We start from the raw sequence: 60,041 nt of genomic DNA, 5'->3' as shown, positions 1-60,041 counted from the left end.
TGAATTACTTAGCACTGACTCACACCGTTCACTCCCACAGACTCCCGACTAATAACAGAGTTCCAACAAGGACGAAGCAGTAGAAAAAAGGAGCAGTAGTAAATGTTTGTGTCAATATGTTTTCACACTTGGTGTACAGTACATGCTGCATGAGAAGTTCAATAGACAAGAGCTCTCTGGTGCAAACATCATTTGGAGGATCTCTGCTGTCTCAGTCTCTGGGTGAAAAAAAAAAAAAAAAACAGTCTAACTGTCTAGTTTCGAGGAGCACGACTTGAAGGTGCCGTTGGAATCCAAAATGTGAAACACAGAGGGCACTGCATGTGCTGCCGGGTCCTAGTTTCTTCATTGTATCCAAATTTGCAAAAGACCTTTTAAATCAGTTGAAATCCATTTTGAGTGGATAAAATACGGATATACAATGTGTAATATTTCACAGTTATTTTAATAAAGCACAGATGGGAAACAGGCCATGGGAGTGATCACTTTACAGTAATTAGTAAAGTAGATTTGATTAAAATATTTTGCTTCACTGTACTCAGTTAATGCTGTGTTTGCACACTGAAAAGATTAGGTGGTGCCATGTTATGGTCACCATTTGTCCTCTCCTTTCATAACAAAAAAGCTGCTGCTAATGATTTCTGTCACTGCTGATGAAATATTTTGTCTATAATGAAAACAGTGAAAAATGCCAACAGGTTCACAGGAGTCAAGATGGTATATACAAATTGCTCTTTTTTTCCAACCAACAGTCCAAAACCCTAAAGATATTAAATTTACAGTAATATGGAGCAAATAAAAGATGCAAATCATCAGATTTAAGAAGCTGGTGTCAGCAAATGTTCAGCATTTTTGCTTGAGAAGTGACTCAAACATTAATTCATTTAGTTGGCAATTAGTTTTCTGTCAATCAGTTAATCGACTAATCATTTCAGCACTACATCTCATTACTCACTTTGTTCACCAGTTTTGCAACATATAATCTCATACGATGTCAGTATGTAACAACTCAAAGCTACACGTCACCTTCAGGACTCAAAAGCAGATGTGGGCATTTTATAATAGAGATTCAGTTTTTGAGGTTTATCCTATTACAGATAATAAAAGCATAAAAAAAGCATCTCATTTTTTGTTTTGCACAAACAATGAGATGCTTTTCTTCTGTGTTATGATCTTTTTCCACATTAATTCATGTGCTGAATTTACTTTTGCATATCGCAAATGAAAGAAAAAGCCAGTGTCTGATTCACGAAATGCCCTTGCAGTGTTTTTCAAGGATGCAGCAGACCTGTGAGTCAGTTGCGTTTCGTGTACAGCAGGAGGTGCTGGCTGACTGCACTCGGCTTTCTTCATCTTTCTCTAATCCTGTAGTGGCTCTGTCAGTGGGAGATAGTCACGGTCTGTGAGTAAGACTATCAAGGAGGAAAGGGAAACCACGATCGAAAAGGAAGATGGGTGGATACACATGGAGCAGCAAGGCAAATGGTGCTTTAGTAAGGTGTTAAGATGAAAAGTGTGTATAGGTGGGTAAAAGTGTACATGGATGTGTGTGTGCGCGTGTGTGCGTGTGTGTATGTGCGCTAAAGCTGGTTGGGGGATCCTTAAGTATAGGGTTTGCTTTTTCAGAACCACTTTTCTTCTGAGTGTCTGCCTATCTTTTTTTGGTCCTCTTTCTCTGTCTTCCCTGACTGGCTCCAGACCAAACCGTGTTCTAGTGTTACATCCTCTCTCATGCCCCCTATGTCCATCTTCTCCCCCTGTTTCATGCTTCCCTCTCTGTCTTCTTCTTATCACTCTGTGAAATACTTCCTTATCCTAACCCCCCCCCCCAAGGCCTTTGTCTCTTGGAGTTGCAGGTTAAATTAGAGGGTATAATTTCCTACAATCAGCAGAAACCTCGCCCTTCCACCATCCACCCCCTTCCCCACACGCATCCCCACCATGGCGAGGGGCAGAGGAACACCAGCAGAACACCAGCCTCAGGGAGAAACCTCCCTTCGCTCTGCCTTCTACATGGGGTCACTTTCATCTTCTGATCGTGGGGAAAGAACAAACCGACACAGAGGAAACGAGGCACTAATGAGGACGAAAAGCAGATGAGCGGATCCTGGTCTAGTGTGTGTAATGAAATGTGGGGAGATTGTATATTGGAGGGCGGAAAAAGTTAGGGTCAAATATGTGGAAGAAAATGAAGCGAGTCAAGGACAAAGAAGAAGAGGAGTGACGTGAAGGAGGACAAACAAACGTGCGCAAACATATAGCCACACATGGACACACGCACAGACACGCACTTGCACATGCTGCACACCACACGTTGAACCAATCTGCCACGGATAAGAAGATTATGCCTCTGAGTTTCCTGGAATGTTCTCTGCTGTACCCCCTCAATTACCACCACCCATCCCCCGCCCACACAAAACACTGTCTGTCTCTGTTTCTGTCTCTCTTCTCCAGGCTGTGGTGTGGACTCAGGCTCGGATGCCCCGATCTTCCACAGCTCAAGTTATGTAAGCACGGCCCCATCCTCTCCTGTGTCCCCAACGCTCCCCACTGAGTATGCCATCCCGGGCCCTGTCACTCAAACGCTGTTTCCACTAGCCTGACGTTGCCCAGCCTGCAGGAGAGCCTGTTTGCAGTCAGTTAGCCTCGTATAACATCAGTGACACTGTCTTAGAAGTTTGAACCAGCTTTTGTAAACTCTGAACAATGCAGTTCCAGCAAATGCTTTAGCTTTTGGCCATTTCTATTCTTGTTCTTTAATTTCCTATAGAACGAAGAGGCTTTTTGTTATTCTTTTCTATACTGCGCAAGACTCTGCCACATGACAATCACCCTCTAACACTGTGAAGAAGGGACAATAAACTGTAATTATTCGGAGAACACCTTGCTCTAAGGAGGGAGGGCCTTTTTCTAGACGCATGAAGGTGTTTTTCACCTCAGAACTTAGCATTTCCTTTTCCTCACCTAATGAAAGCTATCCATCTTTCAGTCTGTCCTTGTTTCTACCCACTCACAAGGTGCCCCCCCTCCACCAACACTCATGATGGTTTTTCTTTTGCTCTTCCACGTCTGTTTGTTGCCCGTACCCATTAATCTCCATTAACACAGTGAGAGTATTAATAGTTTTCTGGGGATAGAATGAAAAGAGGGAGCCGTTGGGGCTTTGGGGCAGATTAAAGTGGTCCATGAATGGCTGATCTACATTTTTCTTCTCTTTCATACTCTGTATGCGTGTGTGTATATTTTCATTGTTCATTCCTGTCTTATTTTTATTATTACGAAATGTCTGGTTGCTGCTGCTACTCATGTAAGCTGTTAGTATAAAGACAAGTGTTCTGCAGGACAGAGTTATTTATTCACTCAGTTCTGGTAAAGCACTGTTAATTTCATCAACAATAACGATGATAAAAATATTAGTGGACATTTTTTTTTCCACCATGAGAACAAGACTAACTAAATAATTAAAAGTAACCTCTGGAAAGGAGAACTGTGATGAAATGTAATACATTTTTCGTCAACAAATATAAACTAAATAACAATGCAAAAGACATACAGAGGACAAATGAACTAATTACCATTTGAATGGAAAGTCTTATTCAATGATCCGCATGCACCTGTGGAATCAAACACTGTAGCTCCTAATTGATAAAACAGTATCCTCCTGTTTAGAAGTTGATTTACCCAGTTGACCTGCCGTTAATAAGATGCACCTTGCATTCAGCAACCTTTGTCTCTTTCAGTAATGTTATCTGATGTTACTGGTTCTGGGGACAAACAGATTTATAGAGTAAATTCATCCAAAATCCGCTGAGAATTAGACAAGAAGCAGCAATCTATTGGCTGCCTTTCCTGTTGCTCAAAGGAAATGAGTAACAGGATTAATGTTGGTATTCAACCATCTAAATCTTCCTCTACGTTTGCTAAAGAAATATCGCTACAATATCTGACGTTTTAGTCTCTCCCCTCCAACTAAACCCAGACACTGAACAGTATTTGAGTAATTTTTCATCAAGAGACTAAGACTCAAACTAAACAAAATCAGATGCCAAAATTAACATTATGTTAGAGGACCATAATGGTTGTTTTGCATATTTAAGCATCTTGACTATTCTCAGTAAGTATCTGTGGTTTGCTCTACAAGCAGAGCAATAAAACGAATCTTTAAAATGGTAATGACAATTCTGTGCAGGGAATTTTTGAACAAGCTCATCTGCCCATTCTTTACAAGGCTGATGGTGGATGGCACATATTCAGGTTTGCTAGCTAGCTGAAAGATTTATTTTCTGGCTCTGACTTGATATTAATTAGTATTCTCTTTGACTACATTTTTTTTCAGTTCGAAAAGGAACTCTTGGATGCAACATAATTGGCCATGGCTCAAAACCTTTGAAGTAAAATTGCCTGGGTGAAGTCGACTATTGTAAACTGGATTAAGAGTCAAGGGGGTAATAAGTAATCAGTTTTTCATTCTCTATCAACTTTCACTCTCTTGCTCTTCTCAGACTCCCACTCTCCTTCTCTCTGCTTGTGTCATCTCTCACTCTTTTTTGCTTCTTCACCAATCCTTCCTGTTCTCTTTTTCATTTTCTGTTTAATTCCTACTTGAGCAGCTCTAGCAGACTATCACAGTCTATGGTACAGCGTTTTCTGCCCACCAGATTGATAACTGAGTTGCTCAACCAGAAATTGACAAGTTTAGATCCCCTTTGTTTGCATCGCTGCAATTTATGACCATACAATGAGTTGCCCTATGACAGCCAAGAATCAAATTAGAGATAAAATAAGAGGTGGATTTTAAATGTCCATTACCTCTCAATTAGTGGCATCCTTGACTGAAAGGTTACTACAAGAAAACACAAGAGACGTAAGAAAATGAGACACACACAGTGGCTGACGCATAAACAGATGGAGAGAGAAAGAAAGAGACATAAAGCTAGAGAGAGAGAAGGAAACAGACTCCTAGTGGGGTGTGACAAATTATTCCTTAAGCCATGGCACACTAGATGGGCTGCAGCCCCGAAAACAAGGGCAGTAATTAGACGAGGAAGCCCTCTCAGACCAGAGTGTTCCTGCATGATCCAATAAAAGCAATGTAGAACAAAGTGGTAAGAATAGAAACAGTAAACAGTAGTTAAGAAAAAAGAAAAAACTGAGGCATTACCTGAGAGCACCTTATGGCACTAGATGTTTATTTGTAACACACAAACCAATTCATTGTCAAATTTAATTAGACTGGACTCACTGTCTTCAGGTTTACAAAGTCTAACCGTACAAGTCGTGAGTGTAATGCATTTCATGGCTCTTCTTTCCAGCCATCTGTGACTTGAGATTCATCTCAATTTATAATGCTTACTGCCAACAGCTTATGAAGTCTACTTCAGAGGCTGATTCAGTGGGCTATTAAACCCCCATCTTACTAGGATGTAAATTTTTACTGCTCACCTTTAAAGCAAGGGCTGCAATATGTGCTGTTCCTCAAATAAAAGCTTCTATTCCACAGATTGCAGTGACAAACAGCTTTCTTTTCTAACGCTTAGAGTTTCAAGGTATCAGTTTTAACTTTGCAAGACTTCTGATTCCATGTATTTGATGTGCTGCAGAGGCTACACGAAGACTAATAATCACTGAGGAGAAATCTCTACTGAGTGTTTAAATCATTAGCCATTATCATATCAGTGTATGTGTCTATTGATTTTTTTGAGTCAATATTAGCAACATTAGACCCATTCAAGTAGCAAGGAGGGTTTTAGAGGCTTCAAAGCTGAAGTGTCTCGACAAATACCTGGAAAACTAATGACATTTGTGTCTGCCTCAACTGTACTTTCTGTTTAGAGTTGACTAGCAAATACTAGTGACATTAAAATGCTAAACCTAGATGGTGAACATCTGGTGTTTAAACACTATACCTGCTAAAAATCAGCATGTTAGCATTGCCACTGTGAGCATATCGCCATGCTAGTGTTAGCATTTAGCTCAAATACTGCTGTGTCTAAGTACACCCTCACAGAGTACCTAGCATGGCTTGGTCTTCGAATCCTGCGCGTGTGTGCGCACACGCAAGAGCACCTCTGCACTCTAAATGCACTCCTCACACATCCACTTGATTCGATGTGAGAGAGAAGCATCTGTGGGGATATTTCTGCGTATCTAATGGTGAGAGGTAAAGGTATCACATTAATATTTTAATTGCAGGCAATGTCGGAGCTCCTGCTGAGAGACAGGCTTAATGTGGTGATAGATGAGCGTTAGGGGTAAACAAGGATTTGGCTTTGCTCCACAGGAATTGAGAGTTTTGGCCGTGAAGGCACCTAGCCTTTGGCGGCATGGATGCAAATCCATGGGCTGATTACTGGGGGCACGAGTAATAGACACCATACACTAGTTCACTACATGATCTCAAATATCCAATGTCACATATCAGCCTAGTAGTTACATACACAACGTGTGATAAGGTCAGCATGATTGGAGGGAAAATTCAGTTGTAGCCATAAAAATCATACTTTGTTTGCCATCAGTAGGGTACATAGAGCAGGTAAAGATCTGCATGGTCTGCTCACAATAGCACAGGCACGCCCCCAGCAATTAAGCTGCATTTTAAACAATTTGAACATCATGGTGGGTCAGTGACTTGCTCTATCACCTCACAGCATGAAGGTGCTGTTTCCACAGAGGTGAGAATATGACTGTGTGTTAATCTTGTTAATCTGTGTAAGCCTTATGATGAACTGCCAGCCTGGCTAATGCATGCTGGGATAAGCCCTTGCCCTCTGTGAGGTAAAATAAACTAATTTTCTTACATTACATGAAAAGCAGCACATGAAGTCAAAAACCAATAGAATGGCACTCAGTAGAGCGCATCCCTCTGCCCAGGCCAAATATTGACGAAAATGTCGAAAAATGCCCTATCTCGTCTTATCCTAAGGACAGTGATAAAAAATTCCTGGATGTGCCCCTTTAACCGGAGCCACACCAAAATTTTATGGGTTCTTCCCTGGCCCATGCCCCATCCCACCAACAAGTTTGGTGTAAATCAGTTATGTACTTTTTGCGTAATCCTGCAGACAAATAAACAAACAAACCAACAAACAAACACATGAAAACATAACCTCCTTGGCGGAGGAAATGATCAGTCACATTTAATTTAAACATATTCTTGTTTCTCTTCATTGGCCTGAGTGTTTTTTTATTTTTTTGCTTTACCCCAGCTCCTCTGCAGACCCAGGAGTGATTCATCCATAATGTATTCCCTCAGTTCTAGTTAAGTAAGGTCCCTTACCAAACACACACGCACAGGCAAGTTCAAATTGGGCCCAGGCTTATACCTCAATATACCTAAAGCCGGATTTAAAGTTGGCTCACGTGAGATAAGCAGCCTGCTCCGACCACTAAATTAAACTTAACTCACACTTCTCCTGTGCAACATATTTTCAACTAAATGTAACCTGGCACTTATTCTTTGATCAAAAATCTTTCTAACTAATCTCAAACTGTGCAGGCTTGAGACCCACAAAAAACCCCTTAGCAATAGCAACATAAATATAATGTTCTCCCTGAGATTTGCCACGTAACCTTTCAGGGGAGATTCTCGGAGAAGACAACAGTTTGTTTTTCCGATTTGCAGTAGCACTTATTAGGTTTTCTCTCGCATGTTATTTAATTGTGCTTCACGGGTGGGACAGTGCTTGTTCAGTGACCTGCTAGGTGGATCTGACAGAGCAAACAGGGAACTATTTTTACCATACCATAATCGCAGCAGGAAATTAATTATCATATGCCATCCAATTTGTGCTTGAACATTCATGCATCCAAGGTGTCACTGTTAGATTTTCAGGTTTCCAAAGGATGGCATCAAAATCAATGGATCCAAACTAGAAGACAGTAAATAGGAGATCGAATGTCTACTGCACAATGGCTGTGATCACTTTAACTAAAAAGATATGCAGTAATCTACCAACAGACTGCTGTTTTCTTACAATTTACAGCAGCTGTTGAAGTACAACTGCATTGCCCACATGGACTCTGGCATTACACACTGTCATGGAGTCTGAAACATGAAGGACTATGTCCTCCTGTTTACAGCTGCCCTGAGCATGGCCACGTCGTAACAACCCTTCTTTTACATCAGGAAAAAACAAACATAACAGCCCATGGCGTTGTCTCTGACTGGGCCATATGTAGGGCATGACTTTTGGTAAGTTGATAATAACAAAGATCTGCATGGTCTGCTCACAATAGCACAGGCACGCCCCCAGCAAGAGACTTGACTGCAATATCCATTAATCCACTGCAGTTTCCCACTGGTTCAAAGGCTGTCTTGCAGCGAAGCTCAACAACTTCAAAGAGTACTCTCTTGTGAAGGGTAGCAGTGAAATGTGGAACTCTCGGCTCAGCTATCTACCAGACTGCAGAGGAGTCTTTGGGATTCACCAAGAGATTCAATTAAGAGTTGTTTTAATTGAACTGACCTCTGCATTGATGACCTCCAAAAGGTGAAAAGAAACAGATGCTTCTGCTTCTAGCCCTCTAATGATATCACCAGTCCTTTGAAGGCACAGCTGCCTGTTGTGGCTGAATACAACACTATGAGAGCGGTTAGACTGAACTAAAGCAGTTAAGTTGTGGGCCAGACAGCTAAACATGAGCCAAAACTCACTATAAAACTCTCTACAGCTGCGGGGAGTTGCATATTCAGGTGATTATTCTCTTTTCGCATGGTCATTTGATACATTGTTACTATAAAAATACTGATTATAGCCACCTTGAGCTGCAGATTCTATTATTAGTTTCCTCAACCGGAAAATCTTTAGAGCTTCCACCCGCTGTGGAATACATGTATGACAGGATGTTGCTTGCGAACATTTGCGTTTTTATTTACACAGTCTTATATCTTATAATGTTCGTACTTTGCTCTGATGACTCAGTCAGGAGAGTTTCATCTAGGCCATAGATGAGCTCCATCTCCAACTCACCGAACGTTGTCTATGGAGAAAATGATTGGGATTTTTACGCCTAGACCAGCTTCTCCCACTTCGCAACTGTGTTTTTTGATCAAAACAAACTTTGGAATCTCATGTGGGTTCTCACCTGATTTTCGCTTGTACATGAAACATCAAGATCCATAATGTATTTCCTATTGAGTTTACATGGAAAATAATTCAGCGTCTACACGCTTAACGCTGCTTCTGCCACCTCCAAAAGCAGTGGTGTCTGTGACAGATTTTGGGTATTGTGCAGAAACCCTGTATCACAGATGAAAACAAGTTAATAACTTTCTTCCTTGGAATTTCTTTTGAAATGTGTATAACCTGAGAATGAAAAAAAAGTGTGCTTCAACCCTTGGTTAAGTGGATCTGTTTAAATTTTAAATTGATAACTCACATAAAAGCACTTTGCCAAAAAATAAATAAGAACAGTATCATGTTTATTGAGACACCTGGGAACTGTCTGGCTATCAGCCCAATTTTATAAATAAACTGTTCATGCCATTCCTTCTCCTAATGATTAACTTGTCTTTGAAAAGGTCAACCACACTTGTTTTCTGCTTAGTTTTATCTCTTCCTTTCATTGCCTTGCCCTTACAGCTCCCCACATCTGTAAAGGTCACGTTGGTTTCATGGAAGGTCTTAAGCTTTCAATCTGTTTACAGCATTCTGCCATACCACAGTCCTGCATGTCACTGTGAACATATTATGTCTCCAACTGTAATCTGACTAAAAATGTCAATTATGCTAAACCTTGCAACCGAAAGTGATTTTATATAGAGCTCTCAAATATACATTTAATTAAAAGGAAAAAATAAAGCATACATTAGGACTGTGGTTACTGTGTTTGCAAAACATAAAATGACTGCTGCTACTATCAAAGAATACATTGCACTCTTATTGTAGGGAAAAATATGGTTAACTTTCCTAGCCCAAGAGTGCAGATATATGTTAGTTTGATCAGTGTCAGTGACCGAGGTTGGGGAAAGTGAAAAATCAGTGCTTGCTGGTCTCAAAATAAAACCATTCAGGTGCCCTTGAGCAAGCCCCCAGCTGCACCAATGAAGCTGCTCAGTGGCCAACAGATCAGACTGGTTATACAGGGCAGCCTCCAGGTTTAAATGTGTGTAACTGTGTGTGAGTGGGGTGTTCCTGCAAAAGAGAGCACTGCTCTCAGTGAAACTACCCTGGGTACATGAAGGTTAAAAACTAAATAAAAACATACCTGCTTCCACCTGCCCTCACTTTCCTCTAACTTTACCCCAGGGACATCAAACGTAGCACTATAAATAATAATACGAGTATGAAAAGCTTTAAGTGAATTTATTCAATGGCTGCTGTGACCACCTGATATGTGTGACAGATGAGAAAGACAGCTGCAAGTACACTCAATAGTGACCATAAACAGAAAGCCAAGCAGCACTATCAATGACACACAGCAGCTTTGTATCCTGCACAGAGATCAGGGGTGGATATCAACCCTATAGCAAGATACAACTCTATCAGATTGTGGAATGGGTAAGACAAAATGTTAAAATGTAAACTACTTCTTGACAAAATCACACAGAGATGCATCAGCCACAGATCCATTGTTTTCCAGTGGCATTGTCTGCTAGCATGCACACCTCTCGTGCAATGCATTTTCTTGGTGGTATATTGGCTGCAGAAGTCAACAGACTTTAAACTTTTGCAAAGGCAGAGGCATTTCATCACATTAGTGTCATATACTTGGGCCAGACAGCCCAAATCTCACAGAGTCATTTTACATTTTTTAGCCTACACTATTGTAACAGTGACTAAGAAGCATTAACGAAGCAGACAAGGTTAAACAGAAAGTTTACTACATTCAAGTAGAGTAAGCAGCAAAGCACAGACAGGACTTGACTGTCTGCAGCCATGCCAGCAACTCTGTGAGACTGTACTTGGGTTTCGGTCAAGACTGGGATATTTCAGTCTGGACCCAAGTGTTAGACCACTCGACCACCAACATTGCCATCCCTAGAGTCATGCTGCTACCATGGCTAAAAAGGCATTTTGTACAAACATTTGTTCCTTCCAAATTTGTTTGTTTTTTGTATTCTGAGATGAATAGCTTCAAGAGAAAAACATCTTTTAAATTGCTTTTCCTGACTGATCTTACATGTTGGGGGGGGGTTGTTGTGACACTGATTTGCTAAGCCACAGATCATGGATTTGGCATGTATGCATGAAAGCCTTTATTTAAAAAACATTAATACTACTCTAATGAGTACAAAGCTTCTGCAATGGAGAAAGTGTCTGTCCCCACACGTAAGAGGACTTGTGCATGAACTGAGCAAAGCTAAGCTACCCTCACTGAAAAACATAACCTTTACACTGAATAGGAGACAAAGGAAAGGCATAAATGAGTTTTCCTGACTTTAGATTTGTAAAGTAACAGTAAAAATCCACAGAAACTCCTCAGTATTGAGGGCATGCGAGGTGGTTTTGGTGCCAGAAGTTAGTTTTGAGCCTTCTAGAGGTGTTATGAACCTAATTCAGCAGAACATCTGTGATGGGAGGCGCCCATCTGATAACCCCAAGGACATACCAGCTTTTAACTAACACTTCTCTCCTCCATCATCCAATCTGCAATTCTTCATCAGACTCTCACCCCGAAATGAAATAATGTTAGTTATATCACTGTATGTAAATAACTACCAGCAGTTTGCACATTCTGTAAAGTGTGTATAGTGTTGTTTTTAATATGTTCACTAATCTTGACAGTTAGGTGTCATCAGTGCCAGTAGAAAGAGAAAAATTTGATTTCTGAAACCATAAAAATGATATGCAATAATGATATGAATGAGTTATTCTCACAATGTAGACGCAGTCAAGCAGTGAAATGCTTAAAAGTCTGTTGAACACTTGAGAGACTTCAAGAAACACAAAATCAATATTTATACTGAATACATAGCCAATCTCAAAACCCACTTATGTGACCTCATTTTGCTGGCATAAAACTATCTTGTTCCTGCATTCCTGCTTAGCTTTGATTCTCTGTGGATCATCTTCATATATGCATGAATACATCATAATAATAAAAAAAACTGCAGTATTACCATACATTTGTGCACACTGAACACACACGTAAACACACTTTGATTTCTACATTTCTGCACTGTTTGTGTTTACTGAGAACACTCTTGGAGGGATGATGAGATTCAGTTCTGTTGAGATTAGTTCATAAATCAGGAGTCATTATTTGCAGCCAAACATTTCATTTCCATTCCTTATCCATGAAATGAAAGGTCATCCTAATCTGACATAGGCCTATTTCTGTTTCCATTCAGTTTTATAGAAATGAGGGGTGAAGATTGTTGAGCAGGGCAAAAGAGATTGAGGCTTGAACAGCAGAGATCCTGGCTTGCATTAATCAGACTATAACATTACTGTTGCACTTGACTCTATAGTTAAACTTGTCTTCTACACGCAGCTAGTGACTTTAAACAAAACAGATGAGAGCATTTGGAAGTTCAGAGGCAGTTTTTTTAGTTAAGTGGTTTGAAAATGGTTATCATGACACTGAATTCAACAACTGCTAGTGCTAAGAGACAGACAATTATTTTTAGAGGATAAAAGAACGCAACAATTTACTCCATTAGGACCATGGTGTAAAGTCCTATCTGGAGGACTAAAGTTAGTCACAGCTGAGAACCTCCTTCCTGCTGGTGTTTCTTTAAAGGAAACCCTGCCCTAAAGCGAAATATTATTTTATTCAAAATTATTCAAATTTTCTGTTTTACTTGATTTTTAAACCAGTTTAGAGTGTGCCTCACATAGTCATTCTTATACCACAAGATGTGAAAATATAACTTTTGCAAGCCAAGGTAAGAAGAAGTTTAAGGATGCCTGTGAAGACAAGGGTCAAACAAAAATGAATAAAGTATCCTTTGTCTTGCTCCACATGAGCAGGTCTATAAGTCACCACAGCAGCAGCCACCAGTGGCAGAGAGGGTCAGACAGGAGAGAGAGAAGGTTAGGGTGGTGAGGGTTGAACCAGCTGGGGTGACGGTGGGCTTTCATAACACTAACACAGAGGCCTTCAGAAAACCGCATTCATCAAGCAATCTTTATGTACTCTGAGAAAGGCAGGTTCAATCCTACGGATTTACCTGCTGGGACACTACCGTGGGCAATGGTGAAGATGAAGGTAACAAGAAGAGACAATGTCCTACATACAAATAGAAAGCAGAAGAGCTGGGTTCATTTTGGTTTTTGTTCATTCTTATGGTTTGATACAAAAAAAAAACTTGAGAAAACTTAAAGCTTTAATATAATTTTTTGGTTAAATTACTAATCCAAGATTGGAATGCAAGAATGAAGTCTGTTTTTAGTGACTGCTGTAAGGTAACAATACGGAGCTGACGGTTGCGCTAACTGTTATTAGCACTTTTTGTGTATGTTGGGTCTATTGTTTTCTTCATGTCGGGTACCTCTTGGTTGTTTGTAGCATGCTAGCTGCTACAGTTTGCATGTATTTTTGTAAAAGTATCTTTATAATGGCTGTTATTCCAGCGTGATGTGAAACATACGAGCCAGTTAAAGTAACCTAGTCAACTTTGCTCTGGATGGAGCTCCATCCTCTGACAGAAACGTTGGCGAAGCGGAGAACAATATTTGAGCATGTGGCTTATCTAAAAAATTAAGGTAGCTGTCATAATTTTAAACACTTTGCTGGTAGTCTTGAGATATAACTTGAAAAATAAAGCCATGCCAGAAATGATAACATTATCATGTCAAAATGTATGCATATAATCATGTCAGTATTGCCTTCATTGATATGCAAATGACATCCAACCAGAAGTGGCTGCTACACCACATAATTTTCTCTTTGTAGATTCCCTGCAAAAACAACAATGATGTGGTGAAGTAAAGGGTCAATGAAGGTGATAGGATGGAATCTAAACAGGCATGTATCAAGTCTCAAAAATAATTCCTTTATAATGAGATGAAAGCAAAATAGACAGCATTGCCACCCCCTTTCACTCCTGGGACTTTGCGGCTATACGTAATTATAGAACAACGAAACATAACCCTAGTTTTTCAAAACAATCTTACAAAGTAGCACAGCAGTAATTTTTACATCTATATAATGCAGAGCATTGCATTGTGGGATTGTTAGCAGAAGGTACTGTACATACATTGAATATTACTTTTTTCCGCACCACTGTGGAATTTTTGAAAGCATAAGATAGCGGATAAATATACACACTCAGAATTCTGAATCACAAATAAAATGGCAACAGTAAATGTAGCGCACTATATAGTCAGTGGGAATTGTCCCTATATTTTTACCACTGTCAAGCGATCTTGCCATTTTAACTCCACACTGTGGTACTGCTAAGATCCATGTAGAGTTGCCGGGTTTGTTTCTGCAAAACGGTGGTCATTATGATAAAGAGTGAAAGACTGGGATATGGGGGTTGCCAGACTATGATCTGGCAACCCTAAACTTCAAACTATTAGGTATTGTTGACCAGCTGCACCTTGACAGTAGTAGTATTTAAGTTGATGATGAACTGTGGTGAATCTGAAGCGGTAAGTATTTAAAAGTTTAAAAGTTTCAAACGTCAAAGCATTGAAAACGTCTTCAGTGGACAAAACTTATATCAACTGATATTACATGTACATTTCAGTGGCTGGGTGTCGTCAGCTAATTTTATTAAACAGTTTTATCACTGTAGGTGAAAATGCCTCCCAAAGCCACATGAGGTTATTTTTTACAGAAGAACCGAAGTGTAAGTAACAGCTGAGCTTAGCTACTGAGAATGATCTGTAATCAAGTCCAAACATTTCCCTCCTTTGAGGGCAATCTCACCTGAGCTGCAGAATCTCAGGTGAGATTTGAGGATGGCTTACAGCAGATAGTTGGTTCAAACAGAGTAGAACATTAAGCATAGGTTTTCATGTATTTATTTTCTTGTACAATATTCTTGAAAATCTGTCACACATCAATTTTAAATATACATTTTTGCCTTTTATTTTATTTCAAAAATGTAAAATACCTGTTATAATCAGGGAAGAAATCAAGATACAAGTCAGGTTTCAGGCAGGTTATATCACCAAATACATATTTAATAAAGTTAACTTTTTGCAGAGTCAGGCTCTGTACGTGTGTGTACATGTGTGCATATTAATGAAGAGGAGATAGAGAGCAAGTGCACTTACATAACTGTTTATTTTGGCCGTCCCTACGATAAAACCAAACCTATGCCCTTGTTGTGATGTGTGTAAGTTGACACAATAATATTATAACATTGGGTAAAATACTGGTAATAGATTTCTGTTTCTGCTTTACTTTCCCAACACAGCTGGACAACACAAAATGTAAAACAATAATGAATATTTTAAGTGCTGCATTTATTTAGAAAATTCTGCATAACTGGCATTATTTAAAAGCAAAGAATTTCAGGCATGCAGTGTAGTAAAAAAAGTCTGACTCACTGCAAGTCAAAAACAGGAGATACTGTATACAGAAAAAAGCAGAATCTGCATCTGTCTCACACACCAAGTAATACTCACGATTAAAACCTAATTCCTAGAGACTGATCTGAACAGGGCTAAATAAAGGAACGGAACTGAGAAGGATATGTGCTGCTCAAAGCTAATGAGCAACTCGCCCATGGGTCATGGACATTGGAAATATTATTTCTGTATGCAAGAAGCAGGCCTCAGATTCCACATGGTCGCATAATGGAAGGGGATTAACGAAGAATACCTCCTGTCATCTGTGGACAGCGTGATGAGCTGAGAGGGGATTGAAGGAGAGAGAGAGAGTGACAAAAAGAGGAGGGAGAAAGAGACAGAACTAGGCCAATTGTTTTGATGTGCTTAACTCTTTCTGGCTTTGTGTATGTGCTTGTGTGTGCATCTGTGTGTTTACATAAACATGCCTGTATGTCTAAACTCTGACTACTCTGCCACTCTACATCATTGTACTCTGGAATAATAAACTAAAGACATCTTGCAGCAATCATATGGCCTACATTTTTGCTTGCAGTGAGTGAGTATGGTAAAGTTGAATAAACATAACCGTTCTGGTACATTTGCTTTTGTCTATATTAGGGCTGCAGGGAATTATTATTTTATTACTGGTTAATCTGTCACTTTTTTGATTAAACAGTTGTTAATTTGATCATCCAGTTAATAATAATCAGGAAACATTATCAAAATTCCCCAAAGGCCAAAGGTAACATCTTAAAATTGCTTGTTTTGTCCAAACAACAGTCCAAAAGCCAATAATATTCAATTAACAATCATATAAAACAGACAAAAGCTGAGCATCCTCATATCTGAATGGCTTGCACCAACAAATATTTGGCATTTTTGGCTGGACCGCAACAGCGGGGCAAACCCTAAAAATGCAAATGTCCATGACTGACTGACTGACTGACTGACTGGTGCAGTTACACCATTGGCCAGCCGAAAGCCACGTGAGTGAGCTCTGACGTTAAACCACTGGTTGGTCAGCCGAGTGCTGGAGTCTCCCCATTGGCCGTTTCTCTTTCAAAATGAATGGGTGCAAACTGTTTCTATTGAGTCATCAGGGGGTCGTTTACAGGCAGTGTTGCCGAGTTGGCGCCCGATCCGCTAGATTTAACAACTTTTCACACCCCTTTAGCGACTTTTCTTCACAAAAGCACCTAGTGACGAATCTAGAGACTTTTTGGACAAACCTTAGCTACTTTCCATAGAAGAGAGTCAACATTACTGCCCCGCGAGCACGAGGTTGGGCTTTCACTTCATAAGCACACCTCTCTAGGCGTCTCATTCAACTGACAGCTGACACAGTAGTGAATTAGCTTATAACTTTCTCTGAGTCATCATTTTACAAGTAAATGTATCTGAAATCACAGTGCAGCCATTGTCTTTAACTTATGTGTATGATGATTTTGTCAGACGACATCGCAATTATAATCAGGATTTTAGCAGTGCAGAGCAGCAGCTTGGAAATGGCTTGGAAGGGACTGTTGGTTAACATGTAGTCTTAATAGGTGGCATTTCGGTCACTATTCATACTTGTTCCGTTGTCTGACAACAGAAACAGAAAAACATGTAAATGAGAACAGCTTTATCGGGAATTTGCTCTATTAAAATACTATATATGTGAGCACAGAGAGCAGGAGAGAAGCAAACAGATAAAGGGCGGTCCAGTCACATACTAAGTTTTAAACTACTTTTGTTGCTTAATAATTGACTTTGCCCTTCGATTTATGGGCAAATTATTTCAGTACATGTCCATATCAAAAAGACAGTAAAGTACAAGTAAAAATCCTGGATTGGAAACCCTATGTAAGCAAAAGTGCTTTTTATATTGCATGATTACGTTGTTGCATAAGTAGCATTTTACTGTTACATCCGGTTGAGGTAGAGCTAGATTTATCCTGGGGTTCAAGATAAATCTGAGAGGTTGTGAGATAATTAATGAAATTGGAGATAAGAAAAAACAAAGTTTTGCTACACAAATTTGTATCAAAATTTTCTCTAATTTTTGCCTCTGTGAAACACTAGATAATTTAATCTTTTAATTCTTCGAAAATGTATTTAAATGAAAACATCCTACAATTTTAAAGGGGAAATCATTGTTTTTGTAGGACTAACTGACATCTAAAACAAGGGTGAAATTAAAAACTGAATTTACATAAGAGGTCAAAAGCCATATTTACTGTGAACCACTGGTTTAATTGTAAACAATGTATTGTATGTTTTAGATTTCAAAGTTTACTAAATATACTGTGTTTTTTTTAAAGTAAAATCTTAATATGAAAAAATAACTAATAACTAAAGCTGGTACATAAATGTAATGAAGTATAAAGTACAGTATGCAAGAGTAGAAGTATGAACTAGCACGAAATGGAAATACACCAGTCAAGCAGCAGTACCTCAAAATAGTACTAAAAGCACAGTGCTTGAATAAATGTACTTAGTTACTTTCCACCAATCACACAAATACTGACACATTATCCCTAAAGCAAAACATCTCTAACATACAGTCATCTGTTCATCCCATCTACTAGTAAAGATTATAGAAGCCTTTGTAATATGGAAAAAGGGAAGGTAATATGGAATGCACTAAAACCTGGGAATCATTACCATGGGAAAAACATTTCAACATAAAGCACTTTAAAAGAGGATATGCTGTTAATACCCACGGCTTGCATGTAAATTGATATGCATGCAGGGATTTCAGCATGGATTGTTTTCAGCAAAGCATCTGCATTTAATCCCCTTTTGTGCCTTATTCAGATGATGAGAATTCATATACGGACATGTGACAGAATGCATATTAGCTCTTTTTAATTTTCTTACTTTCATTTTGATTCACGCAGTATTTTCGTCCTCCACTTCACTCCAAGACATGTCAATAATGACTGTAGGGCTGAGGTAGCTCACACATTAAATCCTGAATGTGATTAGATGTGAGTTTAAGAACCCTGTTGAAAAGTGAGCTAGGTATTCATAAAACATATTTAAGCAAGACAAAAAAAATCGTATATGGTAATGAATTGGAAATAACTAATTGGAGTATCAGAGTCCTGACATAATAGGTGTATAGTTGTTAGTTGGGCTGTTTTTATACAGGTGACAGCTCTTAGGAAGAAATTAAATGGTTTTAGTCTTAATGAGTGCACTTAGTTTTTGGCAGGAAATTTCATTACAATGATGGAAATATTTCTTGACCTTGAGACTGTATAATGTCCCAAGAATCCCTACTTAGCTTTCTTTTGGTGTAACTTGGCATGTACTTGTGACTGGAGAAAGCAAAATATAGAACAACCTTTGGCAATATTTGTAATATGCTGTCCATTAGGAGACTGATTCTTAACCCAGAGAAAGAAGACGAGTGTGTGGTCAAGGATGGTTGGAGAATGCGGGGAAAACGAATCATTAGAAAAGGAGAAAAATCCCTTTTCTGTTTTCGTGTCAATACAAAGTGCATTATCTCATCTGTGGTTCCCTTTCCTCCGCCCCTGCGGTGCCCCTCGTTCCTCCATGGAGACCAAACATCCGCTGTCACCTGTCAATCAAGCCCTGACAGACAGTGACCTTGCTCGGCATTGTTACAAATGATTTGAATTGACCTTGCATTTTCAAGTTGCTTCCACTGCTGGTTTCCCTGGCAATTGGCTTGTAAAAGAGGTGCCATGCCAAATAAAATTAGATTGATTGGCTCCCAGATAAGTAGATTTATTGGGCTCAAGTCTGAGGGGCCAGACCAGAGACTCTCATAGTGTTTTTATGTTCAGTTGTACTACAGATTAAAGGTGCAAAATGATGAGACTTTCACATTTTGTCTGTGATCTATCAAGCTAATGTATGCATCAGTGTACTTCTATATTGAAGGTGAACATATTCTTGCTAAACTCTAGCAATTCATCATGATCATACAACTAACATCCACATAATGTGTAGCCAAAAGAGTGCAGTATTCTCTTCCTCCAAACAAACTGTCATAAATCAGACTGTCTTTGTTTTGCAGAATGAAAATGGTAAGCATAAACCTTGTTTTTGTTGCAGCTCAACATATCAAAAATGCTTGACTGCAGGGCATTGTCATTTACCAGCAGCCACTATTTCGTGCAAAAGTATGTCAGCACTATTTGTGCTCTCTATTGATACTTGTGGAAGTCTGTTTTGTCCCAAATTATTGGAGGAAATCTCTTATGTCAGCCCTTGAGTAGTAGAACAAATAAGGGAATTGCATGTACACAATCCAGAATACATGTTTTTTTTTTGTATGGGCATCTTGCAGATGGGGTTCTGAGGGAGAGCTGGGGTTATATGAGTGTGTGTGTGTGTGTGTGTGTGTGTGTGTGTGTGTGTGTGTGTGTGTGTGTGTGTCTGTGTCTGTGTGTGTGTGTGTGTGTGTGTGTGTGTGTGTGTGTGTGTGTGTGTGTGTGTGTGTGTTGGTGTTGGCAGGGTTAGCTGTCTAACTCAATCTGTCCAAGCTCATGTTTCTGTCAGGGTTAGCGTAAGCCAGCAGTCAGCTATGTCAGACACTAAATGCCAGTTTCGGGGGAACAAAGTCACTCTTTTTTTTTTCCTCTTCCATTTCATATTTAGAGCTCAAGGAAACAGATCACAGAGAGACTGTGGAGGTTACTATGGAGGGAGAGGAAGAAAAATACTGACTAGAGAAACAATTAGAGCAGGGAAGAGTACAAAATATGCTGATGTGCTGTGTGTGGATGTGTGGGGGCATGTGACAGGAGGGTAGCACATGGGTGATGCTGCTCCTCTCGAGGAACAGAGAATTGTCACAATCTGCACCTTAAGCACTCTCTCTTTCTCCCCCTCTCTGTTTCAGACATGATGATTGAGGTTTTTTTTTTTTTTTTTGAGAGGGACGTTGCTATAAATTAACAAAACTGTAGCCTCTGGGAAGTGACTGTTACCCGCCTCTCCCACATTTTCCTCCCTTTCCCTAACCCAGCTCATTCTCACACATCACAGCCTCTATACCTCCCTCCCTCCCGTCTCCATCGCTCTTTTTTGCCCCCACCCCCCACCCCCTCCCTCTCTCACGAATGTCACCTCTACTGATGGTGGCTGCTGGAATTCACGCACACATACTCTCACAACCCCTCGCTGACTTTGGATGGGAGGAGTAGGAGGAGTTGGAGGGGGAGGAGGGGGTTCGGTGAGGAATGTGGGAAAGGAGCGTGCCATCAGAGGCAGAAGAGGAATCTCTGCCTGTCTGTGTCCATGTCTCCGCTCTATCCCCGGCTTCCTTCCTACAAAGACCGTCAATGTCCCGCTTGCCGTTCTACCTCTGGATTTAAGTCGGCTGGATTACCGCCTGGACTCTCAGCTCATTATTCCATGCTGCCACATTTAAATGGGAGGCAAAGTTGGACCTCCGTGGACTGCACAAATGGTGACAAACAGTTTGATTTCTCTCGTGCTTTTAAGAGCTTCTTAGCATTCAAAATGATTTCACTTTTGTTCAGTAAAAGTGTTTTTATATGTAAAATCATTTGAGCTCCTCCTCTTTGGTACTGTCTATTTCAAGTAGGTTAGTTATTTTGCAATATAATATTTTGAACCTGGCCAATTAGGTGCATTTTGATGTGAAAGATGAGTGGGGAAGAGGGTTAGAAACTTCTCCATCTTCCTCTTTTTAAAAGTCAGTCACTCTAACACTGGTCTTTCTGTTATTCTTAACACGGAAAATGTGACTTCACTTTTTTTCCGTGTGTTAGTGTCAGATTTTTATTTTTGATCAGAGTGGAGGCTTTACGATGCACTGCAGGTGAACTTGCATCTCTTCCAGTTCTTCCCTCTCCAAGGGAACCCTCAAACTAAACTCTTCCCTGTTAACCTACTTAGACGCCAGATCTCCCCTGTGGGGGTTTCTCTAAAACGCCCGTCCTACTCTAGTTTTTGAAGAAAAAGCAAAAGCCAAACCAGCAAAGGGGGTACTGGGAAGGAACAAACCCCCCTCCCAAAGGTGAGAGGGGGGGAAGATGGCAGCTCTCGCCAGCTCTCTCATTAGACAGAAACGGGCGGTCAAGGACGACCAAGCCAACCGGCCGGTAGCCAACAAGCGCAAACCTTGTCCTAAGAGCAACAAGTCCTTGTGCCAGAAACAGATCCTGGTCCTGATCTCCAAAGTACGACTATGCGGGGGTCGAAAAGGTCGAAACGACAAAAGACCGGGTGAGTCACTGCTACATTTTTTATTTCTCTCTCTGCTTTTTCCTTTTCTTGCTCATATATTAGGATATTTGGTTGGAAATTGGAAATTAAAAAGTTGAACAAAAGTATGTTACATTTTTATTAAATAACTAAAAACAGAGCAAATTATTTTTTTTTACAGTCAAAACAAATTTTAACAAAAAAAGTATATCATAAAACTCAGTAATTCCATTTGTTTGTCATAATGTCAAGTTTTGAAATTAAATAAATTTTATATCAGTATAGAGTTAATTTCTCTGCTAAAACAAGTGAATTTGGTTTAGTCCATCAAAAGCTACCAGAATGCTTTTTCAATTATTCAATTCCATAAGGAAGAAGGAACCACCCAGCATGACAGCTAGCTTTTAAGCACATATAACCCTTTTACTACATATTCACAATTAAAAGTTATCAATTTAATATCTGTTGCTGTCATAGATAATAAAACATAATACTTTCACATTAGCAGTTGTTTTCAAAAACAGCCACCAGCAGCTTCACCTGTTCGATACACTGACTAATGGTAGCTGCTGCCCTAAGCCTTGTGAAGTAAAAATTAAACAAGTTGTTGGATAAATGCAAGACCCGGGTGAAATGACTTCAGATACACCTAATGGAGCTTTCGCATTCCTAAACATATAAGTATGCAATGATCTGCAGGAACAATAAATTGTGTAATTAGCTAAAGCCATCATTGCCCATTTATGCTCCATGCACTCCCTCCAGTTGTATTCATGTCTGCAGATCATACAATTCTATGAAAAATCACCTGTACGCATTTTTCCCCATGCGGAAGAATTTACAATTTCCGATTACCATGTACACATCGCATACAACTGCACAACAAAGAGTTCTGCTCATGCATGGGAAAATTGTAAGTTAACAAACGGGAAGTTTGAAAGAAATGTTGAAAGTTGTACATTAACAGATGTAAATGTACAGATTTATGTTTTGAGTTTATCAATTGAATTTATACAGCAACCAGTGAGTGACACACATCCTCACTAACACACTCACACAAGCACAAAATGTGGTTGAAGGGGAAAATCCATTGGTTGATTGAGATTTTGATTTGGAAATTAATTAAGAATATTGAGATATAATAGTCTTAAAAAAATAAACAAAAAACACATGCAGATAATTCAATGAATGTTGTTCAGATAAATCAACTAATTTTATCAATGAATAAAATTTGTGATTAAAAAACACCAAAATTTCTGTAACAATTTAAAAAAGTCCAATTCTGGTGGACTGGCCAACAATACAGTGTCACATCAGCTTCATGTATGTAAACATTTCAAAGTTAAATCTTACAGTAATGCCGCCTTGACATCCACATCTGCAACACCACCAAATCTGGGTAAAACATGTCCTTTGCTGGGTAACTGTGTCAGGTTCTCTGCATGACTTTAACACAGAGTCTCTGCGGATACACAAATAGTACATTTAAAAATATACAGTCTCCTTGATGTTGTGGTTGCAGGTGCAGTTTGTGTTGCTGTTGTTACACTAGTTACATATTACTATTCACAAATTATACACTGTCTTGCTATGTTTAACATTTAATGTAAGGGGTTTTTTTTGTTTAATTTCTTGATTTGTAAACCTGTGTATTCTTTTCCATAATTGCTTTTTTTTTTCTAAATGCACTATTGGACTAATTCAGGAGAGAGAACAATGTAATTTCTTCATTTATCTTTACTGTAGTCCTTCCTCCTTTGCTGTGACTGGTAGACTGCTGTATTATTTAATTAATGACTGAGAAACGTTTTGCTTTATTCATGCACAATTGGTAAGTGTAGTATGCTTAAGTTGAATTATGCGTATTACAGAAATGAAGAAACATCTTTCATTAAGAGGACATATACTTTCATGGTTGATGGGGAGAAGCAGTGAATTTAGTGTTTTCTTCCCCCCCGGAGCTAAAGACTGCATCTGAGCAGATTGAACGTGAGAATGATGAGCGATGAGCAGAGCTTTGTGCTAGATGAGGACTTTCATTTCATTCTGCACCACTCTATTAACACATGTCCGCTATGCTTCAAACAGCGTTGTAATTTTGAAGTAAACCTCATGGCCAAAAGACCGATGTACTGTAGAAATGATAACGGTGCAGTATTTACAGGAAAAAAGCTTAACATTTGAAAGCCTGATCAGCTCAGTTTGGTCTGCCAGTCACTGTTTAAGTCCTGACAGCTTGTTTAGTGGCATTTCATGGCATTGTTAGTTAACACAAAAGACTTTCCTATGAAAAATTCTGATACCAGCTCAATACATCCGTCATTAAATGGAAAAATATCTTGCCGCCAATCACATCCATTTCAGTGGTACAGAGACCTCCACTTCCATCTCTTTGTTGCTGACAAAACGCGCCGATTTTGACACTTAGCAAATGTGACACAACAATGATATTATACTGTATCACAGCAGCTTTATTTCTTGGGAAAACGTATGGCGCCACTATTTTGCATCTGCTCTGGGTAGCCTGCACAGTCCCTGATTTTTATGAAAGTTAAGTTATTAACATAATAATAGCAGATGTTGGTCTGGTGTTGCATTGGCAAAGGGGTTGATTATGGACATGACTGTAAAGGCTCTGTGCTCACATAAAGTTAACATTATTATCATTACGATTTCATGAGAATTTTATCAGTGACTTGGCTTGTCCTGAGATAAGCTATTTGTTATCTGAGCCATATGGTTCTGTATGACATGACAATTAAACATGTTAATTAACAAGATATTTTGGTAATAGAAAAGGTAATCTGGTCGGCATTACGTTTCTTTCAAACATATTTGCTGTTGTCAATTAGTTATATAAAAATGTAATTTCTATGAGACAGGGTTGAAAAAAACGGAGCAATACATTATAGACACCAAGCAAAACTGACTCTCCAACTCACTCACAAACTCTCAAATCTGCTTATTCATTCTTAGAAGGCTGCAGTTTCTCTTCAAGGAGCAGCAACTTTGGTTACCGTCAGCCCTGTTCTGTAGACCTTGTTGTTTTGTAGAACTCTTGATGTTGCCACCTATAGGCACGTAAAACTAATACCTGCTACAAGTTAAACACAGGTAAAGAGTAGTATTATTTTTATTTGGTTTCAAATTGGAAGGAAAGAAAAATCAGCTTCATCTAAGCTATTCAATTTTATACAGTATTGTCTGAAAGACTTTGGGATTTTTGAGCAGATATACAGTATAATGTACATGGGGTGCAAAAGCCTGAGACCACTCAGGTTTAGAGATTAGAGATTATGTCTTCACATTTATGCAACACGAGCGCATATCTTTTGTAACATGTGCACATAATAGTTTGTCATTTGCACAAGTTAATACCTTACCGGGAAATATGTTTATACATTTTCTCCACACAACAAAGCCATCACAGGATTCTGTAGATCTGTGGTTTTTGAGAGGAAGAGAGTTTCAAATGACTGACTACTGTAATGACAGGGATGGACATAAACCCTACTGCTTATACATATGGCTGGCACAAATCTCACACTGGATGATATCCATGACAAACCACAGCATCTGACGGATTTTACCTGCCTGCCTCCGCTTCATCACCCTCCTCTCGGAGTCCTGCGCAGTCCCATACTATCCAAGAGACCCTTCAAGGGCTTGCCTGACCAATTAAAAAAAAACAAACAAACAAAAAACTGTCCCACTGAGATCAGTGATCTGCATTGCTGCCCTCTTTTCAGATCAATTCAGTCCATTAATGTATAGCGATTAATCAATAATCACCCTCTCAGTTTGTTCAAGGTGGAATCTGACTTGAAAAGGGAGAGATATCGAACTGCCTGCCCCTGTGTATCACCTTTAGCGCCTTTCTCTAAGTTAGAGCAAATGGATCTTAACACACAACATAAGTGTGCGTGGAGCTAAAGAAATTTAAAACAAAAAAACAATACAGTTTTCATTTAGATTCAAAAATTAGCCAGATATGTGATATAAAGAATAAATAATTTTAACAACTATCTGGAAATGCCACTAGACTATACAGTAGTAAAAATACAAATGTGCATTAAAAATAGAAACACTATTAGTTGAGTCATTAGAAACTAATCCATGCAAATACAGTGCAGACCTAGACATCTTGTAGCATTGAGTGGGCTGTTTGGCATGGAGGTGCACTGTAGTATGTTGTAGGAGTATGCATCCAAGGGGCCAGTCCACAGTTGGAGCACAAATGTAGGCCCCGGCAGGCGGGCAACAGACCGGGTTACAAGGAGAGATTCAGCAGAGGATAGCATTAAGCTGACCCCAAGAGATCAGAGCCGCAAACTCGCTTAGTCAACAACACCTGATCAGACAATGCAGTGTTAGGTAGCTTCTCATCAGAACTTTACTGACTGTGACAGGGGTCAGAGAGAGAGAGACAGAGAGAAAGAGACCGAGAGGGAGGGTGAGTCCGCAGAGGTAAACACAAGCTTAAAGAGAAAAGTAAAGATATTACTGATGTCAGAGGAAATTGTGTCAAAAAGTGGAGGCAGATGGCAATCATGGGGATGGACACAGATAAAAAGGTAATCAAAAATACAGGAGTGGAAGTAGGGATAGATACCAGTGGAGATTAAGGGGAAGGTGGGTGGGACTGAAAAGAGCTGTGAATCAGCCTGTCATGGAGGCAGCATGTGGAGAAGATGAGATGGGAAATCACGTGGCTGGTTATTAAGTGTCAATGTAAAACAGCTTCCTTCAGACATGAAGTTCTTCTCTTGTTTAACAATCTGTCTAGAATGTAGGTTGTCTTTAATTGAAAGCTGAGAATGTTTCTTCTATTGAAGAAACTACTGCAGTGCGCATTCGAAACGTGCTTGTTATCTCATTGATAGTTCAATATTTTAGTCAATCATCTAACCGTCATCATCATCTAATTTCCACATCGCTGCTGTGTTATGATGACAGTAATAATAATAGACACTATGTGTCAGATTCCTGATCAGAAAATACTGGACCACAAATTCAAAAGGACTGCTGTGACACATTCACTCACTTACCAATTTATTAGGTGTACCTAGATAAAACTAATGCGGTATAATATAACTGGCCTATCAACATAAATCCTCCCTTCATGAGGATTATAATGTTTGGTTTTTATTGCACCTGTTTGAAAGAGGGGTTGATTTATTTTAATGGTCATTTTGGAGGCTGTAATTTGTGGTGCTGTTGAACTGGGTTATACTGAGAGGAGTTCTTAATATGTTCTCCATCTCATTTATATTAATTACGGTTGACACAATATTACGAACCCGGTTTCATTTAGGTGTACCTAATAAATTGGCAAGTGAGTGTAGATTAATATAATCACTGGGTGTCATAGTAACCCTTTTCCCTGAACTGGAGAATCAGTATTTACTGGAGAACTTGACTTAAATCTTAAAATGGGTATGACAGGGATTTATTTCATCACTTCAGTAATATGCAGTTAAGAAAATCACTGGCAGATGTATTTTTGCATCAGCAAGGAAAATATTTCAAAGAACTTAATGTCCTGGATGCTTTCCCTTCAAGTGACAGTGCATAGCACTTGTGCTGCTGTGATAAGACATTTCCAATATGCAGAGCTTGGGTCTCTGTCTAAAAGAAGCTGCAGCATGTTTTCCAGGGAATCCGTGCTTTAACTGGGCGCAGCTATCTTTGCAACGCGCCGTCGTCCTAATCGATGACATTGGTTACGTGGATGAGTCGCCACAGCCCTAACGGACTGTTGTTTAATGTTTCTCTTTTTGTGTTTCTCGAGAACCACTTGTCCAAAAAAACCTCACAGTCGGCAATGCACTTCCTTGTGTTCTCAACAATATGCACATGAAGTTTGTAGTCCATCACATAAGCGGTTGTTGAGAACATCGAAGGACAGACAGAGATTCCTCCATTTATAGTTAGATGGTGATTTAGTTGGTTATGTTCTTGTGGTGGCAATGGTAAGTCATGGACAAAATTACAAAATTACTTCACACCATGATCTCCTTGGATTTAACCAAACCTCACAATCTATACAGTGAACTGTAAGATGCAGCTTTGTTGGACTTCAAACTAACATCAAACGCGCTTAAAGCACCATTAACAAAACCAAGTTGGTTATTCTAAAGTTTAAGACAGTTAACCAGCATTTACTTTGAGACACAGAAGACTGTGTCTCAAAGTGCTAACAAAAACAGCAGAATTGTGCTATCGATGGTCACAATTCCCCCGGAAAACAGTGATAATCACGATAATGACAGAAATAGAAATTGTTGGTGTTGTTTTATTAGAATGTTTCCAAGGTAGATAGTAAAACCAGCCACTCTCTACGCTAAACTTACTTGCTGTTTCAACTGTTGTAAATAAACGTAAGACAGGGTTGTAATAAATGACATGAGCTATTTACTTTAACACCCCTGCAATGATAAAGTATGACATACCTTAGCTGTGTTGAGCATGCAGGGAATGTTAGGAAAGACTGGCTCTCAGCTGCCTCTTAACTCTTGTAAAAAAAACTCAGTATGTTTTGGGGACCAAGAAAAATGAGTTAGAGTGCAAAAGTGCTTAAAGATAACATCAAATACCTCGTCAGATTTGTGTTCTTGTTTACTTTTATCAGATAGTTCCTCTTTTGTACCAAAGTTTTGCCAATTCTAGGCACTTTTAAACTTTAAAACAAAAAACAGGGTTTTCTAGAAAATATCTTTATATTTTATCAAAGTAAAGTAAAGGACCTTTTTGGTATCAGTGCTGACACTAGGTTATTGTAGCAGCACTAATATTGAAAATGTTCAAAATGATATACAGCCTTTAATCAAAATCTGAGAGATTTTCAAACAACAGCTTCCTGTTTGTCTGCATCTAGACAAGACAAACAAAAGATTAGTGCCTGATTGCTGTTGAGGTTATCCCACCAATGTCTGGGGATTTTCCGCCTTGAACAACCCTCGTTTCATCAGTCGGATATAAAATATCTGGTACCAAATGGTGACGATGAGGATAGGGATGCAGCTGTTCACGCGTAGAAGTAGGTGATCTAGTTCAATGCTTAAACTTTGTCCAAGATATGCCCATCAGATTAAACCACAATGAAACAACAAAGTTTTGGCTCTAATCTTTTAGGGATTCTTATGTAATGCAAAAATCCTTTAGAGATTAAGGGATGTACTTGTGTATTTTTTTTAATTTTGAAGATTTATCTAACTTTATGTCTCTGGGTTGGAGAAGCCCCTTAGACACTCAGTAAATAAGGTCAATTGACATGGGAGGATCGGGGGATCCATGTCTTTTTCTTTGAGTAGTAGCGCAGTTGGCTTGTGAAAAGATATTCCGCTGTAGAGATGCTGTTGACAATGCCCTTAAGTCTTATTCAAAATGAGACAGCGGAGGACTGTGTGTACAAAGAACACCCTTTTGTTTTCTGTTGTCCTGAGAATACCACCTCAACCTCCCACACATACCTGCTAAAATTGAATCTGTGGGTGTTTTCATTAAAGCTGACAAGGACAGAGTGAACTTACCTCTAACAAGAGAAAGACAGTGAGGATGGAGGACACCTAGAGAGGTAATGATGAGAAGACAAGGAGAGGGAGAGGTAGACATAGTGTGACAGGAAGAAGGGCATGAATGGGAGATGTATTGCAAGAGAAGCAGGAAGTACTTCTTCTACCATAAAGATGTGTTTGTGTGTGCACATGTACATGTACACATGACATTATACACATTAATAGTTTACTATGAAAATCAAATTATTATGTTTTACTGAAGTACCGAATTAAAATCTCACATGACAGTGTTCTCTGGAAAAGTGGTACTTATATAGGTTTTCCTTTTAAATTTACATGTGATGACTTTTAGAAATAAGTATCGTTAAATTAATAGAAGAGCCTCAGGTGGGCGACTTCCTTCGGCACACTGGCACCTGCTGGTCCTGTGCTCTCTCCGTTTCTTACCAAAAAAATCATTGTTAAATCAGAAAAAAAGGAAGTGATGGCTACTAATGTGGTGGGGAACGGACAGTCTGAATCCTTTCTGAGCAACTCTTTCATCAAGAGAAATTAAAGCATAGCAGTGTTTGGTCACGGTGCCCCACTACTACGTGGAAAAAAAATAGGTCACTACTGGAAATGCTTCATGAGTTTGAAAATACCAACGCTACTTTGTGCAAAATGTAATTAAACTATTAACATACTCCCCAGCAATGTGCACACAATCTACAGTATAAACTGCATAACAAGGCAGCAAAACACACATCGCATATTTTGAATCAGGATATCGCCTGTACATTGAAACAAACTCCTTTTTAGTGCTTATTCAAACACGATTTGTGCATTACCTTTAGCAGTGCCAACATTTCAGTTCATGAACTCGCTCCCAAAGCCGAGGAAAGACAGTGGTAAGAAAAACAGAACCCTGTGAAAATGTGTACTCATTTAAGTTGACTTCCGGCAGTGGAAAAATCCCATTATTTATTTACTGTTTGTAAAATAGAGTATAATTTTAAACTAATCTTTCTGTAAACCTATTGTGTTTGATGAAATATTTAGTTTGTGCTTTGCTCACTGGCATGCATGTTTGCATAAGTGTACTGTACATTCAGTTGTTCAAGCGTATTTATATGCCTGCTTTTTATTTATATGCCTACTTTTATGTGTGTGTATCTGTGTCTGCACGTTTCTATTCAAATACAGCTGTAGGAGTATGGAAAGTGTGTCAGCTAAACTTAATCTCAGACAATGTTTGGCTGAAATCTACGACAGATTCCCTCCTCTAGTGCCAAGCTGTTTTTAAGCATCTCTACTCGTGGTTTTCTTCTTCCTCTACTCCTTCTGTGTGGGAAAATCGCACCGTGTAAAATTTCTGAGTTCTTTCTTGTCTATCACTGTGCAGTTTAGCTTAGTTGTGTGTTCACTTGTGTGATCATCACACGACCTGACAGAGGTCTAGACCCCTTTGGGAGTGCTGAGGAATGTTTGTGTTTGTTTGTTCTGCATATATTAAAGTGCCTATTTGTGTCCTTGCTGGAGGGTCCATGGGAAAAAGGATAGCTGAGGTGTGTTCTTAGGCACAGTGGTCTCGCTCTTGTGCTTCAGTGTTTTTCTGTTTAACCCATGTGAAAGCACAGTCAAGAAAGTAGATTTTAACCTGAAGAATTCAATGTGGAGCAGCATATATGATATTATTGATGAACCTGTGACGCCTGAATCCCAGTGTGCTGAGCATGTTGTTAGCTGTCACTGATATGTTCGTGTCATAGTGCTAACGAGGCACATATGTGAATATTGAATGTGTGTCAGGGAGGCACTGCGAGTCCTATTTGCTTCTGTGTGTGTTTGACATGCTCCTGTCAACACCGATAATACGCAGCAATAACTCTGTCTCACTTATGTGAACTGCTGCCATGTCACGTGGAATGATTTATGAAGCCTTGAATGTAAATGAAGAGGCCATTGTTGGAGTTGCAGGTGATGATGTACACCTCATTCATTCCTACTCCCTCTTTACCCTCGCCCCTGTGCTGCTATCCCTCTTCTCCCCCTCTACAACATCCTTTTTCAACCTGTCTTTCCCTATCTCCTCTCCCTCCCTCTCATGCTTGTCACACTCTGTATCTTTGTGTCGTTCTGCTGCTCCGTCACTGCCCTTTTCTTTTGTTCTTGCTATCCTTCCCTCTTTTATTTCTGGACAAACCTAGAGCATTCCTCAGTGTTGCCTCCATGTTGTTAACTAGCTTTCATGACTTCATTCCTCTCTTGTTCCTCTCGTTCTCTCCCCCTCTGTCTTCCCACAAGGTTGATAATTACTAGCAGCACTGTAGAGCTCATGGCCCAGTTTAGAAAGGAAAAAAAAGGAGGAACCAAGTTCTCCTTTTATTAGAAGCGGAATCAAACCCTACACAAGAGACAGACTCCCACTTTCTTGCATGCATGCAGTACACATTCATATATGGGCATGCATGCATGCATACACAAAGAGTGAAAGGGAGATATATAGAAAGAGCAGCTGAAGGTGAAAGAGAGCATGCTGAGAAAGGAGGGGAGTGCAAAGGGAGTCCTGAAAATATAAGCCAAGGAAAACCCCTGTTGTTTGGTTTGGTAAGAGCAGAAGAAGAAATGCCCTTGGCTGCTCAGTCATCCAGGCCCACAGTAATTACCCCCAACCTTATCAAGAGGAGCTCGGCTGGAGGGAGATCAGCGAGCAACATACTGAGCTCAAATCAAGCCGGATAAATACATTAGTGTAATGATAACCAACATCGAGCCATACACTACGCTGATTAGTGATAAACCTCAACCACTGCTTATTTTTCAGAGCAATTACATTGCAGCGAAGGGTTTAAGTGTCCTTGATGGCAGTCGTGATGTAAGAAGTGATTACCTTGGGTTCTTATGTGCATTGACCTCATTTATACAGATACATACATAATTGCTGTGTGAATGGTTTAACTGTAGGACTAGGCTCCAGTCTCCCCCAGGTGATTTTCAAAATGATTGTCAGTGCCAAATGTAAATTGATGAGGGGCATCCCTGTGTAGACCGCGCAGCAGTTACTGCTGGGATTAGGGAAAAACCCAATTTAATAAACACAATGCTTATGACTATAATCTCTTATGCTTTTAGAAAACTTATTACACTTATATACTAATATGTGTCCCTCTCCGTCTGATATTTTCAAATTAAATATTTCTCTCCAACATAACAGAACCACAAGAAAGTGTCTTTGTCAGTACAATACATAAACAATATCTTTTAAAGCCACATCCCTTAACGCACTCTCGCTCTACGCGCTTGCTTTTTTCCTTCATGTGAGGAGAGGTCACTTGGAAAAAGGCCTGCTGATGAGTCAACATGTTGTTGGGTGTGTTGACAACACCTGTGTGCTGATGTACATAAACAGACAGGGAGATGTCTTTGACCCACACTCCACTGACCTGGATCAGCAAATGCTTTCTGTCACTCAAGCCCACACGTGTCCCAGCAGGGGAGTCACGCACCTGTAGACACACACCTCCCCTCCATGGGAAATACCCTGGACGGTCAAGGCTGCAGGTTGGGTTTCTGGCATATTTAGTGAAAGTTCTCCGAGGCAGATGTAGGTGTGCTCACCCTGACAGATAATGTGCAGTGCCGGCTGTTCTATTAACTACAGGTCGGGGATGCACCTCACCCTAGATGATACGATACATATGGTAGGATTAATCACGATTATAAACAGTCTCAATTGGTAAGAGAGGATTTTTTTTTTTTTAACTAAGTGCTGATCCACTTACTTCATGGTCATGGTTGATAACCGAAAACCTGACGAAAAAAAGAATAAATTAATAGTCTGCCCACAGAAGAAACATCCTATCCTCCACCCTGACAGCAACAAGCAACAAATTAAATTCACCACCACACTTTCAATGTCAATCTACTCCCTTTTTGGTCATGAGTCCTTCAATGCATTTTCTCCCTTTTCACTTCAATGCTAAAAAGGCTGTTTAGAATCATGGCATCACCAGGGCTCTTCTGAATTGTTAAGCATTTAATAAAATTCATGCACTGTTTCATACAGTACTAGAGGTGAAGAGATTAGTTGCCTAATTGATCAATGGATCAACTGAAAATCTGCAACCTTTTTGATAATTTATAAATCATTTCAGTCATTTTTCAAGCAAATAGGCGAAGCGTTCTGTTTCCACATCCTGATAAAACAAGCAATTTGAATATGCCATGCTGGACTCTAACAAATTATAATGGGTCATTTATAGACAAAACAATTAATCAAGCAAATAGTTGGCAGGTTAATAATTAATAACAATGATCAATTGTTGTAGCTCTATTTTACAATGAATGGGACTGTGTCACGAAAGTATTAACAGATAAATATAATTAAAGTATGAAAAGTAAGGGGGGGTTGTGAGTTAATTAATGTGGTACAAAAAACAAAGCTCTGCTACATAAATTTGTATTCATTTTTTGAACTTCTCTCTAATCTTTGCTTTGTTGTTTTGTTGAGAGTTTTACCCCTATGTGCCTTTAACAGTTATTTAAGTAAAACTGCTAACGACTCATAGACGTCTGAAGTGTAACAATGGGCCCAAACTAGACACTGCTTTTTTGTAAGGGCTCAAAAGCTAAACAGGTTGAGAACTGCTGATTTAATCTTTGTCAAGGAATTTTTCTTTATAAACTTATTATTGTTTTGTTTTGGGTTTTTTTTGTAAAATGTTAATCTGCAAAGTAACTACTAACAGCTGTCAGATAGATTAAATGTAGTGCAGTCAAAAGTACAATATTTCCCTCTGAATTGTTGTTGATTAAAAGTAGGAAGTAGTAGAAAGTGGAAATACTCAAGTGAAGTTCAAATAGATCCAAACTGTACGGTTACTCAAGTACAGTACAGTACATGAGTGACCATACTTAGTTTCCCGCACTGCATTATAAAATGCTTCACTTCAAACAATAGATTTGTCTGGGGTATAGCTTATAAAACTATGACTGCTTTGGGCCCTCTGCCATACAAAATATGCTCTTACTGTTTGAATACAAGTATGCCCCAATATATCCAAATCAGTAAACATGACCTTTGAGTCAGTAGATTTCTGAGTTATCATCTTCTCTGTTTACCCCTGTGGAGCAGTAGAGGCTACATGTGCACACTATGCACCCTCATGATACAAACACAGGCTTTTTGCTCCTGTAAACAACTCTGTGTGCTTTGCTAATCCAACCAGAGGTAGACTGCTGTCACAGTATGTCACTATCAGTGAGTGTACTTCTCCGGGGCTTATGAAAGAAAAAATGTGGGCTTGCCTTGTAACGTGTGCTCACTCTGATGTGGCTTGGACACAAACAATTACGTTTAAAGGGTCACTGCACCAATGTTATGCAGGAAATTTAGTTTACTCATTACAAGGAGTACTACTAAGCCTGCGAAAACATTTGTATCATGTCCTCTGTGGACATTCAGGAGAGAGTTGCATTAGGGAAAATGTAGAATCAAATGTTTTTGGAGATTGAGCCCAACTAGGGACTAAAAGCCTCTGCTGCTTCTATTTTGACCATTCTTATTTAAAATGTGTGTTCCAATAAAGCTGTGTTCCAATAAAGTGCTATATAAAACATCATAATCCACATACTACTCAAGTATCTGGTATAAAACATTCTACATGCAAATCAAATTGACGAGTATTGTTAATGATGTTACATTAGTTGGCCTGTAAAATTTGTGAAGGAGGAGAGAATATCCAGGTTCACATAGATCTTCAGTACTGAGTCTTGTTTATAGAAGAGATACTGTATGTGTTTTCCATCCTTTCAGTCCTCGAAAAGACAAATCTGACCTTGGCAGATGTGTGTTTGTGTTCTGTGTGATGTGTACTCTATTTTACTCTGTATTTTGATGAGTGGGCCGTGTTACTCAGGCAACAATGTGGCATGTTTTTGGAGCCTTGATGTATACTCTCCTAATGCCAACATACTGCAACATTAATAACAAAGGCAGAAAAATGGTGTCTGGTGTGATTGTGTGCGCGCGTGGGTGCGCGTCTGCGTGATGGCATTAAGCGTACACAGATGCTGTCAAGACACTGAGAGGGGAGCAGTTGGCAGAATACGCGTGGGGATGTAGTGCATCTCTGCTATTTGATGACACTGAGTTGAGTCAGTGTTATGATTATGCACAGTTTTGTTCATTTGCATGTTGTTAAAAGCCTTGTTGCTGCACTGAACTATTAGAGCCAAAACAGAGCCTCAGAAGTTTATGGCAGATCCAAATATACATGGGAAGAAAGGCAAAAATATCTTTAAGAATTGAAATATTTCAGTCCAACACATATCTTTGTCATAAAGTCATGATCCTATGGACCTGCCTGCCTAAAACAAAATTAAGAATGATTTATTATTAACTCAGTCACGCAGTTGATGTTGTCATCATTAATCTCCTCCAGCAAATTTGTAAGAAATTCAACTCAGGAAAATCAAGACTACATGTATTATTGGTTGTACAGGCAAATGCAGCTGTGTATGTATGATCATGGTTTCATTAATAATTTATCTTCAGATTATTTCCTCGATTCATCTATTATTCAAATAATCGTTTAGTCTATGAAATATCAAAAAAATAGTACCATCACACCCTCCCAGAAACCACGGTAACATCTTCAAACATTTTGTTTTGTTCAATTAAAGGTCCAAGACCAAGTAACCAACTTTACAAGAATATACAGTATAAAAAGAAAAGTTTTTCATTTGACAAGTTGGACCAGAAAATGTTTGGCACATTTTTCACAATTTTTGCTTGAAAAAATGACTGAAACAATGATTCAGTTTATTTTCATTATCAATTAATTTGCGGATTATTTTCTTGATTAATTGATTCCTTGTTTTGTCTAAAATATCAGAAAATCGTTTAAAATTCCCTTTATAATTTCCAGCAACCCAGGGTGACATCTTCAAATGTCCTGTCCAACAGCCCAAAACCCAGATATTCAGTTTACTGTCATGTATGACAAAGAAAAGAATCAAATCGTTGCAATCACCAAATAATTGTCATTTTTTGCTGATTAATTTTCTGTCAGTCAACTGCTCATTGCAGCTCTAAATCAATAATAACACAACTGCCTAATCAATTAAACCACTAGTTGGTTCACTTCTAATGACAGTAATGCCAAAACATAAAACTTCTTCAATAACTTCATAGTTTAGTCTCAGTGGCAAAACATGAGAGCTCTTTATGTCCAAATTACTAGAACAATATACATACACTGACAGACACACTGACTTCTACAGCATGAAAGTTTTAAAATACGAGTTTGGTCCTAAACACTTCAAATTTGTAATATCTGTATTGTAAAAAGGTGGCAAGAGTCCACAGGAGCTGTTTTTGGTTTTATCATCTGTTAATCTCTGATGCAGCTGCAGTAAAACACAACTGTTATGGTTTTTGCTGAGGGCAAACTTTCATCATAGTGGATTAGAATTTATTGTGCGTGTTTGGGGTGAGGATTTTGAAGTTAGAGACGGCCCTGCTAAGTGAAACATTAGTTTTAGTGCCCCTGACACTGAGCGTGGGAGTTTCGCAGTCATATTGCAAGAGCTGTCTACTGAATTTCTCCACGAATGTTTCTTTTCTCGAGCACATACAGCCTTCACTCTTAATGAAATGACAGTGTCATCTCACTCACTGTTTCACTGCCGTCCCTCTGCTCACTTCTCTCCTCCCTGATCTTCCCATTTCCCTTTTTTTCTCTCTCTCTCTCTCTCTCATCACTCTCTTTCGCATCTGTGGGGACAAGTAATGAACGGCTTCCCTGCTCTGATTGGATGATGTATGAAGTTATTAGGTAGGATGAAAGCGTACATAACTCAAAGGATATGAAACGGGAAAGGGGAGAAAAGACGAAGAAATTGCAAGAGCAGATACTGAAATGTTTTGACAAGCAGCTTTGAAAGAGAGAGGATGGGGAGTGCCACAGATGCATGCATGTAACAATGGGAGTAGGTCACAGTTTCACTGATGTTTCAACCCTGGCACACTTCCTTTCGGAAATTGTCCTACAAATCTTATTCCTGCATCCTCTGCCACTCTCTTGCTCTCTGCTAGTCCAAAGACAAGCAGATTGCGCAGTGCCCTAGGTCCCTCCCTGGAGACTGTGTGTGAGGGCATGGGTGGAGTTGAGCAGAGGGGGAACTCCCAGGCGGCCTTCAGTCCTCTGGAGGCTCTGTTATAAACTGCTCTTTCATCCATGTTTCATTTCCCTTATTAATGTTGCATTAAAGGAGACTGGTCACTTCACTGGGCCTGACCAAACTAAGTGGGGCACTGGTGATGTCTGAGTGCTGGAGCAAAGATTCTGTCTGTTTCTTAAATGAACGCAAAGTAGGCTGCAGGGACTCCACTCATGAAACATTCAACTAGTCTCTTCATCTTCCATCCTCTCCTACACCATCCAGCCCCCGTGATTATATATCTTTTATTTAGCGGGAGACAGACTTACTCTCACTTTACTTCATCCTCTGATGGCCACAGCTCTTGCTAAAAATACTGCGTATACCGAGACTAAGGGAGGATACGTTTGCTTACGTTTTATATGCATTTTATTCATCAGTTAGTTGAATTGTTAGCTGCTACATAATTTCAGATTCATTGTATGTTACATATTCCCAGTGTCTGGTGAACTAGCCCAAAAATGACCTTGGGCAATTCACTAATTAACTACGAAATTATTATTGAATACTGGAAGCCTAAACTCTAATTTTTGTGCTAAATCTTTTTATATTTTCTGTCCTCTAGAGAGACATCTCTGACTTCGAACAAGAAATTTACAACATTAATAGCTGTATTCTTTTCTTTTGTAGTACTGTGAAGTGTTTTAAGACTGCATAAGTGTTCCTCTATTATGGTATTGATGTCAGAGATCAATCATCAACTGTTCTGCCAGGCATGTTCTCTCCTGGTAAAACTCCCTTAAGCCGTTACACTGATGCCTAACAGGCATTTTACATGACTTTGATTCATGAGGCAAATTGTGCTTTTATTATTTATATAATTGACCATTTTAATATAGACCAGTTTACAACTGCATGGTGGTATGATAGAGTCCCCAGCCATGCTAGCTGTACTTAGGTTCTATATGGTTTTACTTAAGCATTGCACTGCTTTGTGCTAAATGGTGGCATCAGCATGGTAACATGCTCACAATGACAATGCTAACATGCTGATGTTTATAGCAAGAATAATGTTCAACATTGTTACTCTCTTAGTTTCGGGGGTTAGCATGCTAGAATTTGCTAACTTAAACTAAACAGTTGTGGATGATGGTAGTGTCATTAGTTTTATAACTAGAATTGGAAAATTTAAATTTTGACTAGATTATGGGACCAGACAAAAATTCAGGGTATCAGCAAATTCATTAGGATTCATCCTCTGGTGACACCGAACGTCTGTACAAAATGTTTTAAATAGTTACACTTTTTAAAAAAAAGTTAAATATTTTAGTTATTAAATATAAACCATGTTCTAACTTCAAATAGCACACACAGTAAAACTCCTCTGAGGTTAATGTCTTTTTCAGGTTTTGTAAATCAGTGAACATTATTTCTGCTCTCACATGGCCGTGGAACCTGTCAAATACGATGTTGATCTCTTGTACTCCTTTGCAGAGCCACAGCTGAAAGGCATTGTTACCCGGCTATATAGCCAACATGGATATTATCTGCAGATGCAGCCTGACGGCACCATGGACAGCACAAGGGATGAAAGCAGCTCATTTTGTGAGTATTTCTGTCTCTAGTCTACATGTCTTTGCTTGGGATCGTTCTGTGTAATTTTAATCAAATTATTCAGTCTTGTCTCTAGCAACAGTTAGAGGAACTGAGTAGAAGAACATCTGCAGTTTTCAGCCCAAGTATGGAACAGCTGATACCCTCACTGGGAGCCAAATCTCCAACTTTGGCAAAGTTAATGCTGTAGTGTACAGTGAGCTAAACAGACCAACAATAAGTGTCTCGCTGTGCTATATGTTTAATGTGTCCTTGCTCATATTCAGAAATGCTTGGTAAAGGTGTTCATCCCTTTATCCATCTATCAATGTTGGGATTAAAACCCAAAGATTCTGATTGGATCCGCAGCATTTAAAGTTTTTAAACCAAAAAAGCAAGGCTGCTGCCTGAGTTTAAAGTGCTTCTAAATAGATGGGCTGAACAGTCATCCTGACACTTAGCATTCTAATTTTGGTTTTCAGACCAGAAACTATGCAGTGTTGTCTTCCTAGTATCATTTCTTTGTGCTGCCTATTTGACCTTCCAGACTCAGACATGAGCCCTTTTTCAAACTGCACCTTGAATGTGTCAGAATTCTAAAATTTTATTAATTCAACAACCTACAATACTTCCTAATAAGTTGAGTCTTAAGAAGTCTAGTTATTGTATTTACCTGCCCTCTTTTAACCGTCTTTGCTCTAAGCTCCATTTGGTGTGGCAGAACATCTCCATTCTTATCCAGGTTCAGAGGCAGTGTAAAGCATAGTGAAGCATAATGAAGGTTACATAAACTCTGAGAGGTCACAGCATTTGGGCTTAAGAGAGCTATAGCATGAAGCAGTGATATTGCAGCCATTCAGTCTGAATGCTGTTCTGTCTTCATTGTGCAATTGTCATGATCTGCCCTTCTGTGTGCCTTCCTGTCCAAACTCTGTGTTATTTTTTCCCTGTTTAGTTTATTACTTTTTATATTACTTCCTGTCTTTGTGTTTTCCCAGCAGTTTTCTATTCCACTTGTTTCTCATTTGCCAATTAGTCCTCCTGTGTATACATAGCCTTGTCTTTCCCCCTTTCAGTTGCCAGAACGTTAAGTTTTAGTTGCTGTGTGTTTCTTACCCTGGTTCCTCTTGTGTCACCTTCTTACCTGGATTTTGACCCTTTTGTCTGTTTTCTGGATCTTGAATTCTTGCCTCTGCCTTACTGGACTTGTTTGCCTGTTTGGACTGCTCTCTGGTTTTGACCTTTGACTGCCTCACCATCCCATAAGCATTTTGTTCTACTTTGGTGTGAGTAAAACACTAAACTGCAATCTGCCTTGAGGTTTTCAGTGGGTCTTATCCTGTGTTTTTGCTACCCTGGTTGCACAAGTTGTGACAGTACGTTCTGGCCACTATGGACCCAGCAAATGCTTTGTTTTAAGAACTGTATGAACTGTCATATTCCCTTTGCATGGGGAGAGGAAGAGAGCCCCCAGTAAAGAGTACAAGGAAGCTACTCTTAAGCTAGCACGCAGGGAGTGTCCAAAAAACCATGGTTCAGGAATTCCCTACCTGACTGGCTTCAGGACTTTGACACCCCTGATTCTAAGCCAGTCTCCCAGCCTGCTAACCACCAGCTTGCTCTAGTGTCTGCTAACCTTCGGCCTGCTTCTCAGATGTTCAGGCTTGGGTTAGCTTGCCTTCAGCCTGCTCCTGACTCAGCAAACCTCCAGCATGCTAGCCTCCAGTCTGCTAGCCATTATCCAGTTTAGCAGCTGGCTAGCCTCCGGCATGCTAGCACCCATTCTGCTAGTCTTCGGCCTGCTAGCCTCCAGCCTGCCTCCTAGATGGAGGTAAAGCTGCTCAGAATCACAGAGACTCAGCTGCCCAGAAACACAGAGCCTCAGCTGCCCAGCGACCCCGAGCCTCAGCTGCCCAGCGCCATGATCAATGCCCAACTGGGCCCCCAGCCAGACCCCGAGTTGGCTGTCCCCGTCTACGTTCTGTCTGTTCCTGAGTCAGAGGTCCCAGCCCCCATCTCATCTGTTCCTGAGTCAGGGATCCAGGCTGACATCGGAGTAGGCCACCCAAGCAGAAGCCCCCGACTCAAGAACAGATGAGACATTGCATGGTACCCCAGACTCAGGAACATGTGAGATGTCAGCTGGGATCCCTGACATCTAGTCAGCTATTTATCTCCAGTCAGCGGCCTGCCGACACAGGTTCATCATCTCCAGTCATCAGTCTCCCAGGACTCTGTGTTATTATTTCCTTTTTTATTTTGAAATTACTTTCTTTATGTGTCTGTTGTTCCTTACTGTGTCCTTTTTGACTTGGTTCCTTGTGTTTCGTGATTTTGACCCCTTTGTCTGTTTTCTGGATTTTGGATTCTCGCCTCTGCCTTACTGTATTTGTTTGCCTGTTTGTACTGCTCTCTCCGGTTTTGACCTTTGCCTGCCTCAGCGTCCCATAGGCCTTTTGTTCCTCTTTGTTGTGAATAAATCACTGAACTGCAATAGTTCTGCCTCGGCGTCTCCATTTGGGTCCTATCCTCTTTGTTTTTGTTACTCTGTTTGCAGCAGCTGTGAAAACAATGAAGACAGAAAAGAATACTCTGTCAGAATTGTAATTTGATTTCACTATCTCTGACTCTTTTCTCTCTTTGTCATACCCTATCTCTCTCTTTCCTACTTTACTCCCCAATTTAGCACAGTTCAACTTAATTCCAGTGGGACTGCGGATCGTGGCAATCCAGGGGGCAAAGACAGGGTTGTACCTTGCCATGAATAGTGAAGGATACCTCTACACCTCGGTATGTATGTGTATATATATATATATAGAAGAAATTAATTTCCACTTGATCACATATCTCAATCACCATGTTGTAAAAACACGTTATTATGACATAAGATCTCAGTAAAAATCCAAATATGAATGCTCTGGTTTTGGCTAATGTAAGTGTTCAGGTTGGGATGTAAGTCTTATGCTTTGCTGTACATGGTCCTGATGTCTGAACTATGGAGAAGCTGTTCCTTTTCCACATCAATGATGTGGAATTCACAAAGAAAATATTAAGAAGGAGAATACCAATTCCCATACAGCCACAGCCTTTTCATCTGCTTTCATTTTAGATTTTGAGGTACAGCTGTCTGTCAGTCAGACTGAAGTGTACGGTAGTGCCTCTCCTATTTCAAGATAATATGGATGATATGATGTATAGTGTAAGGACTAAGTGTCATAAAGAACAGTATTTTACCAGTTTAACCCAAGCTAAATAGTATGAGTTATGTATATAAACATTATGTGCTGTACGGATATGTATACCTAAGTGCTGTAGCATAGGCAGTACCATAGTTAAGGAGGGTTAGAAGGGATAGTAAGGGTTGGTAATAGTTAAGTATTTAACAGACTATTAGGAAAGGTGCAGCATATGTTTTGGTTTGATGTGCAGGTGTATGTGAATGTTTGAGAGTGAAATGTGATACACAGAGAGATGGGGAGTGAAAGAAGGGGTGACTACCTGCATGAGTATTCCAATTAGTATTGGGACGTAGGGCTTTAGTCAACCAAAGAAAATATTGGTCGACTGAAATCGTACCTACTCTTGAACCTATTTATAGGTTGCATAGGAAAAAAATATGTGCACGTTATCTCTAAATTAACTAATTCTGCCACAGTGCACTGAGTGCACTCTACCTGGTAGTCTTATTAGCCTAGTATTTATAATTAAACATATAAAGCTAGTATTTTGCAGCATATTAAATCATTTTAACCTAATTACTTTATACTGAAAAGATAACTGCAGGCTCAGAACTGACCATCAGGTGCCTGCCCATATTCATATGATTTCCAAAAACAGAACTATATCAACTGTTGATCCCAGCACACGGACTATTGAATATACACTCAAAAAGTTTACACTCAACTTTTTTGTCATCTGTTTTAAAAAAAAATGAAGCCACACCAATGACTTCTTTGATATGAAGTCAATTAGTTTGGAGCCGACTCTGAGTAAACGTTCAGTAAACGCCACTGCCACAGTAAATTATGGATTAATACTGGAAGACAATTGATGTAGCACTATTCTATGTATTGAAGTCACACCTGAGATTGTCCAACCAATGAGAATTTGGTCGAACGAGAGCATACAGACCAACCAACCAACCAGTCGACCAGCAGACTAGAGCCCTATTGGAAAGTCAAGGAGGGAGAACTGGAGACAGAGGGGGTGTAAAACTTTAATATGTCTGGGGCTGTTGGAAAATCTTGGCTCTCTTGACTGTAGGAACTGTTGATAGATTTTGGGTCCAGGACAAGTGAGATTTAGTGGTCCTACAAAAATATATTGTGGTTTAAAGACAGTGAAATTGTATTTTCTCAATCTTCTTCTTAATCTCAGTGATTGGAACCTACATGAACACACTGGTTTCTGCCAATGTTTAAACAGCTTTTGTTATTTCACATGAGAGATTTTTCAATTTCTTTTTTCTCTATGCTCTTTTCACTGGTCTAAAGTGGACAGGGTCAGTTGGAAAAATGTGATGTCATGTACACCAATCAGGATTTAGCAACATTTGACTAAAAATCAGTTGAAGCCAAGTTTTCAGCGGCTTTAATTGTGGCAGAAATGCACATTAGGTTGTTTTTAATTTTGTGTTTAGTTTTATGGTATAGGTTTGTACATCTGCACTTTTTACAGCCCCAGTCTGAGCCTCAGGTGGCAGAGCGGGTCGTCCACTAATCTCTGTGTTGGTGGTTGATCCCTTGCTCCTCCTGTCCAAGTGTCCTTGGGCAAGACACACTATTTAAGTGCAGTCCATTTACCATTTACCACAAATTTTAAAACTCATTATTACAGTTTCATTAATTTTTAATACATATGCCAAATATTTAGTTGCCATCTGCCTTTAGGGCCAATCAAGACTGCATGGTAACAAGCATTTTGACATAAAGACTGTGATCAGGTTCTGCAGTTAGTAATTAACTAATGCATGAGATTCTGAATCACTGAGTCAGTCAGTCTCTGATGTTTTAAACAAATAGAGACGTAGCAAATGAGTTGCGGGTAAAAACTGTTCTGATTTATTTATTACATTAACATCCATTAAACCAGATCCAGGTGACTTTCCAGTCTAAAAGATCATATTACAAAGGCAGGAAACAGATGTGTGAAGCATTAGCAGGAGGGTGAAAAGAGAGACAGAGGACTCTTTGAAGTGCAATACCCATGACAGAGTATTAGTATCACAACTTGTTTTGTCTAATTTATTCAATGCTGCAAAGCACTTCATTAGCTATTAAGTATAATTTAAATTATGCCTAATTTAGTATCAGAGGGGTATCGAGCAATTAGCCATAAGGGCTTTATTCAGTAAAGTTGCAAGTTAGACAAAATCTACAACTTGAAAGCAGGACATTGGCTGCTATATCAGCAGCAGGCATTGTCTTCAAGAACACTTGGATACTTCCTGGACAGTGCTAGTTCCAGTTTGCAGTCTAAGCAGTACCTTGGACAGTGCCAGGAGTAGTTTCAAGTGTGCGCAAACTGATCAGCACCTTGGACAGTTCTCGTAATGTTGCTTTAGTGTGATACTCTTGCCAAAACACTTGACCATTAACCATCATGTAAATCCAAATTTTTTTTTTTAATCCAGAAAGCACTACAGCCCATTTTAGCAGCTGGTGGATCTTTCAGGATGGTCAGTTAAATCAGCACCCTGGATTGAGATTGTAGTCTGATCGCATAACACTGTTTACACATGTAATATAGTACACAGTGTATAGGATCACTCATACACTCATTTGTAGAGCATAAATGAAAATGAAATATCAAAGAGGATGTTATTATTGCGCAGTTTCCTGGACACCTATGTAAAAATAAAAGTCTGGGATGTGAGATAAATATGTTGTATATATGTCTCTTTAGTGGTTATTTATGTGTTGGTTGATAGAACGCGTGGAAAATTGCATGAAAGCAGGGAACACAAGAGTGCGCCATCTCCTATTATCTTCTGAGCCCCCGATTAGCATGCATTAGACTTTTGTGCCTATGTGAACAGCGAGGAGAAGGGATTTCCTCAGCAGCAGCCAATAGCTGTACTGAATCCCACACTGACCTCCTTCAGAGAGTTTCCCCTCTCTGACACACACATACATATACACACACATACAGTTACAGGAATGAGTTGATATCGGCGCTGCACAACAGCTGTCTTATTGTATAATATCATGTATGTTTTATTTTATGACTCCATATTGTTCTCTATAGTGTGTCTGATATACTAATTTGCTGGTGTAGAAGGGAGTGCAGGTGGCATGATATGGCCCTTTATACATATCTTTGTGCTCTAGGAGCACGTTCATCTTTGCTTTTACATTTAAGCACATGCTAAGAGAGTATGTGACACCTACGATGAATGTTTTCATTAATGATAAATAAGCACATCACTGTCACTCTCAGGGAAGCCCAGGTGACTGACAGTGACTAGTCCCTCCAGCTACTTTTTCATCTTCTTGCATATACTGCCTCTTCTGCTGCTTACTGCTGGTTTTAATGTTGTTTGCTCCTGAGTAACTCAGTTTTACCTTGAATTCCCCTCTCATGACCTCCCCACACACACATGAAGGGATCAGGTTGTTGGGCCAGACTCTGCAACAAGCAGAGGAAGTCCACCGCTGCCTTGTCTCAGAAATAAATCTCAGCCTCACTACCTGTAGATAACAGGAAATGGCTGATCCTGGTACAGAAATAGAGCTTAGTACATTCCTGCCCCATTTTATAATCTATGTGCTCTGGAAAAGTCATAGAGAGAGAGAGTGTGTAAGAGAGAGAGGGAGAGAGAGAGAGAGAGAAAATGGCTTGTGTTGAAGGAGGTTGACATGACTGTTGACAAGTTTTCACAGGAACAATTTTTGTGCCAGTTAAAATCTAGACATGAGCTTTGCCTATTATTGTAAATATTGTTGCCTTCATGCAGTTGTTTGTCCACATTTTAAATTTTAAAAGGTCCATACACATGATTAAAATCTTTGTTGCAAGGACTGGAATCAGCCAAAATAAAGCCAACCAAATTCCAGTCCTTTCTTTCTGTGCTGTATTTGGTTTTGTTCACCTCAGCCGGCTAGTGTTGCAGTGCTGCTCTCCTTTACCACAGCCGCTTCTACAGTGGGAGCATTATGCTGCACATCTTAGTGAGAATTAGTGAGTGTGATGTAAAAAACCATTTGGGCGCACCAGTGAGTGAGTGAGTGAGCATTCAGACAGAGAGATTGTCAAAATACACGGATTCACGCAACTCAGATGCTAATGACTCTTTTATCTGTCCTCCCTCTTCCTTAATAGCACACAGCAGTGTAGAGAACATTCAGTTAGCAGATTCTCATTTTTTAGTCGGTGCTGTCTGTTACTTTCACTGGTTGAAATGATAAACATTCCCGCCAGCTGTCACTAATTACTGTTCAAATATTATTTCCGAGAGAAGACCCTCCATTCTGTTACACTGCTGTAGATTTGCAAGTGGATTCGGTGTTTCTGTAGTCCAGAGCTGCAACGATTGGTTGCTTAATTGATTAGTCGATCAACACAAAAATAATCTGCGACTACGTTAATAATCGATTAATCGTTTAAGTCATTTTTAAAGCATAAATGTTAAACATTCCCCAGTTCCAGCTTGTCCTTTTGTTAGGATTTACTCCAATCCTCTTCTAGTCTTATGTGATGACACATAAGACTAGAAGATGATGGATGATGACATCCACTTAGACTTAGTTAACTGTAACAGACACTTTTCACTGCTTTCTTGCCTTTTACATACCTACATTATTAATTGAGAAAATAATTGGCAGATTATTTGATAATGAAAATAATCATTAGCTGCAGCCCTACTATAGTTCCAACAACTTCAACAGAGTGATACGAATTCTCTTTCGCTGATGGTGCCACACCGTAAAATTTTCATTTATATCAGATCAGTATTTTTCAGTTTAGGAACTTAGAGGTTTTTAACCAGGACCTGCAGTATACAGGTCAGGTACCTCTCGTAAAATTAGATGTGTCAGATTTAGGAGGCTACAGCTGTTATTACATTGTGAGAATTTTGTCGCAGGCTGTCTTTGGTCGCCAAAGCGTTAAATTGACTTTTGTGGATGTGGCTCACAGTGAAATCTAGGACTGCCTTTTTGGATTGGCCAAAGATTTTACCATGTTTCTCTCACACTTGTCAACTCTGGCCTGGGACAGCAGACAATACCAGAGTGTATATGGGCCTTTAATGCATTAAATAAATACTTAAAGGACAACAACACAATAAATTCTGTTCTTTATGATTTGTGTAGGCCTGTTACACTTGTGTGTGATAGAGAGGGTGAGAAAAACAGACAAATAGACATAGGAAAGGGATAAAGAAAGAGAAAGAGCACGACACCTCTTGATGAAAGCTATGTCCTCTCTGTTCTTTTCATGAGAGGATTGCATTGAGATGCAGGACAACACCAGCATCCAGATAGCATCGCTTTTATCACAGGACAGGAGAAATCGTGGACATTAGAAGAAGTAACAAAGAGAATAATTGGCCAGAGCAAGAGAAAAGAGATGAAGTGCAGAAATGTAAAGATAAAGAGAGACATTTTGCCAGGCAGCCAATTAAGAGCACTTAGGGAAAGCAAAATCTATTCTTTCTGCCTCGTACCCAAAATTGTCTGGGGGATATTTTAGATTATAGCTCTTGTGATTTGCATGATATGAAACAGCTATGGTGGTGATGATGATACGAAATTAACCACTATTTTCCTTGGCCCAGAGAATTAAAAGCAGGGGCAGCGTGCAGCTGGTCACCTCTGTCACTGAGGGTCAAAGAGGGGATTGTCAGTTACCACTTCTCTCTCAGCTGCTTTATATTGACAGGAGCCTTCAAGCTGTCAATCCCCGCACATTATAATCCACTCTGCTCTTGCCATGCAGGCATCAGGCCTCCCTGGGCTATCATAAAGCACCAGAGACAGACCACACATGTGTGGTGTTAGACAGTATTAACTGCCAATCTCATCCCCTGTAAAGCCCTCTTAATAAGCACATCTATGCCCTATTGACTTACGTAACGTGGCGTGTCATAGTTCAACTACATCTGGCTCGAAAACAACATCGGCAACATGCTCTGCTGGTGGCTTCCTGCCCCGGAAAAACCTCCCAGATTATGTGCATGTGTGTCTGTGTAACAGAGGATTCTTACTTTTCAGTGGCTTGCTGCAGCCGTAATGCAGTACTATGGGAATATGGTGAGATTACTGCAGCTGGGCAGATTTCACAGTTTCCCATAGATTACCCAGGGAGCGGACGGAACGGTCAATAGATGCAAGGGGTCTTCATGACACTGTGACCCCTGCTGTCTAAACAGGGGACTGCAAATAACTGCACATCAGAAATGCTACAAAATGTTTTGAATTTCAAACTGGAGCTACATTTTCAGGGGCATTAGTTCTGATTTCATGCTTGTGCATGCATGATGAAATCAAAGTAAACAAGATGTTAAATATTATTCATGGATTCTCTATCTTCAGTTATTACTTTAATTCCTGTTCTTATATCCTAATTATATGCAGGTAAAGCCATTAGTCAGATTTGGAGAAACTCAGCCCTACGAGTTATAGAGTGTGTATTGTTAGTACTCCGCTGTCCCTATTTGGAAGTAAGTGCAATCCCAGTGTACTGTGGCAACGAGAGTTAAGCTTCCTGTAGCAGGTAGAACAGATGTAATCAGACACAAGGGATGAAGAAGGAGGTGGTGTGTGTAGGCGGGCGGGTGGGGGTAGTTGTGCTCTGCATCATAAAAAGGTTTCTCCCACCTTGAGGATTCTCAGCATGGACGCTACATATTACCTTCATCTCCTTTCATTTAAATGCATTTTTGGCTTGAGACAAATGGAAGGGAAGCTAACCAAGTCTCTCGTTAAGCCATGGTTTTTATTTCATTTTTAGTCTGAGCACCCACCTATCACTTAGGTGGAAATGTTCTGCCAACACTCTTGAAAATGTGCAACACTCAACACATCTTCAGCAGTTATGCAACTGCACAGGTAAATCTGGTGATTAGAGTAATGTCCTCAGTGAGTACACCCTGGGTGGTCTCTTGCAGAGCTCCGGAGGTTACCTCAAGGTCAGTTTCAGAGATCTGGATAATTACAGCATCATATTTGTATTGCCCAATGTGTTCAGTAATCATGACAACTTACTCTGTTATAAGGACATTTATTATATTTTCTTGCCTGTTCTCGCAGTGTATTTTTTTCTACTTGACTACTTGACTGAAATACAGAAGATGCGAGTTCTACCATTAGGCTAATTTCAGGGGACTGATTATGAAGGGTAATTATAGGATGGCTTGGGAGAGGGGTTATCACTGGTGTCCTTTCAGAAGCTGAGCTGAAGGGTATTTTACTGGAGCGATGGGTTCTCTTTCCAGAGGGACATGAGTGTCAGATCGTGGGGCGCTGGCAACTAAAGCCCTCGTCGGCCCACCGTTTTGGTCCTGAGTGAGATGCAAAGAAGCAGGTCTCTCCCTTTTTGTCTCTTTCCACTTTCCTTTATTACCCAACAACCCCTCTGTCCTCTCAGAGTGATATTCTGCTCTCTTTCTCATCTCTTCTACCTTTCCCCTTCTGTCTCCCGCACTTCCCACCCCTCTTGCTCTCTGGCCTGATTAATAATGAATGAAGCGGATCATCTATCGATCCCATCCTCTTTGTGTTAGCACAGCAGAAGATATCAAACCTGTCAGAGGATCTTAAAATAGCTCTGCGATGTGGTGGCAATGGGAGTGGGAGAGTTTGTTGAGCTAAGAGTAGGGGGCTTATTTTCTTATGGTGGGAAAACAGCTGTTAAACAGGCAAAAACTGTGGAGGAGCAGAAGGAGAGGGGTGAATGCAAAAAGGGCACGTTCAAGTTCAAGTCTTGAACTGTAACTTCAGCTAAAGATGATGCCTCCTTGTAAAGGAGAAATGTGACGATCTGTGATAAGTGAGAAACTGGAGGTGTCTTATACCTTCTCAGTCTACTTTTGGCTCTCTATGAAAGCTCATCTATGCCAAGTTGTGATCCTTTGGCCCTCTTCTATCGTCCTGAGTCTCAGAGAAATTCTCCGCTCAGCCATTTCTGCCCTGCTGTTCTCACTTAATCAATCCAGCAGATTGTCTTTGCTCTCTGACAGGGGAAGGACCCTGTCGAGACCATGATGGGAGATGTATATCTGTCGCTATTGGTTAATATCACCAGTCAACATTATGCAGGGTTCAGTAGTCCTTATGCTGAGAGGAAGGGATAAGTGCTGCAGGAAGGTGATCATTTACAACGACTAGCTGAGCTGCTGGATTTGATCCAAGTTTTGATAATTAGATTTTGTAATCTATATTCAGATTTAGCCAGTCATGGACGATTGACAGTACATGAGAGTAGTTTATATTAAAGGGACAATTGTCTTTTGGGGGAAGGAAGGAGGACGAATTTCACTAGTGTTCTACATAACCTAAGAGAAAACCCACTTATTCAGTGGTTTCCAACCTTTTTCACTTGTAACTCCTTCAATAAGTATCTATTTACAACCCCCAATCACAGATCTTAGATGTCTATGAGGCATGAGGAGTTCCGTCAACAGTCACTTTTTTCCCTTATACCTTTTACTTTTCCCATCCTGCTTAAGACCCTGCTTTTCAGTATGTAGTCTAACTGAAACACCACATTTAGTAGTCTGTATTGTGAAAATGGTTTTATTAGTCCCCTACAATACTACATTGAATATCTTAAGGTTTTGTCCAAAAAAAGAAGCAAACTTGTCATATCATATGGCCATTGAGAAAATAGTCAGCAGAATAACTGATAATCAACCGTACTTCTAATATAACTCCCCTCCTTGCACTGCTTAAGAGTGCCCAAAGAACTTTCTTTCTTTTCTGTTTCCTCTAAACTTGTCACATTGTGTCACTTGAATAACTGTTTGAGGGTCAGAAGATGAAAACAAATTTGAGTTGTTTAACATTTTCTTCTGTCCTATCTCATTAATCATCCCCTCAGATGCGTCAACACAAGAGACTGCTGTTCATTCTCAGTCTGACAGTCAACGTTCTTTTTTTTTTTTTTTAAAGCATGACCATGACCATCATTTCATAACCTTAACCATCTGTTTATTACTGTAACCATGATGACGAAGGTCCCCGAACCTTAACTTAGTTGTCATTTTAATTCAAACCACAACCTTTCCCTAAGCAGGTGATGCACTTCTTTAAAACACTGATAGCTTGGCTATCCATGGTACACAGTGTATCTTCAGTATTCACTAAAGTCACTAGTTTAATTATAAAGATTGCAAAAATATATGAAACTCTAACAGTACATAATTACACATGTAGCCACGATACACACAACAAATAAATATGCACTTTGCATAAAAATAAAAAAAAAATTCCAATAGTTTTATTTTCAGGGATTCTGTTAATGAGAAAATCCAATCTACAGATTTCCTAAAAACTGAGCCCATTAGCTAGCAGTTTTTTATGATACACCAGGCAGGTTTTTCATCTGAATTTGGGATGCCTCCGAAGCAGTGTGCAGTTTGGCGAGAATTACTCGTTTATATGTACAGTATGTAATGTATGTGTGTAGATTTTAATTTGTAAATGTACTGGTGTAGGTGTCAGTGTTGCAATGCTTTTCAACTTCCCTGATCTTTTCCTTTGGGAATGCATTCTGTTTAACAGAGATGTTAATGCTATTTCTCATCGTATAGTGTGCATCCTTGTTTTGCTGTTCCCAAAGGACCAGAATTTTCATGCTTTCAAAGAAACACAAGTCCAGATATAATTCTATCCATTCTTTCCCTCAGGGTAAAGTTATCTAATTAATGTTTTTCACTGCCTGTGACCATGTATTTTTTCTTCAAGTGTATACTTATATGCACTGGAGTTCATGTTCAAAGACTCATAAAAAATGTTACTATTTTCCTGTGACATTTGCACATTATTTTTCTTCTCATGCTTTGTTTGCAAATGTGACTGCACCTCTCCCCCTATGCCTTCCAGGAGCACTTCACTCCGGAGTGTAAGTTCAAGGAGAGTGTGTTTGAGAACTACTACGTTACATATTCCTCCATGCTGTATCGCCAGACCCAGTCTGGCCGCTCCTGGTATATCGGTATCAATCGTGATGGCCAGGTCATGAAGGGCAACCGGGTAAAGAAGACCAAAGGAGCTGCACACTTCCTGCCTAAAGTTATAGAGGGTTTGTGTCCTTTATTTCACTTTAGCACAATTCAAACCAGTTTATCTTATTTATCACCTCCTTAATTATTAACCAACAGCTTCTATCTTTGTCTCACAGTTGCGATGTACAAGGAGCCATCACTACATGAGCTCACCAGTGAACCAGTGAGTCCTCCTCGGAAGGCAGTGAAGACGTCAGAATCGCCTTCCCTAAAGAACGGACAGAAAGAAGCTCCCAAGGCTGATGCCTCATAGCACAGGAGACTGAGGGTGGGACAAAGGGCAGCAGTGACACTGGGAACACAGTCACCAATTATGCACTGAGGGTGGCCGAGGGAATGGCCCTCACTGGCCACCACATTCCAAAAGTGCACTATAAGATGCTGAGGGATAAAGGGTCAGCAGTCCATCAGCAGCCAAGAACGCCTGAGAGAGGAGTCCCCCCCTCACCAGTCACCACAGAAAGAGAGCCCAGCGCCCAAGCCAGAACTACTACCAACTCCCCCCTTACACTGTTCTCTGCCCCCTATGACTTCCTAATGCACAGTCTCCTTCATTTCTCTGTCATACTCAAGCTCCTTTGTCCCGCTGACAATTTCATCTTTTTTCTCACGTCTACCCACCGTCTTCTCTATTGTACTGTATATTCACCACTCGCGCATTTCCAGCGCTGACGCGGCACCATAGTCCTCACCCATGGGCCCCCTTTTGAGCTCTAAAGTTGGTGACAGAGTGGCTCAGCCACTTTTCCACCCACCATCTGCCGACCAGCTAAGCTAATCACCTAGGTCAGCTAAAGCTCAAAGTGAGAAGAAACAGCTCAAAGAGGAAAGATATCTGCAGGAAGCCTGGGTTAGGTCAGGTCAGCAGAGCAAGATGAGCATATGAGAAACTGAGCGCACAAAATTATTTAAAGAACAGTTTATGACATTAAAACTAACAGCAATTATTTTTCTTTTGTTTGTTTTTTTCTTTGGTTTTCTGTTTTTGTGGTTTGAAAATGTCGACCCATCCTTGATTTATGACAGCCAGATGGAAATAATGCTGATAATATAAGATCAAAGCATTAGCTCAGGGGTGATACGGTTAGAAATGATGGTCACGATAATGGCAAAACGTGGATTTCAAAGAAATTTTATGAAGATCACAAGAGAGGCATTACCTGCAAAAGTATCAAATAAAATGAAATAACTTTTCTTCCTGGGAAGATGAGCCATAAAATAGATTTTAAATTACTAAAGGTCTTAATCCAAACTGGTATTAAAAGGATCAAAACACCTGAGCAATATTTGTACCACCAAGCCAGAAGAAAAAAGAAAAATTGAGTTTGTGAATGAGTGAGAGAGCGAGCAACACACTCCTTCCAGCCTCTCTTCTCTACCAGGTGACCACTTATTATTGGACTAGCTCATTAAAGGCTACAAATGAACAACTGGGTCATGTTTTAAATGCAGGGTGGATATGACCTTAGTCACCCGAAAAAAGAGCTGTAGTGTATACTTCACTCAGCATCTGCTGTCAGCATAAAGCCAGGTTTGAAGCCAAACATCAAAGCCAGAGGAGCCTCTGAGCTGGAGGACTTGTTATTCTGAGGATGTCTGGCAGCTTATCCACTCACTAGCTTTATCAAATCACCTTGGAAGAATCATCCTCAAAAATGTAGCTGTCTGAGCAAAAGTCTTGGTGTGATTGTGTTTTAACCCCTGCGTGTGGATGTCTTCCACGGTATGGATGCCCCGTGAGATTCTGTGTTCGAATGAGTGCACGTACAGAAGTACGTAACCTCTGCTGTGTCCTTCAGACAGGACATGGCATTTTGTCTTTGATAGGTCTATGTCTCTGAATAGGTGATACTTTGGGGGAACATCCGTCTTGTGAACCTTTTTTTACTGACTTTGGAGAGTCAGAGATTTTCAATAATCAGGGTCGAGGATCCCTGAGGAACCTCATGGGGAACAAAAAGTATTTCCTTAATTTAACATTTTGTTTAGATTAATTAATGTTTTGAATTGCACTGGGTTTATCAATCAGGGAGAATTGTTAGAAAAATAAGCCATGACCAGATAGAAGCTGAGGCTTCAAAATGGAAGCTGTCAGGTTATTTCAGTGCTGTCTGCTGTTCGAAAAACAGAAAAAAAAAAGTCACCACAACGTTCAGTCAGAGTGAATGTGCATGGATACCACCACCAAACACATCAGTAAGTCCCTTGCATTGTCAGGAAGCGCGAGGTGGTGAGATGTGGAAAGCAAACTGTAAAAATGCTCATTGTGGTAGCTAAAAATCAAGTTCAATGCATTGGGAGGAGGGTATCTCATTTTAAGGGTAACATAATGTGAAGATGGGTTACAGAATGTGAAACGGAGGCTTTGTGAATCTACTGTATTGAGGGTGAAAGTAAGTCTGAAATTGTGTGTTGAATTGTAAAGAGGTCAGCGCATGGAGGCAGTTATTTAGAAAAGTGGAGGATTAGCAGGTGTATTCTTGAGGAATGTTGATAAGGAATTTCTGCACTAAAGTAAGCAAGATTTTTGGCAGGGTTTTGTGCAGCATGTGGATATGATAATGAATGTAAGACAAAGAGCCATGTAAGGCACTGTGCGCTACTTATGCCAGGGGTCTATTGAGGAAATTAGTTGGAGGGCTCCGCATTTTTTTCAATTAGTCTTTTAATTTTCTGGGCTTTTCCAGGGGGAATATCATTTAGTTCAAATTTGGATATTTTGTCCTTGTAGCGGATTTTGCATAGTAGAATTCCAAATCTCTAATTTTGACGAGCCAATGCGCCCTCTCCCTGGTGATTTGGGTATATCCTAATATGGTTTCTAACTGTGCATTTCTAACTACTGTATGATATCAAAGTTTGTGCACAGCATACCCGCATATAGGCTTATTTTAGCTGTCAGTACTCATACAGTTTCAGTATTTTTGCATTCCATCTGGAGCTTCTTCATGCCAGTTCACATTTCAGAGTCCGTTCTATATAAGGAAAACACTTGGAGGTGCAACGCAGTGACTGAGTGACAGCAAGGGAATCTTGCTTGCCAAAATAAGACATAATGGCATTTTTTTCCTCTTAGTCTATATAGTAGGGCTGTAACTAATAATTACTTTTACTTTTGTTTAATCAGCCGATTATTTTCTGAATAAATTATTTTGTATATAAAATGTCAGAAAGTGGTGAAAAAAAGAGGGCTATAGTTAAAGTTACAGCCCAAAAAGGATGTCTCCAGATGTCTTAGTTTGTCCAACTAACAGTCCAAAGCCAAAAGATATTCAGTTTACAATGATACTGAACTGATATCAGAATTGTTCCAGATTCATTTTTTATCGATCGATTAATTGACCAATTGTTGCAGGTCTGTTTTACAGTGGCTTAAAGCTGATAGAAAGTAAGTCACTTTAAAAAAGCAACCAGTGCTTACTATCATAATGCTAAAGAATGCAACAGTAAGTTGCCAGACAGTAATACTGCAAGTAGACAGACATGAACAGAGAATGTTAAGTATTCTGATGTTGAATGTGAGGTGTGAAGAATGAAGTAGAAGCAGAATGTAAGACAGGCAGATCTAAACATAAAAGTATGTTTTTTACGATTAATGTGACGTAAAGGGTGCAGAGAGGTTAAGAGACAAGTAAGTGCAATGACGGCAAAAGAATGCAGCTGTTAAGTGAAACCGCTTATGTTGTTGAATGTAAAAGTTATGGGAGAAAATGGCAGCTGGAGGACAACAGAGGAAGCTAGCCATAGAGTAGAAGAGATCTAAGGAGGATCTTTGTTACTGTTGTTTGAAAAAGTCATAAAGTGCTCTGTTTTGCTATTGAGAATATATTTATGGGACGTCAGGTCTTGACACATTCTGGACAGCCAGGAGGTGATGTGGAATATAAAATACAGATATAGTTTGTGTCCATGCATGAGAGATTAAAAGTCATAATCTCTTTCCTACACACATCTCCTTAACCACATCCTACAGTATCTACAGCCTATTAACTTTGTTTTAAACACTATGTTGCCTGTGTAGGTGTATACTTACAGTGTATTTATAAGGTCTGTGTGTCTGTGTGTGTATCTGTGATTAAGAGTAAGGTAAGACAAGACAGAGAGGCAAGGAGAAAAAGAAAGGGCATGAGATCGAAACAATGATCGATAGATTCAATAAAACATAAACGAGAGAACAGCCACCCTGCGATGGGTGCAGAAATGTCCCCAAGGGCAGCCTGAGACAGGGAAATCTATTTGTTCAGTATGAACTCAGAGGCCTGGGGTTTAATTTCTATCTGTAAACTCAACAAAGAAGCCAGCTGGTCAACGGTAGACAAAAGAGTTTTTCTCATTTCCTCGGGGCCTCTGCACTGGGCCTGACAAATAGCTTCCTCACGCTTGAAACAATGTGAACTGCAACAGCCACACTGTCCTTTAAGATACATATCTGCTGAAAGGTAGTACAGGTGCGTAAGTTAAACCACCTCCCCAAACGTAAGACTTCCAAAAGAGTAAATCATTTGGAAAACTGGAAGCACGTCGCACCTCACCACACAAGCACTGGGCATTGCTTAAAACATTTAAGAGATAACTTACTGTCTTGGGAGGTTCTAAAAAGGTTATGACAAACAACCAGGGAATCCCCCTAATTTATCATAGTTACTGGGACTAATAGGCAATAATAAATATTAAACTGCAGCTATGTAACAACCAGTGTTTGAGAATCACAGTGGGGACTTCAAGCTCTTATTGCACTGTACAATAGCTAACGAATATCCAGGGAAAATTTTTGGAACAAATCTTGGTAACACTTGAGGCGTATTCTGAAGAACCAACAGCGCATTTTAATCACACTGAGTGCAGTGTAACAATACCATACAACAGCATACAATGGTGTTTATCTGTGACATGAGACCATTCTGAGTTATGCATCTTTTGGCTTTTAAAATTTTACAAAGTCTGTACATAGGATTTTGTTATTGTCTTTTCCTTTATTCAAAGTGGGGAAAATTTTGAATTTTCAAATGATCTCTTGCTTTTGTGAATTATCTGAAAGAATCAACAGAACTGCGATCCATCCGAACTGCAGACCCGTGTGATTAAACAGCTGCTCATCGCTGTCCAAAAACACAGTTCATACCAGCATTACCATTGCAATATGCTGCAGTTATTTGCAGTTAGTGTCAGTACATTGTCGCAAATACTGCTGTACTACTGACATGCTCTAACAATATTTAAAATATGCATATAGAAATGTGTACCATGCAGTCTGACAAGTTAAAGGGAAACTCTGTGTATAACTAGCTCCCTCTAATGGAAGTAGTTGGTTGCTAAAAGGTAGCACTCTTACTGAGGGGAAAAAAACACTGAGAATCTATCCAGTAAGTGGGGTTAGAAACTATGGATGTAATTTTGTGGAACTGTTTGCGGCAACTGAATTATACAAACCCCGTCAAAAATAAAATTTAAAGTCAGCCCTCAAATTACAGTACAAAATGTATGTGGGCAATGCTCACTGTTCGTCAGTATTAAATACTTAAAGCATGACACCTCAGTAAGGTTGAGCCTTGGTTGCCACACTGCGTTTGAAAATATCCAATTAAATAAGCATCCATTTTAAAGGGCAGAACACAGAAGCCATTTATTTTGTACTTGTACAGTATTTTTGTTCCCGCAGCCTGATATTTCTCTGTTTATGTGAGTTGCTTCTTTGAGAAAACCAGCAAATATGAAGGATGTAAAGTGTTCCCCTTGATCACTGTAGAACATGGCTGTACACAGCACTACCAGACAACAAAACCTGTCTGGATGACATAAATGTAGGGAATGCTGCCAGTTTACATGTATGTTATGTCAATAATACAAACAGTGTATATCTGTTGTTCTATGTCAGATCTATTTTTTTTTTTCTCAGAAATGTACTTAAATAATCGGTGTTGATGTTTTTCCTTGTCTTTCAGTTGTTCTACCTTGTCATGTTTCCTACTCAGGAGACCGAATAGTTGTTTCTCTCCAAATGTTCCACCCTTTGGTGTTTTTTTGATTTTGGTCGGCATTGCTGTATCCACACTGATTTGTCTCCTGAGTGAACTTCACCCAAACCGAATCCAACCGTGCGACTGAGTTGTGTGTTTGTGAAAGACGCACTTGTATTCAAGTGGAAACAAATGGATAACAACTCCTAAAGCCAACATGTATCCTGTCATACCCAGCAATGACCTTGGTGGTCTGAAGAGTTACGGTCACACAAGTCTTCCAGAAAGTTCCCACAGCCTTCCTCTCCTACTGTTAAGGACTTGGGTTTCTTTCAAGCCAATCTTCTTGTCTTCCGAAAAACTGACACTTCAAATAAAATAATTAAAAAAGAACAGAAAAAGCCATAACTAAAAATGGGCCTTGGCACTGATTAGCCACAGAGAGAAGGCCTGAATCCTCAGGCACCTCCCGAGTGTTACAAGGGATTTACAGTAGACAGATGTTGGACTCCTTAAATCCAGAGCCAAAGGAAGCAGCAGGAACATTATGGCTGTTTTGACCACTTAAGGAAGCAGCGAAGCAGGTAAGAAGACCAGCAATATGCAATGAGAACTAACAGCCTCAATCAAGGAGGGGAAACAAATTCAACAGGCCTACAAACTACAATCAGGATTTGCAGGCTAAAAAGGCCGTCTGGGGTCTGTAATAATAACTGCTAACTGTCTAGAATGACATGGGGATTTTTTTGCAAAGCATGCATATGTCACTGTTCTTTGGCTCATTAGGGATGATTCCCTCTCAGTATCAAGCCCTCGATTCACCCTCACTCCAAGTTTGCCATCAGACCTGTGTACATTTCTACAATTACTCCTACATGAATTGAAAGGAGATGTCTTATTCTGTAATGTTATTCAATAAAATAACATATATTTGTATGATTGTAAGCAGTGCCCTTTGATGCTTCCTTTTTTTACTCATTTCTTTCTTTTATGTCTGTGTGGGCAGTTTTGAGGAAGGTTAAGTCGTAAGTTTAGCAGGGCAGTTTCAGAAAGTTTTGACTGAAGCAGATTTGGAGGCGCTAGTTTGAGGAGGAAGCTTATACAGTCACTGGCCACTTTATCTAATGCAATCCAATACAACAGCTCTGCCATGAATTCTGCTTATTTTGGGCGGCTGTGGCTCAGGTGGTAGCGCAGGTTGTTCACTGATTGCAGGGCGGGTAGTTCGATCCCCAGCTCCTCCTGTCCGTGTGCCGAAGTGTCCTTGGGCACGACATTGAACCCTAAGTTGCCTCACTTGTAAAGTCGCTCTGGATAAATGCGTCTACCAAATGTGTAAATGGAAGTGTAATTTTATAAGGCTTATAAATTTGCAGTTTTTCTTGACACTGTCCGAAAGGTGACTTTATGTTTACTACTGAAGTCATAGTGGGTGGTGGTGTTGTACTGGTGAGCATTATACTGAAAGTTGTTTCTAACATTTGGCCCCCCTCATAAATTGGGTGGGATGGAGTAGAATTCATGGCAGAAGTGTTGCACTGGACTGCATCAGATTGTAGATTGTAGTGAAAAGGCTCATTCATTTCTTAAAACAGCTGGACACTGTAGATTTTAGCAAACCTTACTCAATCAGAAGTAAACAGTGAATTTGTTAGGGGTATTTTTAGCTGAAGATTAATACAAACTGGATGTTCTGGTGCAGTGGTTCACAAACTGGGGGACGGGTCCCCCTGACGGGGCACAAACCTACTGGGGGTGGGGTGGATGACATGGGGAAAAATGTGGAGTGAAACTGAGTTGAATGAATGTGATTTATGTAGGGAAAATAAACAAGAGAGTTTGTTGATGCTATTGTGTTGACCTTTATTTCACTAAAGTTCAACTTGGATCCTTTTTTATTAGTTGTTTCTCCTATCAATGTTAATGATTGGAAAAATTGTGTGTCTGTGTGTGTTCATTTAGT

General features: G+C 39.8%; 1 protein-coding gene across 2 annotated transcripts; it reads left to right on the top strand.

Moving 5' to 3' along the window:
• Positions 1-21,469: 21,469 nt before the first annotated feature.
• fgf11b (fibroblast growth factor 11b) lies at positions 21,470-52,374 on the top strand. Of its 2 annotated transcripts, none has more exons than XM_040150760.1 (5): positions 21,470-21,662; positions 38,798-38,908; positions 41,583-41,686; positions 51,940-52,138; positions 52,238-52,374. In XM_040150760.1, exons 1-5 carry the CDS (start codon positions 21,470-21,472, stop codon positions 52,372-52,374), a joined length of 744 nt encoding a protein of 247 aa, XP_040006694.1. The 2 variants fall into 2 exon arrangements, with proteins under 2 accessions (XP_040006694.1, XP_040006695.1); XM_040150761.1 differs by lacking the exon at positions 21,470-21,662 and adding an exon at positions 28,878-28,904 and having other exon boundaries at positions 38,800-38,908.
• The last annotated feature ends 7,667 nt before the right edge of the window (positions 52,375-60,041 follow it).

The sequence above is a fragment of the Xiphias gladius genome, chromosome 17, assembly GCF_016859285.1.
Source record: "Xiphias gladius isolate SHS-SW01 ecotype Sanya breed wild chromosome 17, ASM1685928v1, whole genome shotgun sequence".
Lineage (NCBI taxonomy): Eukaryota > Metazoa > Chordata > Actinopteri > Istiophoriformes > Xiphiidae > Xiphias > Xiphias gladius.
The sequence above is the reverse complement of the archived record's forward strand: the minus strand, read 5'-3'. Positions and strand labels throughout refer to the sequence as shown.

Coding starts and splice junctions, on each gene's coding strand:
- fgf11b (XM_040150760.1), top strand. CDS start 21,470: ATGGCAGCTCTCGCCAGCTCTCTCATTAGACAGAAACGGGCGGTCAAG. Junction 21,663..38,797: donor TCGAAACGACAAAAGACCGG/GTGAGTCACTGC, acceptor ACTCCTTTGCAG/AGCCACAGCTGAAAGGCATT. Junction 41,687..51,939: donor AAGGATACCTCTACACCTCG/GTATGTATGTGT, acceptor TATGCCTTCCAG/GAGCACTTCACTCCGGAGTG.